The 72,089-nt window shown below is 37.8% G+C and overlaps 1 protein-coding gene and 1 long non-coding RNA gene across 2 annotated transcripts; one reads left to right on the top strand and one right to left on the bottom strand.

Moving 5' to 3' along the window:
* Positions 1-26,402: 26,402 nt before the first annotated feature.
* Positions 26,403-31,832, top strand: LOC135196732 (uncharacterized). Its single transcript, XR_010310440.1, has 3 exons — positions 26,403-26,579; positions 31,527-31,601; positions 31,775-31,832. It is a non-coding gene; the product is annotated as an uncharacterized LOC135196732 (long non-coding RNA).
* A 13,468-nt stretch (positions 31,833-45,300) lies between these two features.
* LOC135196531 (protein GVQW3-like) lies at positions 45,301-45,675 on the bottom strand. The gene has a single exon (XM_064223379.1). The coding sequence runs from the start codon at positions 45,673-45,675 to the stop codon at positions 45,301-45,303; it is 375 nt and encodes a 124-aa protein (XP_064079449.1).
* Positions 45,676-72,089: the final 26,414 nt, after the last annotated feature.

The raw sequence follows: 72,089 nt of genomic DNA, 5'->3' as shown, positions 1-72,089 counted from the left end.
AGCGACACTAATTTTGTCATTTACTCGGATTCTAAAAGCACTTTAGAAGCTATTAAAAAATTCAATAGCTTCCATCCGTTAGTTCAAAAAGTTCAGGAATCGCTCCTCCATATATTTGCGTAAATCTGTCTCTTTCTGTTAGGTCCCTTCACATGTGGGGATTTGCGGAAACGAGATGGCAGATAGGGAAGCGAAAGCTGCTAGTGTCTCATCAGAAACAGCCTTTAGGAAAGTGCCTCATACAGATCTAAAAGGTCCTTTTAGGTCTTTTATTTTAAGCAAATGGCAAGAAAGATGGACTTCTCATCTTGCCAATAATAGAAAGTACAGAAATATTAGAAATAATATATTGCCGTGGCCTTCGTCTTTCCAGTCTGATAGGCGAACAGAAATAGTTTTAAGCAGACTGAGGATTGGGCACACTTATTTGACCCATCAGTTTATTTTAGAAGGGGGCAGCTTCCCAGAGTGTGCTTGGGGTGGCGAGATGCTAATAGTGGAGCACATTCTGGTTGCTTGCCCCAGATATGAAGCCTTTGTACAGGTTCCTGAATATGTAATTTGAAATAGTAATTGGCCAAGTAATAACCAACGAAACGTGTCTCCCTTCTGTCATATTTTGGCACAAAATCTTTTACATCTCACCACTTAGACTCAACTTTATTAGTATGTGGTTGGCTGTCAAATACTGCAAGCCATCCTGTCTCAGACAGTCGTGCACACGCCAACAGTCGAAAATAATTGTACAGGGCTCAGTATTATTGGGAATGAATCTTACCTACTGTTTGAGATAGCTGATATCTTTGGGCCTTTAGGTGCGATTGGCATTCAAAATTAAACAATAACGCTTGGTTAATCTGCCGAGACTGTCCCTGTAATCACCTATTACTCACCAAGTGGGGTTGGAATGTTAATGTTCTTGTCAGAATTCTTCATGCCATGCCCTTGTACAAACGGTGTGAATTGACTTTAGTAATAATGTTGACTATTTCTGGCTGATTTTCTCCTGTATGGGATTGTCCTTGTTTTCTGTTCTTACAGTATATAATCTAAAACAAGCAGAGATGAAATAGGTTGTATAGGAAAGAGATTGTGGAAACTGAATACTTAGGTTGTGCATGATGGCCACTTGTGTGGTAGCCTAGCTGTTGAGGCAGGAGTGTGGTTTTCTTATTGAGAAGATAATAAGGAGTGATCTGATGAGAGGGTGAAAAAATTTTGAAACATCTGAAGATACTAAAGGCCGATAGATTACGTAGACAATTTGTTAGGCAGGCCACAAGCCTAATCAGTCTTTTCTGTTTTTCTTTCAGTGTTGCTTCTCTTCCATTAGTCTACCTGATAGCCTCGCTTCACTCCTCTCTCACTCCTTTCTTTCTTCTTTTGCTACCTATGTGTTTCAAAAGAAAATTCTGTATTTAGGGAATATTTTATTATGATTAGAAATTTGACCTTATATATTAAGGCAAAGTGATTGACATAGTGATTGACTTAGTGATTGACATAGTGATTGTCCTTTTTCGGTTTCCCCCGCGACACAGGTGTCAGAGTCTTGGCGTCCATCTGTAGCCTGCCCTCTAGATTGGCGTCCATCTGTAGCCTGCCCTCTAGACTGCCCTGGATCCGTTGGTTTTCACCACGGACCGGGAACCATGGTGTGTCTCGGGAACTAGGTCTGTGTCCTTTGTCACCTCTGAAAGGGTTATTTGATAGTTAAGCACTCGCATTTATGGGCTCACGTATCATCCATTTTGGGGAGAGTGATAGTAATGTATGTGAACTGGTAAAGTTATCTAGGGATTACAGACAGTTGATCTTTACTTCAGTAGATTTGAGCTGTGTGTCAATTCTTATTATCATTTACTCACCCTGTATCATCCTCTGAAGATGCTAACCCTCCTCCCTCATACCGATTTCCCCTTTATTGCCTCATATTCATCACTCTGTGACAATTGCACATATTTATAATAGTGGCTCGTCCTCTTCTGCCATGTGTTTATTAAGAGTGAGCCAGCCTGGCGGAAGAACGGCTCTCGTTTCTTGGCAATCTTAATTGTTGAGCAGGTGGTTGTGGCTGTTGTCATGGTTCCATGGTGATGAATGCAAGAATTCCCCCACCTAGCTGTCCAGTGCTTACCATGGCATTCCATGATGGCAATGCAGATTTTCCCTGGTATGTCACCACTGGTGTTTTTCGCCTCACCGCCATCGTCCATAGGTTGTCATTTTCTTCTGTCTCGGCTTTCCTTTGAGATTTGGGGTTTCAATCTTGATTTGGTTGATTGTCCTTTAGTATTTAAGTGGTGCATACCTCGCATTATTCTGCTTTCACTTCTTTTCACTGAAGATGAATCCGTTAACTGGTGCTTTTTGTATAATTCTACCTTGGCTCCTTTTAAAATATGAGAGAAGTTACTTGTTACTTGTTGACGGCTTATCCAGGTCCCGACCACTTCCATAGGACCTCCATTTTTAAAATTAACAGTATTCATCAGATTTTGATCACACTGAAAATTCCACATTCACTGTTTGATCTTCCATATAATAGCATAGATTAAACAAAAAGCTTTTAGGCTTATTTTTGAAAGATTTCAAATCCTCAATCTGCCTCAGGTCAAGAGGAAGCTTGCTGTATAATATAGGAACTGCATATTTAAAGGCTCTGAAGCCACAGACTGAGGTAAAAGGTGGCTCGGCCAGCTTGAAGCCATCTGTAACTAGTCTTGCACCAGGTTGATTTATTGATTGTATAATCTGTAGTAGGTCCCTCAAATACCAAGGAGAGCCGGTGTTAATAACTTGATGGGTCAAAAACACTTAATTTAATATTATTCTGACCTTCACCAGAAGCCAGTGCAAATCAATTAAGAAGGGTAATTCTGTACCGTGGAGCAACACCTTTTATTAGTCTAGCAGCTCTGTTCATAATATTCTGCAGTTTCTGGAGATGCACAATGGTTAACTTACAGTACACCAAATTACAATAATCTAGACGGTTTATAACACCAACTAGTTGATGACAAGATTCTTAACAGAACTCTCATCAAGATATTTCCTCACAAAGGCTGTATTCTTAAGATGATATCCAGCAAATTTAACTGCACTATTAGTTTGTAGAGTGACCAAGGACCCTATCTGTTGTTTGGACCCAATTTTCATTTATACAGCTTGATTAACACCCAGACTTCTTAATTTACTTTCCTTACTGACTATCATAAACTCAGTTTTATTTTCGTTCAATTTCAGCTGTTTCAAAGTCATCCATTGTTTAATATTTGATAGAACTTCATTTAATTTTTTGTTTGTATCCTCAATATTTGTAACAATGAAATAAAATTGTCATCGGCATATAACTTAAATTCTACTCCAAAATTATGTAGAATATTTTTAAACAAACTAATTGTATGGATGCAGAATAGGACAGGGACTGGAGATCATCTAAGAGTAAATCATGCATAACTGTGTCGAAGGCACCGCAAAGATTCAAGAGCAGCAAAAAATACCACACTTGTCCATATCCATCATTTCCAATAGGTCATTTACTACTGAATATATTTGTCTCAGTGGAATATAATTGTCTGTGAGCAGACTGGCAATGGGGAAAAACACCTGCAGTATTTAGGTAAGCCAGTAATTGTTTGAGGAAAGCATAGTCCATAAGTTTTTGTATAAAAGATCAATTTGATACAGGCCTGTATGAACCCTTTGAAACTGGCTTAACAAATGCAATATTCTCGGGTGTCGGGAATATACAGAGATCCTTGCTTGTATAAAGCTGGCTTACAAAAGAAAAGAAGATAAAAGAAAATCTTAGGTTCGATATTGGCCTATCAAACCTAGCATACTTATCAAAGCTTACAGTAACGGTAGTTTTTACAGAAAAAGAATCAACAGAAACTACATTGTGCGCAATTACAAATGATATGGTAGAAATCATGGCAATTAGAAAATGTGGTATTCAGGTTATGCTCGACTTGAGTGCAGCATTGGACACAGTTGACCACAATCTGGTGCTTGAAGACCTGAGAGCAGTAGCCATTGACGATGATGTACTCAAATGGTACAAAAGCTACTTAGAAAACAGGAAGGTTACAGTGGTTATATCAAATGTGATATCAGAAAAGAAAGGCTTACCTAGAGGAGTGCCCCAAGGCAGTGTCCTGGGTCCACTGCTATTTGTAATTTACACAATTGAATTATCTAGAATTCTAAACAAGCACAAGGTTAGATATAAACTGTATGCTGATGATACTTGGCAATACTGAAAGATGTAAAAACAATGGATGCCAGCGAAGTAATTAAAACTTAATGAAGACAAAAATGAGTGAATGCTATTTGGATCTGATAGTGCACTATGAAAATATGAACACTTCAAAAGACTAACTATTGCTCGTTATCCATAAACATTGTAGCAGCAGTGAGGAACTTAGGAGTATTTATTGATGATAATTTGTCGATGAAAAACCATATATCGCATATTGTAAAACCCTGTAAGTATCATATTAGAAACATTGCATTTATTAGAAAATATTTAAACGAAGATACTCTGAAACAGCAATTTGTAGCCAAATACTTACGAGGCTTGACTACTGACTCTACACTGTTATTTATATACTATGGTCTCCCTAACTACTAGACCGTGGGCCACCAATAACCCCCACTACCCCCATTGGGGATTTTATGGGATGATCATTTTCATAATCCTCGTGTTTTTAACTAATGGATTTTAGTTGTCTGCCCAAAATTATCCTCTGTTTTTACAGATTACCACCATATTAAACAGGATAACATTTTCCTTTCAGAAAAATTAAAGAAATAGTGGAACTGCTATGAAAACCACAGATACATCGGAACTGGCAAAGAGACAATGTTCCTCAGGTTATGGTGCACCAAGTTCATTGAAGAAACTAGGGACCTCTCATCAGTGTGGTGCAAGCATTCTTTGCCTTTCAGATGAATGTATATTCTGTGGTTAACATCGAATTAAGAAGCAAAGAAAGGTAGAAAAACTTGTCAAATGTGTGACAAAACCAGCTGAGGAAACAACAAAGAATGCAGCAGAAGAAAATCAAGATGAAGATATTCTGATTAAAATTCGAGGCATTGAATTACACACACAAAGAAAGTGCAAGAAGAAAAGATGCCGATTTCAGGGATATTAAGTTTATAGAGGAATGCAATGCATAGTTCTTCATGCTCAGAAGAGTATTATTGAAGGATCCAACGTTGAGAGAATGACTATGCTTAAAGAGAAATACCAACATTTCATGTTAGAAAACAGTCCTGAATTTTTCAACGAATTCTACAAAACAGTTAAACTGAAATCAAAGCTGATCGAGAAATATGGTTCACAGATTTAGTTCTGGCAGTCAAACTTTAGGAGTAAACTTGTTTACTCAACATATGTACGGTGTACCCAAAGGATAAGCATTGGAATCTGCATTTGAAGCAATTAGAAGAGGCCTGTGCTTCTACTCCACAGATATATCAAAAAGTCGCCATTGGAATTTCAATCTATGCCCTGCCCCCCATCTGCGAATTTCTGCCAGTTGAATACAATCAGTCCGCCACATATTTTACTTCATTTCCTAGATCAAGTTGTTACTGGAAAGAAGCAATATGACCCGTCTGGAAAGACAAGAACGATTGTGAAATTATTTGCCGAAGACCTTTGTTATTCTGCAGCAAGGGGACAGTGGGTGATGCTTGGCGTTACTCTAAGAAACCTTACAGATACGCTGAAATTATATCCTTGATACATCACTTGGACCACTGTGCATCGTACCACTCCTCTTGAGCTTGAAACAGCAATGTGCAAAAGTGCTGAGAGAGAGAGAATTCTTCCTTAGACTATTGACCCTGACAGGAGTGTCGTCACTTACTTCTGCTGGGATTCTTTTGATTTACTTGAGGAAACATATCTGTCCTTGGAATAACCCATACTGCTCATGGACTGATTATTTAGGCGGTGTCAACTTAATATCCTTAGTATCAGCAGATTTTCTTCTTGCACTTTCTTTTCGTGTGTAATTTTTTCGACAGGAGATGTGATATTGAGCTTCCCTTGCCACCAAATCAATGCCTCGGATTTCAATCAGAATATCTTTAATCTTGTTTTTCTTCTGCTGCACTCATTGCTATTTCCTCAGCTGGTTTTGTCACATATTTAACAAGTTTCTCTACCTTTCTTTGCTTCATAATTCGATTTTTGCCACTAGATATACATTCATCTGAAGGAAAAAAACACTTCCACCACACTGATGAGAGGTCCTGAGTTTCTTCGATGAACTTGGTGCACCTTCACCTGAGGAACATTGTCTTATTGCCAGTTTCGATATATTTGTAAAATTTTTATAGCACCACCGATGATATCGATGCATATCTGATGAGAATTCGTCAGGCACTTGAGCACAAATATGAGGCAACATTTCATTAACAGAATTCAAGGACTGTCGCAGTTCCACAGTTTCATTAATTTGTCTGAAACTCGTCCCAGATAGTGGCATAACACCCAAATCTGACTTGTATTGATCATCAAAGCCCTTCTGCTCTGCTTTCTGTGCCTTGGTTGGCGCCAACTTCAATGGCTTCTCGTTACTTTTACATCTTTCCGTAGACATTTTGAGCTATCGTTGGCCAATCATACGTTGTTCCTGCATCCTGCAAATGAAATGTTACGATAATTTATTCAGAATTAAGTAAGTATATAACAAAATCTAATCAGAATATTTAATAAAACAACATCAGTCTCCATAAAACCCCTATTAACCTTCAACAAGAAAGAAAAATGTTATCCTGTTAAATATGGTGGTAATCGGTAAAAACAGGGGATAATTTTTGGCACCCAATTAAAATCCATTAGATAATAACACAAGGTTCATGAAAATGACCATCCCATAAAATCAGAATTAAAGTGTATGTTTTATTTTGCAGGCCTCTGAAAATCATGCGAATTGCGGTTTTTGTAATGTAGGAGATAGTAATGCTTCAACTGCATATATTTTCATTCTGGCAGTCAAAAGCAACAGAGTTCAGGTAGCAGACAAGGAGATTCTGCAATTATATAGCTTGGAGATTATAAAATTCTGTATTAGCAAAAAACCCCTTGGGGAGTAGGGGGAGGTTGGTACATAGCCCATGAAATATCATATTTGAACATCTAAACAAGGTTAATACTAGTATGCAAGGGGAAAATGAGAATAAGTTTACTGCCTCATCTAACAAAATAAAGTGTTTGTTGGAAAAACTAAGGCTTTGGAAAGATAGAGTGAGTGATGGCAATACCGATATATTTCAAAAGACTGCTGATGCTAAATATACAGACATCACTCCACTCATCAAGGAGCACCTTACAACTCTGGATGGGAACATTGAAAAATATTCCCTAATATATCTGCTGATCAATATGAATGGGTAAGAAATCCTTTCATCCATGATCCCTCAAGCAAGCCACAACTTAGTGTCCTTGAAGAAGAGGAACTAATTAACATCCATAATGACTGCACACTAAAACTATAGTACTTGGATATGTCACTTGACAGCTTTTGGATAAAAATTGAAAAGGAACACCTTCACATAGCCCTAAAAGCCCAGACAATATTGCTGCAGTTTTCAACTTGGATTCATCCACTTCATCAATTGTGTCTGCTTCCAATTTTCATGGTACGGCGAGGAACCCAAGATCGCTGAAATGACCCCACCTGAGCACGGTTTCCTTCTCATTCTGAAGGAAAGCAGGGTGGGCGGTGTCGGTCTTTTCGTACATAGGGTGTGTATGCATATCAGACTTGTGAAAAGAACGGATGTAACATGTTTTGAATATCTTCAGGCAAATTTGGCATGTAAATATGTCTTTAAAGATGAGTTTGGCTTACTGCTTGACGCGACTGATATATCTGCCGCGAGTATTTTTATCTGTGGTAAATTTTAATCTATGGATTGATGGTCCAACTAGTGAAGGTGTCAAAGCGTTTAATGATCTACTTAAGTTGCTTCGCCTTGTAAACAATATAAATTGCTCCACTGCAATAACTGGTCACATGTTAGATGTGGTTCTATGTGCTGCTGTAATCAAAGTGTTAGTACTATACAAGTTGAGGAGAGATGTACGATTTCTCCAGCGCATTGTCTGATGCTTTATGGAAGATCAAACATTGAATGTGGAATTTGCAGTGTAATTCAATTTACATCTGATGAATAAACTGTTAATTAATTTGATAATGGAGGTCCTGCGAGGGCTATGGAAGTGGCGCTGGACCTGGATGAGCCGTCAACAAGTAACAAGAAAGAAATGACAATTTTCCCGACAAAATGAAGACCAATCGTTGATTGTGGCTTCCTTAATTTTAGTTCAGAAAGAACTAATTTAAAGGAGAACCATTTCTAAATCCAAAGCATTACGAACTTTGAACGTGTTTCAAATTCCAAAGTCACTTTGGAAAACCATACACCCGCCAAAATGGACAATTTAAATGTGCAGGGCTTTCGAGTAAGGTATGATTGGGCACATTCCCTCGCTTATAAAATGAACTTTATCTTTGGCACATAACTAGTTTTTTTGTTGCCACTATACACAATACATAATTCACCATAGCTTAGGAAACACTTTTTACATGTTGGTGGAATATCAGCAACTTCTAGATTATCACCCTGCCTTATCCACCACGAAAGTCAAGTCCTGAGACCTTCAGTGTATATTTAGTTCCGCCTGAAAAATTGTCAAAAATCCACGCCATTTGAAAAAATTTGATTACACATAAAAAATGGAAGTATAATTGGCCAAACGTAAGTGCTGTAATCGTTTTCTACTCTCTTTTGCGGAACGAAGAATCTACGAGGCTCAGTTGAGGAAAGACGTTGCACCAAACTCAATACGGAACACAAAAAAATAATAATAATAAAATAGACCGTGAGCGTTGTAGGAGAGGAAAGTTTTTAATTGCCGATATTTCGATTTTTATTGCATTTAATCAAATTAACTCATTCATATACTGTTGTTTACATGCATTCTAGTACTGTTCCTTCCCAAATGATTAATATCATCGTGCTGCCGTCTCTTTACATTTACAAATTGAAACACTGCTCTCGCGGATTCGTACCGAAATTCTGTCTGGCAGGTAACTCCCAGTCGTCCTTTTGCATAATGATGTCATATGAATATCATACTAGATGTTGAATGTGGAATTATAGGAAAACCTTCTGGAAGTAGTTAGGGATGAAAGCAGTTGTAGAAAATTGCCGTTTTCGGTGAATGAAAGTCAGTGAAGATCTTGAACAGTCTTCGTATCAGAATGATCGACCGTCTAACTTATTCCTTGTCTCGCGTTGTACAGTTGAATTACTTTCCTCCTTGGTGAAATACAAGTCCCTCGGCGTCGCGATCTACTCAAAACTAAAGCCTCAAGGAACTTTGTGCTTTTTTGGACAATTTGATGTAAGTGTCCTCAAGAAGTGCAACGCCTGCCCTCTTCTCACACTGAAAACTCTCGATCCTTGGCAGATGCAATATCTTTTCTTTAACCGATTGTAGTCATTTTGCAATATGTTCAATTTTCTTTTTAGATTGAAGATTAGAAATACAAAAATAGCGTATTTCACCAAGCTTTTAAGACAAAAATATTTGAAAAAAGTGCTTAAAGACTTGGCAGCATATGGCCTTCTAGTTTTTTATTATTATGAAAACATAACCCCATTAATAGGCCGCTTTCAATTCCTCTAATTAAAGAATATATTAATCACATAAATAGAGTGTACATATATAGATAATTATATATATATTATATATATATATATAGATATATATATATATATATATGTATATCATATATATATATATGATGTGTATATATATATATATATATATATATATATATATATATATATATATATATATATAGAAAGATAGATAGATAGATAAAGCCTGCGTGTGTTTCTTTGTGGATAGCCTTTATCAGTAACAATTAAAACAGAATCGGTTTGTTTGAGATTTGAAAACAAAGAATGCCTAGGAAAAATTCCTTAATTTCTGTAGCTGAAAAAAGCTTTGATTTTATAGATCGACTGCATTTTACATATAGAAATATTATGTATAATATGCAACGTTTGAATCCATTGTTTAAAAAGGGTGTAAATGTCATTCGCACACATAACAATATTCTTGAATCATGTACTACACACTCGATTAGATTCTAATGTCTTGTTTAAGACACGTCGTCCATCCGTACCTTGTAATGATCTTGTTACGACCTTGTTTTTTTCTTAGATTTTGATAGTTGGAAAAGTCAAGTTTCTCTTACTTGAACCAGACCACTGAGCTAATTAACAGCTTTCCTGGGGCTGGCCCGAAGGTTTATATATTTTTACGTGGCAAGGAACCAATTGGTTACTTAGCAACGGGACCTACAGTTTACTGTGGGATCCGAACCACATCGAGAAATCAATTTTTATCACCAGAAACAAATTCCAATGATTTCGCGTTGGCAGAGCGGGGAATCGAAGTCGGACCCTAAGATCGGTAGTCGAGCACGTAACCGAATCGTCCAAAAAGGAACTTTTAGATAGTTGGAAACTTTACTACTGAGAGTTGCCATTATGCGTTGCTTTAATATATTCTGGAGGACATTCAGTTCCTTTAATTAGTTTCAAAGCTACATAAGTTTAGATGATTATCAACAGTCCTCAGAATGTGGTTGAGACTCAGAATACCTGTTGTGGGGTTTTGGCGGCACCTCGCCTGTTTATGATCATAAGTATTATTCACTGGTTTTGTCGTGCCTGATATTATACGTTGTTAGTTCCCTAAATGGAACGATTTGTTTTCAGCTCGAGATATTAGTTATCTTTTCTAGAAATGGTGAACCACGTGTTTTTTATATATAATTGTATGCTATCCTCCTTAACGCTCACTGACTGGGTGCCAATACATGTATTTGTCCTTGTATATTTATGTTCATACTGAACCAAAGCTTAGCTGGATTCTATCATACCCAATTTAAGTCATCGAAAAGAAAATGAGCTCAGTGACGAAAGTAATTTTGAAACAAGATCCTTCAGACATGCCAAATCGGATGATTCCCCAGTCATTTCCCCCAAGGGGAAAAGAATGTTTCTTTCGCACATCGCGACCAAGATACCAAACGCACACCGAGGTTCTAGACATGACTTCACAAATACATTTCATTACACAGAACAGTTAGTGTTCGTTGTCTCCTTGTCAGCTAACCTCTCTCTCTCTCTCTCTCTCTCTCTCTCTCTCTCTCTCTCTCTCTCTCTCTCTCTCTCTCTCATTAGGGATTTTGGTATATGAATTAGACCTCTAGCCAGCTGATTTAGTTGTTTAAATGCAGGTCTGCTGCTGCTTGTCGGTATTGGAAGCGTTAGTTTTACTGTTGGATTACTGCTTATTAGTGATTTTTGTGCATTCGCTTTATGCTTGAGAGAGAGAGAGAGAGAGAGAGAGAGAGAGAGAGAGAGAGAGAGAGAGAGAGAGGGCCCCCAGAAGCCGACTAGGCAAAAGACACGGTCTGTATTCACTGACAAAATTGTGACAGACAAGAAAGCTAAGTGGAATTACTGGTTACCAGTATGCAAATAATTATATGTCAGCGTGACAACACATGAAAACATCAGACACATTGCTTTATGCTGGTAAGATCTTGATTATATTTAAGGGTATGTATCAGGGAAATGATTGTGGCTCCCTATAGATTCTCTACCAAGTACGGTTCGAGATGTGTACACTGCTTTTGGCATTATGTTGCACCAGAACGATAATATACAAAGCGTTAAAGGTGATTAATATAATAAACAAATATTAGATATAAAAACTGTCAAAGGAAAATAGACAGTATGATACGGTAAGTGTTAGCAGTGAGGATATTACATTTATAATAGGCTTGAATCAACTGGCATAAAGTTTACGAATTTAGCCTAATCATAACCTTTACGGCAATTGTAATTCCCACAAGTATAATGAAAATGTATAATGGGTGGATTATTTTATAAGAAATTCAGTGACGTTCCTATAAACTTCATGCAAAGCGTCAAGCCTCTTATGATACTCAACTTAAGCTTCCGGCAACTATCAATTTCTTTTGACAAGTGCCTCTTTTTCGAGGTCATTCTGTGGAGGTGTGGAAAAGGCGTCTCCAGCCGACCTGCAACAACAGCAAAACAAAACCTATTACACTGACAAATCAACCCACGCCACTGACTTGCCGTTTTCTTTACTAATACCCTGGTGAGGTCACTGGAATCCACGACTTTTTATTTATTTATTTATTTATTTTTTGTTTACTAGAAATGTGGTAAATAAGACAGACTCCTTTTGAGTGACCTTAAACTGCAGTGACATTTCAAAGTTAACAATCGAACAACAGAAAAGGGTTATGTACAAGTAGAGAAACTAAAACTAAAAATACAGTATGCAGAAGTGATTTGTAATATAAATACACCCAGAAAAGCATGTTTACATTTTAACATAATTAATTTTCCTCGCGTCATTCAACATTTTAAGACTGAGGAGCCGCAGTGAGTGAGAAGGATTAAAATCCTTCCAAGGGATCATGACGTTATTTACTTGAGATGAATAATTGTATACCTGTGTCTATAGGAAAAGTCCTACCAGCTTTTCTTGAGATTTTCACTGGTTGGTCCGGAATTTTTCTGGAATCCCTGATGGTACGTCAACGCCTGGATTGCAGAATTTCTTATGTTTTTTCCTCCCATTTCTTGTAGAGGTAGTAGCACATGACAACACTTCTTCTTTAGCTTGAAATATGCCTACTTTGTGTCTCCTATGTGCAATTTCTACATTTTGGTTCGTTCTCCCTTACGTGTCTTAAGGTGGAGAAAATCTAATTTTTTTTTTCTTCAGAAAGTAGCACTCGCAAAAATAAAAGAGGTAATTAAAAGAAGGTTGATTGTTTAAGTGATCAAATATGTATGAAGTTGGAGAGCGTTGCCTATTTGTTGATATTTCTCATCCAGAAGATGAATCGGAATTGAATTTCCATAAAAAAATTAATGGAATTTCCCAGTTTTCATATTTTTCTTAGAGGTCACGATTAGTTCTACGAAACGTTTTTGTATTTTTATCTTATAAAAATTTCCTAGTGATTGTACTGTTCGTAACAATGTATCTTTACATTTCTTCTGATCCCAGTCACCGTTGTTGGAATGAAAATGATCTCAGTGGTATTTTAAGGTCTTTGCTCTGTGCATATAGATATTGTTTTAGGCTATGATGTATTCATGTAAACATTATAATAGTCATATGGTAATGAATTCGTTCAACTTACTTCTCATAAAAGAAATTAGTGATAAACTAAAATAATTTCATCAGTTTTTTAAGTGCTTTTCAAATTTGTCTTCCTCGTCATTACAGGTCCCCGATCAAGGAACACAAGCAACAGCTCAAGATCTGATATGTAAGTACATTGATTATTTGAACTTCATTGTATCATTCATGTGTACAATTTTGTTGTGTTGCTTTGGTCGCTTGTGTAGTAAAGAAAAGAAGAACAAAGTTGAGTAGAAATTGATAGTCACTTCGTCCTTACATTGTCTTTTAGTGTTCCGTGTAAATCGTGTATTCTTTGCGCAATACCTGCCCCTGTCTGTAGCCTTCTCTCTGTGGACCTACAACGCCGAAGGCATCCAACGGGACCCTTGCATTTATTTGTCACGAGTTCTGAGTTATAATTTGCGTGCAGTATGAGACTGCTGATTATCTTAACATTTGTCGATTTTTTATCAGAAGACGTGTTAGTTCAATACCGTGACCATACCTGAATTCTGGACGGTGGTAACAAGCGATTTTATTTCCAAGTCAGATGGTCAGGAACTAGGTTCAGCAAATGACAGTAGGTGAAAATATGGCGTTAGTGTGTTTGATGTTGACTTGAGTACGAATGGATCTTTTTAATGCATTTTTGAATATCTGTTGATGTTTCTTACCTTAAGTATATTCTAAAACCCATTTTTTTCTATATAACATGTTATAAAAATTGTATAATTTTTATTTGTTGTTGGTTATCCTCTTTAATATTATTTTCTCGTACTTGCTTTGGGATTGTTTATTTCACATTTCGCATATCACAAAGTTAAAACTGCAAAAGTGACAATTATTGTTTAAATTTTTCCAAAATTAAAAAAAAAGATTATTTTATCTCCATTTTTTAAAGTACAGAATTAGCAAAATCTCTAAGGCTAGATTAAGGATTTAATTAAGATCGGTCAAACACACTGGTCAAAGGCAAGTTAATTCGAAAAACAATACACTTTGCATTAGAAACAACATGAAAATTGTTTGCATTAGAAACAACATGAAAATTGATTATAAAATTGTTTGGACAATGAGCGAGAAACGAACATAAGATATAAATTTAGCGAGCATGAGAAAAAAACATGTGGAACTAATTAATTAGTAGTTAATTCATTTACTTTAAGGCCCTTTATGAAGATTTTACAAATATAGACTATGGGTCCAAATGGTACAATCCCAGACTAAGATTTAGGTTTTTTTTTGCCAGTGATTTTTCTAATTGCTGATTCCAATAAGTTTCTTGAAACATAATCATTAGACTTAGCAATTACAGAGCTCTCGCCCCAATTTATACAACGAGATTTTCCGCGCAGATGGATATATAGTGCATTTGTGGGCTGTTCTAACTGAATACATTGCTGCTTTATTCGAACATTTAAAACTTTGCTTGATTGGCCGATATAAAAAGACAGGAAAACAAACCTATGTTGCTAGTTATAAGCACTGTCGGATCAATTGCTTATAAACTATCCAAATATATAATTAAATTGTTATCCCCGTTGCTTGGAACTGTATATATGTAATTCATACATCCGGAATTCTCTTGATCTTGTGAAGAAATTAAACCCTGGTGATATTTTTGTCAGTTTTGATGTATGTTCCTTGTTTACAAAAGTTCTTATTGACTCTGTGCTTGATTATTTAATTAATGAACTTGTATTGCATAATTAAGTTGTGTATTTGTGATTGCAGATTTACTTTTAATGGACAACAAATATTTGGTATGGCTATGGGTAACCCTATATCACCTCCCCTTTCAAACTTATGTATGGAATTCTTTGAAAGACAGCACCTCCCGATTATTATACTAAGATGACATCTTAGTGGTCTTACCTGTTGGTATCGATGTAAACGATTTATTGTCTAAATTAAATGATTTAGTGCCATCCATAAAATTCCCCCTGATCCCAACTCCTTGACGAGGTGGGGGGCTTAGGGATCCACTGAAGAGAGAGTATGCCCCTTTACGCCTACTCTCTCTGCTGTGGATCCAACTGAACATTGGGACCTTTAACTCCTTTACTCCTCCTCCTTATAAATTTTTCCCTTTCCCTTCTTCTTCTTTCGTTGACGACCCTGGCATGGTTTTGGACTATTGAATTGACAGCTCTTTTTACTTGATGGAGGGTGGAGTTGGATGGCATGCCTCTCCACCCGTAAAACTACAGTACCTGACGTGGTTGAGCGAGGGGAAATTTTTAAGTCAAGCCATGCCCACAGTGCTGGGTCCGATCTCATGGGACTGACGACCCTTAAGGCACTGTGGGTATGGCGTATATCCAGGTGAGGGACCCAGGGCAGTTACCAGTGTGTGTAACGGCATTGCCCCTCCCCCGGTTGGGCCTCCTTGGTGAGAGGGACCTCATCCTGGATGAATTTTATTTAAAACTTTATATGGAGAAAAAAATTAACCTCACAACGACTTCTGGCATGGCAATGGACTGTTCTCAGGATAACTCAAATAATGAAAATGTGAGTGGTATTAAGACATTATTACCATACAATAAACCCAAAAGAAATAGATATCGCCAGGACCCAACCTTGATTCACTTTGATTCTCTCTTTGGGGAGTCAAACTGGTCAAGGTTTTTGAACTTAGAAGCTGACAAAGATATAACTTTATTAAAATTAGAAAATTACCTATTGAATCGATGCCCACCGCAAGAGATGAGCATAAGACAAATTAAAAAAAGGGAATGGTTGGTTGAAACAACAACCAAAAACCAATCAGAAAATTATCAATGTATAAAAAATATAGATAACATAAATATAAAGGTCACAAGGCATGATACAATGAACAGTGTGCAAGGCACAGTTATAGTACCAAATCTTGAGGATGAAACATTAGATAGATTAATACTTTTAGATTCATTAAAGAAAAGGTACAATAATGTTGAAGACTGCGAAGTATATGAGGTCCCAAGTAGGAAAGACAAAAGTCAAACTATCAAAATAGCCAAGATAAAGTTCAGTGGCCAAACCTTACCCTTAAAAATTCAAATGCTAGGATTAAATAGGGAACTAAGACCTTATGTTCCTAAACCTATGCAATGCAAGAACTGTTGCAAATATGGCCATACAGCAATTAAGTGCAGGAATAGTTATAGATGTGCCTTTTGCAGCTCGCAGGACCATAAAACACGCTGGGACTGTGGCCAACCCAAATGCGTCAATTGTGGATTAGAACATCATGCCAGATCTCAATTGTGTGCGTTCTATGTCTACAATACAGAACTGAAATGACTACAAGAACGAACTGGAATGACGATAAGAGAAGCAAAGTCAGAACTGAAAGTGAGAGGATTAAATGACCCAGCTAAGAAATTTAGGTATGCAGACACCTCAAAGTCAAGCAATACCAGAACTGAGACAAATGATAATAATAGAAATAAAGAAATACCACCACAAAAAATACAAGATGAAAAGAACTCTTCAAACACACATAATATTACGACTGTGGAAAATCGATTTAGCTCATTATCGGAAATTGAAATAGATAATGACATAGAGGAAAACAAAGAAGAATTAAAATCACAAGAATGTGAAAAAACAGATAATACTACTCGAAAGAGGCAACTGGATAAGACCCCACCTAATTCCACCAAACAAGTCTGTAAAAAGATAAATAACCCACCAATCTCGCCGAAAGCTAAAGTTCAGAAACAAAACACTAATAGTATTCCACTGTCTCCCATAGTAACAATAGTACCTCTAGGAACCGAATCACAAAATTCAGATGAAATGGAAAACCAAAATACAGGTCACTACAGTGAAAACGAAGAAATTCAACCATCACCAATTATAGGCGCCACAGGAAAAAACAAGGAAAAACAACAAACTGAGAAACATGAAGATACATGCGGCTGCAGTAAATGCTGTATAGCAATGTGCCACAAAAATAAGACTATAACTAAAGACAGCCTAACCAACACCATAAGAAATTTCATGAGGAATAGGAGTAAGGAAAAAACAAACATCAAATCTCATGAAGAAGGTTGTATGTGTATTGAACACTTAGAATATTACAAAGAGAAACACATCAGTGTTGTAGATAATATTCTAAAGAAAATCAAAATGGAAAAATCAAATCAAGATAGTAAAAAAGTAACAGTTAGCGAAAGTAAGATTCAAACTACAACAAAAAATGAATCAAGACCTACAAAAATACAAATTAATTATAAAAATTTTAAGAAAATAATAGCTTTAATAATCTAGGGTAATTTGACCACTTATATTACACCATTCAATCGTTATATAATTCAATGGAATATAAATGGATTATTAACGAGAATGCACTTAGGGGAAGTCCAACGACTTATTAGTGAACATGAACCAATGATTATATGTATACAACACATAGGAAAACGTGTTCCAAAAATAGGTAAATATCTATTAGCTACAACATCACAGGAAAATGAAAATAATTTAGGAACAGCAATATATGTCCATAATAAAATTATATACGACAAATTAGATATAGATTACACTGAATTGCAAATTTCAGCAATAACAGTGAAAATAGAAAATAATGTGTTGGATATAATTAACTTATACAATCAGCCTAATAAAAAGTATGATTTAAACAAATTACAGAAAATAATAAAAGAGTTTAAGAATCCAATATTAATTGTAGGAGATTTCAATGCGCATAACTCAATATGGGACTATAACAACATTACTCCAGATAAAGATGGAGCAAAAATAGAAAACTTAATGAACGCTAATAATCTTTGTTGTCTGAATGACAGCGAAGTAAATACATATTATTCCAGAACCCATGGAACATTTTCCACAGTAGATGTCACCCTTTGTTCAACAAATATAGTTGACAGACTAGATTGGAATATATGTGATGACTCCTACTCAAGTGACCATTGTCCCATAATAATATCCTTATTAAATAATGAACCAAAACCATATTCTCCACATTACAACATGCAAAAAGCAGATTGGGACATTTTTTACTTTCGTACCGATATATACCGCCCTATGATTATTTGAGAAATCACAATGAGACGACCGATTTCATTGTGTCCTTCATTAAAAAGGCAGCAGACAAAGCTATTCCTCATTCAAAACCCCATAATAAAAAACTTAAAGTCCCCTGGTGGTCAGATGATCTAACTGAATTAGTACGAGAAAAACACTCTCTAGCAAGAAGGTTAGATACTCTAAACAGAAGATTCAATAAAGTTAATAAATCAAAACCATTCACAGAAGAAAATATATTAAAAATGACAATTTTACTATTAGAAATAGATGTATTAAAACCTTTATATATAAAATATCAGCCAAATTTAGAAAAGAAGTAATAAAAGGTAAAATAATATCTTGGAGGTCCTATGTGTCGGAAATAACAAGCGAAACATCCATTCAAAAAGTATGGGAAAAATTCAGGAAAATAAACGGAACAAACATTAGACCACCCAGACAAGCTATATTAGATAATGGAAATAAAATTTTAGATCCCTTCGAAATAAGTAACATACTTGGGGCAAGTTTTGCCAAAATAAGTAGTGACGAAAATCTAGACAAACATTTTAAAAAAGTAAAAAACAAAGCAGAGTCTATTATACTTAATTTTGAGACAAAGGAAGATATATATTATAATAAAAAGTTCAATATGGAAGAGTTAGAATATGCTCTCTTGAACAGTAATAAATCTGCCCCTGGAGGAGATGATGTTTGCTTTGAGATGATTTGCCACCTAGCACCTTTGGCAAAATCATACTTATTAAAATTTTACAATCATTTATGGCTCCAGAACTTGTTTCCAGACAAATGGCGAAATGCAATAATAATTCCTATACCCAAACCAGGAAAAGATGCTAGTAATGTGAATAATTATAGACCTATCTCATTAACAAGTTATATATGCAAGTTATTGGAGAAAATGGTAAATACACGACTTACATGGCACATTCGTGAAAATAAAATTTTAAGTCCTACACAATTTGGTTCACAACGTAATAGGTCTACATTAGATTCTCTGTGTAGTTTGGAAGACCATATACGTAGAGGATTTGAAAGAAAACAAATTACAATAGCTGTCTTTTTTGACATTCAAAAGGCATACGACACTACATGGAGGTATGCAATATTAAAATCTTTACATAATAATAACATCCGCGGCCATCTTCCTAAATTTATTAAAAACTTTATGACTGACCGCACTTTTCAGGTGAGAATAGATCCAAAATATTTCCACTTGAAAATGGAGTACCACAAGGTAGCGTCCTTAGTGGTACTTTGTTCACATTGGCAATTAACAACATCAGTAACATGCTACCGGTTGGAATTAAGAGTAATTTGTATATGGATGATTTTGCAATATATTACACAGCATCACGCATAAAACATGCAGAAAGATGATTAATAAAAACTATAATAAAAATAGATGAGTGGGCCTCATCAGTAGGATTTAGATTTTCCATAGAAAAAACCCAAGCGGTCATTTTTTATAAAAGTAAAATTTGGAAAAGAGGTGAAGAAGCAGAATTAAAAATGAGAAACCATAATATACCAATTAGCCAAACTGCAAAATTTTTAGGTTTGATATTTGATGCACACCTCAACTGGAAAGCCCATATAACTTACATAAAATCGAAATGCAAAAGAGCATTAAACCTAATTAAAAAACTCTCTCACACAAATTGGGGAGCTGATAGACATACTCTTACTATACTTTATAAAGCAACAGTGCTATCAATTATTGATTATGGAAGTGAAATATATGGGTCAGCTTCAGAAGCAGCACTGAAAATATTAGACCCAATTCACAACGAAGGCCTAAGAATATGCACAGGAGCATTTAGATCCTCACCAGTCTCCTCTGTACAAGTTGAATGTGGCGAACTGCCACTATCCCTCCATAGAGAATTCATAACCATGAAAAGTGCATTAAGAATCAAAGCAAGTGATTCACCAACTAAAAGTCTATTTGAGTTAAGGGATGTCTTTATAAACAATCATTCACCACCTTTCCCAATTAGAGCTAATAGACTGTTAGAGTCATTAAATATAAATATACAAGTACCTCCAATAGTAAAGTTACCACCCCATTGGACTATGATTAAAGTAAAGACTTGCACTCACTTGAAATATTTATCAAAAAGTTCCGTATATACCCCAGAACACCATAAACAAAAAACCATAGAACATATAAGACAAAAAAGTTCACATTATGCAATATATACCGACGGGTCCAAATCGCAACATGGCGTAGGATATGCAGCTATATCGCAGAACAAAACATATCAATTTTCTTTACCCAATCATGCCTCAGTCTTCACAGCTGAGTTGTGTGCAATTAAAGTAGCTATCAAAATTATAAAGCAAACTTCAATTAATAATTTTGTGATTTTTAGTGACTCGAGAAGTGCCATAGAAGCTCTTCAGAATTACAATCCAAAAAATAATATTGTACAGCAAATTCAATTTGAACTCCACAAATTATATAAAAATGGCAAAAATATTGAAATATGTTGGATCCCTGCTCACGTGGGGATAAGAGGAAATGAAGAGGCTGATAAAGCAGCTAAAGAAGCAGTCCAAATGATAAAAGCAAATGTAAACATCCCCACCAGTGATTATATAAGATATATAAAAACAATAATTGTAAATAAATGGCAAAACGTATGGGCTGAAGAGCCTGAAAATAATAAATTAAAACAAATAAAACAGGATGTTAACAAATGGAGTTCAGCATATCAAAGAGAGAGACATGCTCAAGTAATCCTGACACGCCTCCGTATAGGCCACACTCGTCTGACACACGGGCACTTGATGAGCAACCCACGCGACCCTGCTCCAGAGTGTTCAGAGTGCAAGGAGTTGGTAACAGTCAGACATGTCTTATGCGAGTGTCCAAAGTATGACCAGCAGAGACTGTCAACTTTTGGAAATAAAACAATAAAAGAAATTTTGTCAGAATCTTTTACATTTTCAGTAGTTCCAATTTTGACTTTTCTGAGGAACTGCAATTTAATTGATAAAATATAAAAGTTTTTAGTGAATTTTAAAACAAAATTTCAAAAATTTAAAACTTAATTCCGAATTTTAATATACCGTTTTAGTATGTATGTAAGGGAACATGAGTAAATGTATTTATTGTGTGTGTGTTCTAGTATGAAAGCGTTTGCCTTGGTGCAATTTTTTTATTTTATTTATCCTGAATGACCAATTTGGTCCCAGTTCTGGCCTAAGGGCTAGACCTGGCATTTTATCTAATCCTTCGGGCCAGCCCTAGGTAAAACTACTTTTATAATAATAATGTAGATGACTTCGTCATATATAGTAGTGGTGAAAAAGCGCTGGACATAACAAACAGATTGCAAGCAGCCATAAATAGGATAAAAAAAATGGGCCGATAACAAGGGTTTTAAATTTTCACAGCAAAAAACTAAAGCGGTCAGATTTACAAAATCAAGAAAACAGGAATTAATTCCTACTTTATTCATAAATAATGATATAATTGAATATGATGAGATAAAATTCCTTGGTGTAATACTTGATAAAAAACTTACATATAAAGAACATATAGAACAACTGGCGATAAAAGTAAGAAAATCCTTAAATATAATAAAAGTAATTGCGCATAATGACTGGGGTGCTTATAGAACCTCTCTGATAAAAGTATATAAGGCTATTTGTCTAAGTAAACTTGATTATGCATGTCAAGTATATGGTAGTGCTTCTAAAACCCTATTAACAAAACTGGATGTCATACATAACATGGGTATTAGACTATGGACTGGAGCCTACAGAACTTCCCCCGTGGAAAGTCTGTATGTAGAAGCAGGAATAGATCCCCTGAAAGTACGAAGAGAAGAAATTGGATTAAAATATATAGCTAAAATAAATAACCTTAATGATAATCCAAACACCAAATATATGAAGAACATAACAAATAATTATGACAATAAACCAAGAGCCTCTAAACCATTGGAGAATAGATTAAAACCTGATATAGAACATCTAAAATTAGGAACAAGTAGCATATCAAAAATAACCACTCCTAAAATACCTCCGTGGAGACATGAGCTAGAGGAAAAGACCCCATATAGACTCCACTTTTCTAGCCCCGCCCCCCGCCCCCCCACCCCCCCAAGGGGCGTGGCTACCCCCCTCCCCCCTCCTGATTGGCTCATGTACGTACGTGAGGCCTAAAAAGGGGCGGGACAACCCCCAAAACCCCCAAAAGGGGTGTGGCCACCCTGACCCATATAGACCTCACTTGTCCTGGGGGGTGTGGCCACCCTGACCCCATATAGACTCCACTATTTCTGGGGGGCGTGGCCAACCCCTGACCCAAATTGACTCCATTTGTATTATAAGCTCATGTACGTACATGAGCTCATCATTCGACTCCATATGTATGATAAGTTCATGTAGTTACATGAGCTCATAATTGACTCCATTTGTCTTACAAGCTCTGTACGTACATGAGCTCATATTAGGGGGCGTGGCCTCCCCTAACCCCAAATCGACTCCACTTTTCTACCCCTGTGACGTCACATAACTAATAAGGGAAATAAAAAACCCATCTTTTCAACCCTCCCTATTCTGGGGGCGTGGCCACCCTGACCCCAAATTGACTCCATTTGTATTATTAGCTCATGTACGTACTGAGCTCATAAGTGACTCCATATGGTATGATAATTTCATGTACTCATGAGCTCATAATTGACTTCCATTTGTCTTACAAGCTCATGTACGTACATGAGCTCATATTAGGGGCGGGGCCTCCCCTGAACCCCAAATTGACTCCACTTTTTCTACCCCTGTGACGTCCACATAACTATAAGGGAATAAAAGCATCCTTTCAACCCTCCACTATCGGGGGGCGTGGCCACCCCTGACCCAAAATTGACTCCATTTGTCTTACAAGCTCATGTAACGTACATGAAGCTCATATTAGTGGGGGACGTGGGCCCTCCCCTAACCCCCAATCGACTATCCCACTTTTCTACCCCTGTGACGTCACATAACTATTAAGGGAAGGAAAAACGCCAACATTTCAAGCCCTCACCCCAAATTGACTCCACTATTCTACCCTGTGACGTCACGTAACTCTCTGGAATAAAACCATTCTTTCAACCCCTGACCCCAAATTGACTCCACCTTTCCTACCCCCTGTGACGTCACGTAACTCTCTGGGAATAAAACCCATCTTTTCAACCCTGACCCCAAATTGACTCCACCTTTCCTACCCCCTGTGACGTCACGTAACTCTCCGGTAATAAAAACCAACATTTCAACCCCTCACACCCCAAATTGACTCCACTATTCTACCACTGTGACGTCACGTAACTCTCTGGAATAAAACCATTCTTTCAACCCCCGACCCCAAATTGACTCCACCTTTCCTACCCCCTGTGACGTCACGTAACTCTCGGTAATAAAAACCAACATTTCAACCCCTCACCCCAACCCAAAATTGACTCCACTATTCTACCCCTGTGACGTCACATAACTCTCTGGGAATAAAACCATTCTTTCAACCCCTGACCCCAAATTGACTCCACCTTTCCTACCCCCTGTGACGTCACATAACTCTCAGGGAATAAAAACCAACATTTCAACCCCCACCCCAATTGACTCCACTTTTCTACCCCTGTGATGTACGTAACCTCTACGGGAATAAAACTTGAACCCCACCCTGACCCCAAATAGACTCAGTTCACTGTTTTTTGCGACTCATGTCCCCTTTAATTGTTTTCAAAGTAACCGGGAGGCGTTTACCTCATCCTCCTCCTATAAAATCTCTAAATTTATATATGCATATTGCGAATATACTCTCTCTCCCTCTCCCTCCCTCCCTCCCTCATCCCTCCTCCCTCCCTTCCCTCCCTCCCTCTCCTCTCTCTCTCTCAGCCGTCATTTTTGTTTTATTATATATACACACAGCTGCTTAGATATTCAGAGTATCATGATAAAAGGATATTTTGGCGACTGACTTCATCCACATGTGATATCTCCCCCAATAACCATATCAGAGTCAATGTTAGATGATGAATCACGCACACACACACACATATGAAGAAACGAGACCTTATCGCCATATTTGCCCAGCTGACTTCACGCCAACGTGAAAATTTTATTTTTCATAGAATTTGAGTCATAATCTAGGTGGCGAACACAAGGACAAAGGTACACATTTCAATTTTGTTTATTTATTATACAGAGTTTGAAAGAGGTTGAAAAATCAAATTACAGACGGAATTGTTATTTTATATTTATAACCAATCCTAAATACAGGGGAATGAATTAATATTCCATACAAATACATACATTAGAAAAAAACTGTACACCGAACGCGATAATATGCGCATTCGCTTTTTCAAAAACAATACTTCAACGAAACATACTACGGCTACTATATATTTTCTAACCTGTTTCCTTGACATCACACCCCTTAGTATATACCACAAACATCTTCTCCAGCACTTTCCCGACCGTGTATCGAAGACGACGACGTTTCATCTAACACCTCAAAGCTTTTAAATTTAGCTAACAAGTTTTTCATATATAAATCTTCCACACACTCTCCAACAGGGATAAATTCTTTTTCATTATAGCCACGCAGCATATTTTACCAATTTTGCTCATTTCATCACTGAATGTAGCTAACACAGGTAAAATATTGATTCAACCAAGTCGTATTAACCAGTCGCTCTGACCGATGCCAGCGGGAAAGATAACATATTTGGCATAGTCATACGATGATTTAAATAATTCTTCCTTCAATTTCTTGACCGAAGAAGAAAAAAGTGATTGAACCTCATCTGTTTGGTATCTCTGCCCAAACGATCGGCATGATCTTCATCTTTGGAATAAGCCACGCTCTTTTGCGCGTATTCATTATCTTCAATGGGGGCACCAATACCGTATTGTGTTAATAAGGTAGCTATGGTGGGTAGATCAACTTCTTCGTCGCATTCCCAAGATGTGATATTTTCAGGTCTTTTCACAATGGCGGACCCTTCAATACCCCTATCACGAAGACCGGCATGATGCACCAGTGCGAGAATATCGAAAACCTGCCAATTCGGCATATGGATAAGCTCGAATGACGTCCGCCACAACACCGTAATTCCTGCATGTCACACAGTTAGTGGCCACTACTAGACACATATTCCTCTTCCTGAACTTATTTTCGGACAAGTTCCCGAAAACTAACTTACAAGAGGAGGCTGATGAAGCCATGGCGAGAAGTTCACGTCTTGATGTGACAAATCCTTCAAGAGATAATGAACTACGAAAGCCCCGCTCCCACCAAGACCCCTTTATCACAATCACTGATTACAAACCCGTTGTGACGAAGCATCAAGCCTCTCCCAGCAATGATTCAGACTAACATGAATAAACAAGTCCTATCATTCCCTCACCCCAAAGGTCATCCACACATGACTCATTTTATCAAATCAGTATCACTCCAGTCATGTTTCTCGCAGACACGAATAAACAAGCCTTATCATTTCCTCACAACAAAGGCCGTCCACACACACACACACACACACACACACACACACACACACACACACACACACATATGACTCATATATAAAACTTCCACACATCTTTCCTCCAATGGGGTATAAATTCTATCGCTACAAGGCGTGAACTTCATCTTTGGAATACAATACTTCATCGAAACATCATATGTCACACCTGATTATTACTTCCCCCCAACTGTACACCATAAATACAACCGACAAGGGAAAATTGATGTTATTCCTTACCCAAAGTGTATAGAGTAAGTGCAACACACCAACCCTCCGTCCCTACAGTATTTCTCTTGACCGAAACGTCATTTCCCTCCGTCACTATTCAGTAAGTAGCATATAAAACACTTTCCCATTTACTTGAAACATAGAGTATAGTAAATATTAAAAACAGCAATAAGATTCATGTATATGGAATAGATATTCTTATAAAATAATGTACCCGTTGAAAGAAGCGGAGGAATATAAAACAGTCATTATTCCTCCCTTTCAGATATGGGAAATAACTCTAGTAGTGAACTGTCCAGCCGACGAAGTAGCCACTCAGTCAGACACCATTACATATTATGGTGTTGGAGCCCCAAACTCATTTATTAGGAAGGTGAAAACGGGTCATGACCATGAAGCAGGAGAAGAAGAAGAAGAAGTAGCAGGAGATGCAACAACTACCACTGGCAGCCCACAACAGTGCAACCCCCGATCAACTTCGCCACCACCCACTACTGAAGGAAACGAGCAACCCGGTGAAGGTATGTAAACCGATGTATTATATTTATTTAATAATAGTTCCTGATTCCATAGAAACACGCACTCTTTTTCTCCGTTTCCCTGTTTTTCCGTTCAAATGCATTATGGGCATAGTAAAAAAACACTATATAATTATTCATAACGGATTTATTGACCACATAAAGAGTTTACAAATTCAATACACTATCGCTGTCAGACCGTCTCAGCACGCATCCCAATATAACTTCCACGTGTATCCTATTTTAACCTGAATATGCCGAAAAAAAAACGTTTAAGAGGAAAACGACTAAGACGTCTTAGCAGATTAACACCGACGTTCATGGGCGAATGATCCTCACAGCTCATCCTGAAATAAGTAAAAAAGTTATGTGATTGAAGGTGTATGATACATATAGAATATATCCTTATAGAATGTAAATGGAGTAATATAAAAATCAAAGAAAAATATGCATTTACCTTAGTTGTTCAAGATGCGGAGACATTCCTTGTACGTAATAGCACGTTTGACCCCCGACCTCCAATATGAACATTTAAACTTTTTCAAATATTTAAAAATATCCCGTTATCCATTTATCACTACCTCCCAAACGAGTGAATGAGAATACATTTTGTATTAAGGATAATACTGCTTTCACACCACGGTGACTCACGCAATGAAAAAAACAAAAAACTAACGTAAAGACCGCACTTGTACGATTTATCAGGTTGTATTTGTTTTATTAGGCGATAGAGGTTATATTCGGGATGCGCATATATAAATTTAGAGAAGTCATTCGAATAAACTTTTGGATTTATACCGTAAACTATCAAAAAAGAAGATTATATTTCTAGGTGATTTTTCCACGTAAAAACATACCCAATGACCAACATATTAATATCAGTAGACGAAGATAATGTATTAGATATAAAACTAAAGGTTTAATTCTACTTTCTGGCAATGTCAATAATCCTACTTCATCCGAAGCGAACACACCTAATATTTAACCCGGTCACCGAGTGAACCTTTTAAAACTTATTTCAATTTCTTTTGTATCCATTCCATTTAACCCCTAACATCACACTGAATAACCCTATCCGCATCCACCGTTAAAATACCCTTGGTATCCCCAAAGTAAAATAATGCAAGGCTAGGCGTAGCCGTACCCAGCCTGATCGATATTCGCAGGTTTGCCGAAATTTCCACTGGCATGGAATCTTCAACATCTTCCACCACAAAATTAAAGCAGTAAATAGCTCTACCATTTTTAAAACTATCATAAGTGATCAGATTATCACCGCCACCCCCTATACTTTTCTGCGTCTCGTGATATAATTATTGCATGATGGTATTAGGGAAACTACATTGAATTAATTATATAACCGTATTCCCATTAACGGTAATATGTATATTATTTAAATCGAAAGATTGAAAATATAAGACTATTGGTCGCGTAATTACCTGAAAATGTTTCCATATCAATCATGGCCAATGTGATTTTTTCAGGTATACAACTGTTAAAAGGCTGATCATTAAATCGAATTTTTCATTTTGCCCAATAACGTTATGTCTTGTATAAAGTCTTATCAAATATATATTGTATAGGATTAACTGCTATCGCCTCATTTAAAGCCGACATTGCGTTATAATGTGGGGTAACTCTATCGATCCATAATTTTAGCCTTTTCTACATTGAACACATTTAAATGTCCGTCTGTGTGGGCGCCCATAAACCAGCTATTATTCGCTAATTCGAGCCTAAGTCTCAAATCAACTGAATCCAGTAAATATGTCTATAGTCGCTATATCCAAAAGAAGTGGAAAATATGTATGCACGCCCTCGTTTTTAATGTCACCCATAACTTTCGTCTCCCACCTGCCGGTTTGACCGAAGGTACCGGCTGTAAATTGCCGAGTTACCCCGTGTGTTACATGATAGTCATCGTATAAAAATCCCGCCCGACCGGTGGTAGGTAATGTCGAGGGTTTTATCATTTTCAACATTTTTTATATATGATTGATAGTTAAATACAGGACAGGATTTCCACCAACTTTTCATTCAAGAAAACGGAAGCGGATTTAAATAATGTATTACTAATACCATTAACGACGGCCACGTGAACATCATCCGCTAATTGCGCACCGTCCCTATCAATTGAGATATATAATTCTAAAGCTATACTTGACAAATCTAAGAAAGAACCTGCCACCCCATTAATGCGAAATTCTATATATTTATCAGATAGAACTTGATTTATGGAAATATTACAAGGTGTAAAATCCAGTCTTTCCTTTGAATTAATTGAAGTTTCAATAATTCTCCGTCTATTAACATTCGGGAACAATTCTTTGATATTACCCGCAATATACGATGAAACAGGAACTTGATTACCAGTTCCGGGTATGTTAGGAACTACGCTAGCCATATTTTGTGTTTATATAATTTTAGATGAAGGGTAGAACGAGTGCGTACCCGCCGAATGTCAATTGATGAATGAGTTACAAAAGATCGTACACGTCCTTATTATATTTACTCCTAGATTTAACTCGTGTGCCCTTCCTCTTCCTCCGTTTTTTCTTTCCTCCCACACTCGACCGTCTAACTAAACGTTTCACTGTTTTCTTCCGTCTCGTTCTCCTTCTCCTTCCAGTACCGCTTAAAATTCGTTGTCCGGTAGTTTGAGGGCCCTTATACCATTTCGTTTTATGGATTCTTTTAAAGGTAAACCGCTGTTTACCATATCAGATAACACAGATCTACCGAATTCATTAACTGAAGTTTCGCGGCGTTAAATAGAAAAGGAAGCACTTTCCGTGCAATACCACTTATGGCCGAAAAAAAACCGCTTCCCCTTCTGCGGCCGGGATAGAAAACGGAAATATCCTCAAATCCCGCTCCTCTCCTTAATAAAGGGTCTGATAAAAATAGTTTTTTAAATTCCGCCTCTGAAGGAGGCGCGAATAACACTCTCATTTTACTGTTTATACTATTCCCAAACAATTTTAAGTTGAGCTTGATTCGCAAGTTCTAGTTGACTCGAGGGTGTTACGATCACGAATAAGGAATGCCAAGGTGAACATCGAGTTATATACTCACCTATTCATCTAATTTTCCTCTAGTTTTATACGGAGCAGGCAAGTAACACTCAGGTCTTTAGTGAAATGTAAAAGGTGACCGTTTTGATCCGTGATAAAAGAATAGAAAATCTGATCCAAGATGTTCGTGTTCAACAATTTGTAGACTGTATTATGTATTCCTTTTCCTCTACCACTTGCTAAAGTAAAACAGTCCAATATATTACTAGTCTCCCGCCAAAAAATCGTCGGTTGAACTATATCCGTATACACATATATATAATCTACCCCACAATTATCAGGTAGAGAATCAAGGGAAACGTGTTTATTCAGTTCACACGCCCATATATTTCATAACCGGTATTAATATGAAAACCTAATAATTTCGCGGCTTTTCCGCTAATTTGACGTATATACTTTTAACGTCCCCCGTTCTCAATTTCTCTCTCTTGATACGTGGTATAGTAATTCTTCTTAAATCTTCATCCCAATGAAATATACCGTTACTATTAAAATAATTTATGAAATTATCACCGTAATAAACTTTTAAGTAATCATACACGTCCTTATTAAGAGCTCTCACGAGTCTCTTCATATCCCCCGCTAACATTGCCATTCTCGGTCTATACAAATATGTATGCCTATCACGTTTATGACGCTCTGTAATAAATTCGAGAGTGAATAAATCATCTTTGGATAATATAGCGTAATAACTCCCCGGGAACATGATCGAAGCTAAACCTACTTCATATTCAACCCCATTAGGTAATAATATAGGTGTAGGTAATCTATTGGCAAATTTCGAAGGTGTATTTTGGTATACGCGTCTAACAGCCGAGACTGCTCAAATATATAGTGTGTTCACCAGCCATGTCGGTTAAATACTGACGACGGGTTATATGTCACGTATGGTATTTATAAGAAAAGTTCGATAGCGTTTTATCTAGGTCTTATATGCAGACTGCACGATAGAACCCATTTTCAGTAAACATTATTTCTTCACCGTTCTGATCTGAGACATCGATAGTAATGTAATCCAATACGTCAATGGTATTTAAAGGTTTATAAATGGCATTATGCGGACCTTTACCACATGCACATCCTAACGTGAAGCAGTCTAAGAGATTAACCATTTTATCACCCAAGATGGTAGGTTGAACGATACCCGAATACAGGTAAACGTATTCAACGCCCTGCTGGAATATATTTCTACTGTGATGAGGTCTCAACGCACCCGAACTGTATATTAAATACCTGACTTTTTCATTGAAACCAAACATATTAGCTGCTTTAGCACTGAGTTTAATCGTAATTGAATCAATCATATCAACTTTGGCTGCTCCTGCATCGATATGTGGAATGCTCATTCTCTTCGTGTCATCATTCCATGAGAATAAACCGTCCCTGCGGATAGCTCCGCGAATATGTTCTCCGTAAAATTCAGATAATTGTTCAATAATTTCCGTATTAAACGCTCTAGTCATGACATTCATATACCACCCACCCAACAAAACCCGAAATGGATATTAAATATACGTGTAAATGCGTTTCCCATCTGACTCATTATAGATCGCGTTAAATTGAATAGTAAAATCAACGTCTCCTGGTTTAATAGCGTATATAATTTCGGGAGAACTGACTCCCACTAGCCCCACTTCATATTCCACTCCTTTCGGTAATGATATAGGGACGGCTAACCTATTGGTAAATTTACACGCCCGATTTTCTGGAAATGTACCTATACAGGCATTGCTATTCACGTATATGATGTGATCGCCACACATGTTGAATGTAGACTGTATGACTAACAATGGGCATCGGGTTTATAATATATGTACATAAAAACCTCCACGTTCATGTTATGTCACACCTTATTCATGAATTTGTTATCACACAGATTGTCACGTCATTCAAGAAAATGTCCAAGCCTCTAACCGCCATGATGAATCATCCTCACCACCCTCCGATCCAGGTAAAATATAAAATTATTATTATTATTATTATTATTATTATTATTATTATTATTATTATTATTATTATTATTATTATTATTATTATTATTATATTGCAGTTTTTGCAGTTATTATTATTATTATTATTATAATACACGTTCACTCCGGTGCTTATTTAAAATTATCTTTACAGATCCCTTCGCTGAAGACTTCCCATTAGATGAAGATTTGATGGGGAGTAATAATAATATGAAGCTCGCGCGTTGGTGGAGGTGTAGGAACCAGAAGGGGATCTTCACTCACGAGGGAAAGAACGGAGGGTAATAAGGTAGTGAGTATCATTCATTATGCGGCCGCAGTAGGGTCACACATTGACGTGGCAATGAAGTTAAGTAGTAGCATAACCCGATTACGCGAAGATGTGCACAGTAACTTCCTCGAAAGAGGTATTCGATCGGCTATGCTATACTTGTGCGTTATTATCACCAGCGTGAGGATGCTAGGCGACATGAATGAAAAAAGTGCTTTCTATGTATGTACTCCACCCACCTCACTACGATTGACCTCGATCTATGACTCCCTGGAGGAGGCTATTGAGTTATAGCTAATAACTTGGAAGAAAGACTCAACCGTACTGAGGGTTCGGGTTGGTGTATGACCTCGCTAGATAGGGTTGAACTTCATATCACGCGGCGTGAGTTAGTGAATATTAATAACTTCCAGGTGTATCCCAAGGGAGTCCGCGGTAGTGATCAGGTTATCAATATTCAGTCCGGGTACAAACTGTGTCGTTACAGCAGCGTTAGAAGCGTACGTTGTACTGCGAGATAACCCTCCCACACGTATTAACAACCTCCCTCGTGTCTTAATGAGGAGGATGGGGAGGGGACAATTTAATATCAAACACTCGCCAGATATGCCGTTGACCCATGACTCTTTCAAAACATTAGAAAAGGGGAATAACCTCAACATATATCTGTATAAATTATGTGAATTATTCATGGGGAAACAGCGGAAAAACATTGGACGGTACATCTAGCGAGGAAAGGTGGTAACCCCCAAAGTCCTCATTTGGTCACGTTGTTATTAATCACTGACGACCACGTCGCATTGATTAAAGATATGTTGGCATTCGTGAAGAAGTTCCGACACGGATTCAAGCAGGGGCGGGGGATTGAGCACGCGAGTGGTATGTGTTACAATTGTTTGACTTTGTTTAATAGTTCCACCATCCGTGAGGCGCACACACAGGCCTGTACTGCTCGAACCACTGTACGAATACCCAGAACCCGGCCAATTTAAAACAGTTTACTAAAGTTAAAGCTCTGCTGCCAATCTCGCACATGGCTTTTCCTGGATTTTGAGGCGTATAATATTCAACCGAAGACCGGAGAAGACGATCCGAGAATAGTATCTCGACAGAAAGCTTTCGCTTACTGCTACGTGATCGTTGACGGTAGAACGGGGGAGGGTATTGTACCCATAGACTAAGTCACGGAGAGAAATGCGTTGATGATTGTTTGCAGAACATGAAACCGGGACTGGGCGTTATTGCGTGAACAAATGCGCGCGTATCCTTTACATATGAGTCTGAATCCGCCCGTAAGTTTGAAGCGAGCGCTCATGCGGAGGATGTAACGTCGAATTCAAGCTGGAGTCACGAAAATGCGACATCACGCTCATTTTGTGGCACGGGGACAACTTTGTGTGTGCACTGTGTCAACAGTGTAATTTGAAATATGCAATTTAAGGAGACAACTTTAAACAGTGTTCGTACACAATTTGTCATATGACATCGCCCTGGTCTTGAAAGAGGCGGGGGCTCAGCATGATTTTGAAATTCTGAACGCGAGGGTAGTAAATTTTACTCGGCCAGATCGGGCAATCTGAGATTCGTGGATAGCAACAACGTGATTAGGGGGACCCTTTCTAGTCTCGCCTCGAGTCATATCAAACAGAAAGGTTCCCTCGAAATCGCACGTCAGTTGTTAACCCAGTATTCTCGGGATTGTCTCGATTTAGTTTTGGGTACGGGTAAACAGTACTACCCTTATGATTATGTGACGGAACTTACGGGAGAAACCCTTTCCAGCGGGGGCTATGCACACGTGGTCAAGGTTTGGAACGCCGCTAATTGCACCAATCTTCTAGATTATACCGTTTTGTATTTGTTAATGGATGTGGGATTAGTAGCGGACGTTATTTAGCTTGGGGAGGAAGGCTGCCATGGTGCAATTCGGACTTCTACCTCTCTCACATCGATTCTTTCCTATATTCCTCTAAAACATTTTCGTCTCCCCTCATTTCGAATGGTGAACTCTATCAATTAATTTGTAAAAACATCCGCGGCGGTTTTTGTAGTCTAGTCGAAAGGCAATGCGTAGCTAATAATCCAGAGTTAAATCCCAGTTTTAGGGTGGGTGATCCTCAATCGTACATATTATACGTTGACTTCACCAGTTTGTATCCCACAGTCATGAGTAAATACAAAATGCCCTCGGGTGAAATAACTGAACTTTCCCCTGTCGAATTAGAAAGTTTTGTCGCTAGCGATATTACCGCCATTGATTCACAGGTGAATACGGATTTATTTATACTGCTCGATACCAAACCAGTTAGACGGGATGTTGCTCTACAGACGGACGATCTCCCTCTCGCCATTCATCACATGAATGTGACTCACCAGGATCTATCGCCCTATAGTAAAAACCTAATGAATAAGTTCAAGGTGAAGCTACCCAAGAAAAATGTTAAGTTGACGGGTACGCATTTACCCATGCGTAATCACTTGATCTGTCTTCCGTTATTACAAACGTTGATAAGGCTCGGTCTCGAAGTTGATGTAATAAGGAAAGTGTACAAATTCAAACAGGATTTTTATTTGAGGGAATATATTCTGGAGAATGCCGAAAGGCGTGCTAAAGAGACCGATCCGGACAAGAGGAACACCATCAAAATCATAATGAATGGTCTTTTCGGTGTCACTATTAAAAAATTCATTGAATTATTCTACCCGAACTGTCGTCACCACCACCGGTGGGAAGCCTCCTCTTTCTCAGGAATGTTGTCCCAAACACAACGTTACAAGTCTTTGGAAAAAACTGCGGGGTAACGACAGGTACATTGTAAACCATTGCAAAGAGTCTGTTTATGGCTGAATCCCCGATTATATCGGTTTCAGTATACTAGACATGGCGAAGGATATGATGTATCGGTTCTATTACGACGTTCTTCGAAAGCAGTATGGACACCGAGTTCAGCTCCTATACCGACACTGACAGCTTGATCTTTTCCCTGGTGACTGATAACCTCAATCGGGAACTGAAGGGTGTGCTCAAACCCTACATGGATTTGAGTAATTTCCCCAAAACTCACGAATTGTATGAATGAGTCACGTAAGGGGGAACTCGGGTTAGTGAAGGTTGAAACGGGGGCTGAACTCATGAGGGAATTTATCGGCGTTAAACCTAAAGTTTATTCGTATCTGACGGAAACTAGTCGTATAACACCTTGAAAGGTGTACAAAGATGCCGGCAAAAGACCATTCACATGACCAGTATCGAGCTGTAATCGAAAAGAATGAGATTACTTATACTCGTGTGCACAATTTGCAAAGAGTAGGAGGCACGATGTGTCATACGAGCCAGCGAAAAGGTATCTCTCTGTCCTTTAGAGGACAAGAGATATATGTGACACCTTATAAATCGTTGGCGTATGGACATCCAGACATTGGGGTGGAAGGGAGGGTATAGCGGAGGAGGGGGAGGGGGAGGGGAGGGGGAGGGGGGAGGAGGAGGAGGAGGATCTAGAGAGGGTAGTGGTGGCGCCGGTAGTTGCGGCAATCTCTCCAATTTTAAATATTCCCGCTCCTAGCACCTCGAGAATTCCTACTCCTCCTATTCCTCCGACCCTACATCCATCACGTCATTTCCCACGGGTGAAAGGATGTTCAAAACGTCGAAGAGAGAATAGTAAAATATACAATGTTAATTCCTCTCTCTCTTCGACGTCTTTGACTTCTCCTCGACGGGAAATGGTTTCAAACACCCTCTCCTCCAGTTAAACGGGGCGTATCACACCTTGACCGGGTGTCATAGTTTGTATATTTTACTATATATTTTATCCTTATCCATCATATTTTAATATATTATATTGTATATAATGTATTTTTATTATATAATCATATACACAGTTAGTTTTTTTATATTTTGAATTATTATATTTAATTTTTTATTATAGTTTGCATTTTTACTTTACGTTCTATTTTTATATTGTAGGAAAAACCTGTATGTATTTCATTATGGAAATTAACAAATATTATTGCCGTCAACTTCCATTCACCCTAATTATTATTAAGGCTTGTATATAAAAGGAGCGCGTAAAGTACACAACTATAGTCTTAAACGCGCTAACATCATGGCCGCGACAGGTCCCTTCCTGGGCAGTTGTTAGACCCGTTCGCATACCCGCTCGTATTATCATCGCGGGGTTTAGTAACAGTGGCAAGTCAGTCCTATGTCAAAAAATCATTTGAACTCTATGAAACGCATTTCCAAATACATTTTATATTGCGGGGTATCTGGAACACCCCCTCGAAACGCATCCCTCAATAGGTCCCAAATTTAAAGTATCCAAAAGAAATTTTAAATCCCTTTGATTACACTGAAAAGGGGCAGACGGGGGTTAATAAAGGTCTATTATTCATACTCGATGATTGCTTCCTTGAGGCCAGTGATAATAAATTTGTCACCAACGCCTTCACAGCGGGACGTCATTCATCTATTTCAGTTATATTCATAACGCAGAATATGTTTCATTCGGGCAAGTTTAGTAGAAGTATAAGCTTGAATTGCTCACATTATATTCTAATGAAAAATCGTGATTTTAGTCAAATTGAAACTTTAGGTCGGCAGTTATTCGGCCGTCAAAAAGCTTCAGCCTTTTCAGACATATATAAAAGGCCCTATCACGTAACCGCTACGGTTATTTGTTAGTAGACTTCGCTCCGTCAACACCTGAAAACTGTTACAGCTCCGAACTAATATTCTGGGTGAAAACGGAATATCAAATAGCTTACCAATATGGATAAAGAACGGATAAAACTGCTAAAAACTTTGTACGGAGATGCACGGGGTGTGGGAGGGTAGTTTTTTTCAGCGGGGTTGGACTCTTTATTCAGAGTAGCGAAAAATCTGAATAGCCAAATTACTCGTGAAAATGTTAAAGAATTCTTACGTGGGCAAAAAGTCTTACAACATGCATAAAGTCACTCGAAAAAAAATTCCCCAGCCCAGAAGAAAAATCATATCACCCAAACCGAGAGTAATAGCGAGCACCGATTTATCTGATATGTCCAAATTAGCTCGGGTATAATAATGGGTTTGAAATATTTGCTAGTCTTTATTGACGTGTTTTTCCAGATATCTACAAATTGTTCCCTTGAAAAAGAAGGATGGTGTTACTATGCGTCGCGCTTTGAAGAAGGTTATCGAATCTACCGAATTTTTGGGAATTTCACGTTTGAATAGCGATGAGGGTAGGGAATATTATAACAAACACGTCACGGGAATATCTAGATAGTAAAATATAAAATTATATAGCGTTTATTCGAGAGAAATAAAATCCTCTATAGCTGAAAGAGTCATAAGGACTATTAAGGTCGTATATATAGATATCTCACACATAAGAATACCTTAAAATACATTAAACGTCTTGCGCGACATTCAGAGTTATAATCATAACCCCCCGGTCATATTCCCCCCATAGAAGTTTGGGTCGCACCCCCGCAGAGTTCACGCATTAACGGATAGAGATGACATTGAACGTCAATTCTCGAGCATGTATAAAAAGGCTGTTCTCATTAATCCTCCCGCCATTTCGCTCTTGAATGTTGGAGACGTTGTACGTATTGCCGATGAGCGTCCGCAACGCAATTTTTAGGAGGGGATATACATTCAAAATACTCTGGAAATTTTTAAAATCCGAAAAGTGGATACAAGGCAAAATCCGGTCGTATACTTCTTGGAAGATTTAGCGGGTGAAGAAATAAAGGGCGTATTTTATCGTGAAGAAACTTAATTCGCACAAATCTACCAGAAAACGTTATGATATCACATTCTTTTGGAAGGAGAGGAAAGATAATAAAACTCAATATTACGTTCATTGGAAAGGTTATCCAGTCAATTCAATTCCTGGGTTGATGAGTCTCAAATTGTACGGATATGAACCGTAAGCAACCTTTAATACGTAAAAATAAAAACTTTTATTTTATTCATCTCTGGTTTATCACCCAGTGAAAGAAGTAAAGTTATTCCCATCTTAAACGGTGGTTTGGTGTCTACTCTCTCGGAAATTTTTAGAAATTTTCTTTGTGGTAATCTAACTCAAGATAAGAAGTTTATTAAACACTTAAGAAATTGTAGACGAGAAATTCATCTTGTGTCCTTGAAAAACAACGTCCTATCTAAGAAGAAAAATATACTGAAAAGTCGTAATGGGGGGACTATTCTATCGGTTTTATTGCCTATTGCTGCGAGTTTGTATAAGGGAGTCTTTTTAATTGAAAATGAAGAGTTTTACGTTATCCCTGCCATTACCTATGAGAGGTTAATGAATAGAAAAGAGGTTTGTGATGGTGATATTAATAACCTAGAGGGTACTGGCAAGTTGGATACGGCAGCTGGTTAGTAGTAGTGGACACGTCTCCCTTAATATCCAAAAACCACCTATGCCGGCTATATCGCTCACGGACCTCCTCCTCCTCCTCTCCCCTCCTATAGAAAATGTAGGTGCAGTGACTGGTGGGGCGGAGGTGGTAAACGCCCCCATTACATTGAAAACAATTAAAGGGGACATGACTCGCAAAAAGAGCAATCCCGATTTAACAGGTATTATTCCGATATTTTTTAAAGAACCCCAAAAGTCATACGTTACGGGCTTTGTTAAGCACTTACAAGATTCTAACACGGTTGAATGGAATGAAGAAGGAGATTTAACTCATCCGCTCGCAGGTTATAATATTTTAGATATAGCTCGAGAATTTCAAGGGAATAAAAAAACCCACGTTGATAATATTTCGAATTATCGCTACTTCATTGAAATGGCGGGGGTTAAAGATTGGATGTTAAGGAATATAGCCATTAAAAAGCAAATCGAAACAACGTGGCGAAATATGGGGGAAAAAGGGAAAAAGGCGGAGGAGGGGGAAGGGGAAGAGGAAGGAGGAGGGAGGAGGGGGGGGTGGGAAGGTGAGGGCGGGACATGCGAAAAACAAGATGGCGAGTGTGTGGGTGGCTTATTAACATTTTAGGAATAATGTATATCGAGCTGTTTAGTCACGTGATACTGATTTTGATAAAATGAGTCATGCGTGGTATGACTGAAGGGGATTGTCACATCAAGACGTGAACTCTCGCCATGGCTTCATCAACCTCTTCGCACAAGTTAGTGAAAAACTTGTTAGCTAAATTTAAAAGCTTTGAGATGTTAGATGAATCGTCGTCGTCTTCGATACACGGTCGGGAAAGTGCTGGAGAAGATGATTGTGGTATATACTAAGGGGTGTGATGTCAAGGAAAAACAGGTTAGAAAAATATATAGTAGCCGTAGTATGTTTCGTTGAAGTATGTTTTTGAAAAAAGCGAATGCGCATATTATCGCGTTCGTGTTTGTACAGTTTTTTTCTAATGTATGTATTTGTATGGAATATTAATTCATTCCCCTGTATTTAGGATTGGTATAATATAAAATAACAATTCCGTCTGTAATTTGATTTTTCAACCTCTTTCAAACTCTGTATAAATAAATAAACAAAATTGAAATGTGTACCTTTGTCCTTGTGTTCGCCACCTAGATTATGACTCAAAATTCTATGAAAAATAAAATTTCACGTTGGCGTGGGGGAAGTCAGCTGGGCAAATATGGCGATAAGGTCTCGTTTCTTTTCATATGTGTGTGTGTGCGTGATTCATCATCAGATAACATTGACTCTGATATGGGTTATTGGGGGAGATATCACATGTGGATGAAGTCAGTCGCCAAATATCCTTTTATCATGATACTCTGAATATCTAAGCAGCTGTGTGTATATATATAAAACAAAAATGTAACGGCTGAGAGAGAGAGGGGAGGGAGAGGGAGGGAGGGAAGGAGGGAGGGGGGGAGGGAGGGAGGGAGGAGGGAGAGAGAGTATATTCGCAATATGCCATATATAAAATTTAGAGATTTTATAGGAGGAGGATGAGGTAAACGTCCCGGTTACTTTGAAAACAATTAAATAAAGGGGACATGAGTCGCAAAAAACAGTGAACTGAGTCTATTTGGGGTCAGGGTGGGGTCAGTTTTATTCCAGTAGAGTTACGTGACATCACAGGGGTAGAAAAGTGGAGTCAATTTGGGTGGGGGTTGAAATGTTGGTTAGTTTTTTTTCCCTGAGAGTTTATGTGACGTCACAGGGGGTAGGAAAGGTGGAGTCAATTTGGGGTCAGGGGTTGAAAGAATGGTTTTATTCCCAGAGAGGTATGTGACGTCACAGGGGTAGAATAGTGGGAGTCAATTTGGGGTGAGGGGTTGAAAATGTTGGTTTTTTATTACCGGAGAGTTACGTGACGTCACAGGGGGGGGGTAGGAAAGGTGGAGTCATTTGGGGTCGGGGGTTGAAAGAATAGTTTTATTCCAGAGAGTTACGTGACGTCACAGTGGTAGAATAGTGGAGTCAATTGGGGTGAGGGGTTGAAAGTTGTTGTTTTTATTACCGGAGAGTTACGTGACGTACAGGGGTAGGAAAGGTGGAGTCAATTGGGGTCAGGGGTTGAAAGAATGGTTTTATTCCCAGAGAGTTACGTGACGTCACAGGGGGGTAGGAAAGGTGGAGTCAATTTGGGGTCAGGGGTTGAAAGAATGGTTTTTTATTCCCAGAGAGTTACGTGACGTCACAGGGTAGAATAGTGATGGAAAGTTCCCAATTTGGGGTGAGGCTTGAAATGTTGGGTTTTTATTCCTTCTACGTTATGTGACTCCCACCCCCCAGGGGTAATACAAAAGTGGAGTCGGGATTTGGGGTTAGGGAGCCACACGCCCCCCTATAAAATGAGCTCATATACGTACATGAGCTTGTAGCACAAATGGAGTCAATTCGGGTCAGGGTGGCACGCCCCCCAGAATAGTGGAGGGGTTTGAAAGGATGCTTTTATTCCCTTATAGTTATGTGACGTCACGGGGAGGGGTAGAAAAAGTGGAGTCAATTTTGGGGTTAGGGGAGGCCACGCCCCCCTAATATGAGCTCATGTACGTACATGAGCTTGTAAGACAAATGGAGTCAATTATGAGCTCATGTACGTACATGAACTTATCATACATATGGAGTCAATTATGAGCTCATGTACGTACATGAGCTTATAATACAAATTGGAGTCAATTTGGGGTCATGGGGTGGCCACGCCCCCCAGAATAGTGTGAGGGTTGAAAAGATGGTTTTATTCCCTTATAGTTATGTGACGTCACAGGGGTAGACAAAAGTGGAGTCGATTTGGGGTTAGGGGAGGCCACGCCCCCCTAATATGAGCTCATAGTACGTACATGAGCTTGTAGACAAATGGACGTCAATTATGAGCTCATAAGTACGTACATGAACTTATCATACATATGGAGTCAATTATGAGCTCATGTACGTACATGAGCTTATAAATACAAATGGAGTCAATTTGGGGTCAGGGTGGCCACGCCCCCCAGAATAGTGGAGTCTATAATGGGGTCAGGGTGGCCCACACCCCCCAGGGACAAGTGGAGTCTATATGGGGTCAGGGTGGCCACACCCCTTTTGGGGGTTTTGGGGGTTGTCCCGCCCCTTTTTAGGCCTCACGTACGTACATGAGCCAATCAGGTGAGGGGGGGTAGCCACCACGCCCCCTGGGGGGGGTGGGGGGGGGCGGGGGGGGGCGGGGGGCGGGGCTAGAAAAGTGGAGTCTATATGGGGTCTTTTCCTCTACTGACATGCTAAAATAGAAATCTGTGAAAAAACATTTAATAAGAAGGTAACCGATGCACAATTAAAGAGTGAATTTCTGTCACACCAGGAAAAACATAAACGGGATATTGGTATTTATACAGATGGTTCCAAGTCGAAGGAGGGTGTAGGCTATGCTGTAGTAACAAAAAATATAAAAATAAGGGAAAAAATTCCCAAAATATGCTCGATATTCACCGTGAGATAAATGCTATAGAGGCTATAAAAACACACCTTTATGGTGGGGAAGGCAAACGATACCTTTGTAATATACACGGATTCTTACAGTGCTTTAGAAGCGCTAAGACAATACACAGTTTCTCATCCCGTAATTGAAGAAATAAGGGAGTGGATAGATATAATAGTAAAACGGAAATCTATAAATATAAAACTATGTTGGGTCCCTTCCCATGTGGGCATAAAGGGTAATGAAGAGGTGGATAAAGAAGCCAAAAAGGCAGTAAAAAAGGAGTCTATCAAAAAAATACAAATACCTTACAATGACATTAAAACAACAATAAATGAATACTGTCAATCAAAATGGGAAAAAGAATGGCTAGAATTGAATAATAAATTAAAGCATATTAAACCATCTGTAAAACCTTGGAATAGACAACAATGTCAAAGAAGGGAAGATGTCATATTAACAAGATTAAGAATAGGACATACATACTTGACACACAAATACTTGATGCTGCAAGGCGAGGAAAGACAGGCCCCTTACTGTGACCAGTGTCGTACTCTGGTCACAGTCCGTCATCTGCTAACTGAATGTAATAAATTTGAAAGAAAACGAAGATCCAACAACATATATAATATAGCACTTGAAGAACTATTGGGAGAAAATGCCCCGCTTCAAAACATAGTAAATTACCTCAAAGAAATAAACCTACTTTATATGATATAACACGTCTTATAGTCTCATAGTTATACAGTAAGCGCTGAATGGCCTTTGCTGCCCCAGTGTTTGGTGTTACACCTAAAATCTATAAAACCAACCAACCTCGCGTCATTCAACATTATAAGACTGAGGAGCCGCAGTGAGTGAGAAGGATTAAAATCCTTCTAAGGGACCATGACGTTATTTACTTGAGATTAATAATTGTATACCTGTGTCCAAGGGAAAAGTCGCACCAGCTTTTCTTGAGATTTTCACTGGTTGGTCCAGAATTTTTCTGGAATCCCTGATGGTACGTCAAGGCCTGGATTGCAGAATTTCTTATGTTTTTTCCTCCCATTTCTTGTAGAGGTAGTAGCACATGGCAACACCTTCTTTAGCTTGAAATTTGCCTACTTTGTGTCTCCTATGTGCAATTTCTACATTTAGGTTCGTTCTCCCTTACGTATCTTAAGGTGGAGAAAATCTAATTTTTTTTTTTCAGAAAGTAGCACTCGCAAAAATAAAAGAGGTAATTTAAAGAAGGTTGATTGTTTAAGTGATCAAATATGTATGAAGTTGGAGAGCGTTGCCTATTTGTTTATATTTCACATCCAGAAGATTAATCCGAATTTAATTTCCATAAAAAAAATTAATGGATTTTCCCAGTTTTCATATTTTTCATAGAGGTCGCGATTAGTTCTACGAAACTTTTTTATTTTTTTATTTTATGAAAATTTCCTAGTGATTGTACTGTTCGTAACAATGTATTTTTACATTTCTTCTGATCCCAGTTACCGTTGTTAGAATGAAAATTATCTCTGTGGTATTTTAAGGTCTTTGTGCATATAGATATTGTTTTAGGCTATGCTGTATTCATGTGAACATTATAATAGTCATATGGTAATGAATTCGTTCAACTTACATCTCATAAAAGAAATTAGTGAAAAACTAAAATAATTTCATCAGTTTTTAAAGTACTTTTCAAATTTGTCTTCCTCGTCATTACAGGTCCCCGATCCAGGAACAAGAGCAACAGCTCAAGATCTGATATGTAAGTACATTGATTATTTGAATTTCATTGTATCATTCATGTGTACAATTTTGTTGAGTTGCTTTGGTCGCTTGTGTAGTAAAGAAAAGAAGATCAAAGTAGAGTAGAAATTGATAGTCACTTCGTCCTTACATTGTCTTTTAGTGTTCCGTGTAAATCGTGTATTCTTTGTGCAATACCTGCCCCTGTCTGTAGCCATCTCTCTGTGGACCTACAACGCCGAAGGCATCCAACGGGACCCTTGCATTTATTTGTCACGAGTTCTGAGTTATAATTTGCGTGCAGTAAGAGACTGCTGATTATCTTTCCATTTGTCGATTTTTATCAGAAGACGTGTTAGTTCAATACCGTGACCATACCTGAATTCTGGACGGTGGTAACAAGGGATTTTATTTCCAAGTCAGATAGTCAGGAACTAGGTTCAGCAAATGACAGTTGGTGAAAATATGGCGTTAGTGTGTTTGATGTTGACTTGAGTATGAATGGATCTTTTTAATGCATTTTTGAAAATCTGTTGATGTTTTTTACCTTTAGTATATTCTAAAACCCATTTTTTTCTATAGAACATGTTATAAAAATTGTATAATCTTTATTTGCTGTTGGTTATACTCTTTAATATTATTTTCTCGTACTTGCTTTGGGATTGTTTATTTCACATTTCGCATATCACAAAGTTAAAACTACAACGTTGACAATTATTGTTTAAATTTTTCCAAAATAAAAAAAAATGATTTTATCTCCATTTTTTAAAGTACACAATTAGCAAAATCTCTAAGGCTAGATTAAGGATTTAATTAAGAGCGGTCAATACACTGGTCAAAGGCAAGTTAATTCGAAAAGCAATACACTTTGCATTAGAAACAACATGATTTTATAAAATGGTGTGGACAATGAGCGAGAAACTAACATAAGATATAAATGTAGCGAGCATGAGAAAAAAACATGTGGAACTAATTAATTAGTAGTTAATTCATTTATTTTAAGGCCCTTTATATAGATTTTACAAATATAGACTATGGGTCCAAATGGTACAATCCCAGACTAAGATTTCGGTTTTTTTTTGCTAGTGATTTTTATAATTGCTGATTCCAATAAGTTTCTTGAAACATACTCATTAGACCTAGCAATTACAGAGCTATCGCCCCAATTTATACAACGAGATTTTCCGCCCAGATGGATAAATAGTGCATTTGAAACCTGGGCTGTTCCAACTGAATACATATGCTGCTTTATTCGTACATTTAAAACTTTGCTTGATTGGCCGATATAAAACGACAGGAAAACAAAACTATGTTTGTTTTCCTGTTATAAGCACTGTCGGATCAATTGCTTATAAACTATCCAAATACATAATTAAATTGTTATCCCCGTTGCTTGGAACTGTATACGAGGTCCATTCAAAAAGTATCCGACCTTGGTCCATAAAGAAATAAAATGCACATTTGAAATTTTTTTATTCAATCACCTTCAAAGTACTCCCCTTGGGAGTGCACACACTTTTCCCACCGGTGCTGCCACTGCTGGTAACATCTCTGGAATGTTGACATTGGGATGCTGTAAAGCTCTGCCGTCGTTTTTTCATAATTTCCTCTCTCGACTCAAAACGCTCCCCTTTCAGGGTTGTTTTCAGTTTAGGGAACAGCTAGAAGTCACAAGGTGCCATGTCTGGAGAGTACACCCATGTCTCATCACCAGTGATGATAGTCTTCATGAAGTCAGAGTCACTGTTAGCACAGCCAAGCAGGTCTTGTGCAATTTCCAGGAGGAGTTGTTTCTGCTGTTCCACTAGCAACTTGGGAGGAATTTAGCAGACACTCGTCGCATGGCCAAATCTTCCGTTAAAATTGTATGAACTGATCCTGTGCTTATTCCTAGTTCTTCTGTAATTTCTTTGATGGTTATACGACGGTCGTCCTCCACTATTCGACGAACATTTTCAACGAATTCTTCGTTTCTGCTGGTGGATGGCCTGCCTGACCGTGGCTTGCTCTCAACTGAGATTTCTCCTTGCTTGAAGCGATTATACCACTTCTTTATCTGTGTTATTCCCATGGCTTCATCGCCAAAGGCTTGCTGAATCTTCTGGATAGTTTGCACTTGTGTATTACCAAGCTTGTAGCAGAACTTAATGCAGTAGCGCTGCTTGATGCGCTCCGACATGTTGTGTAAAGACGATAATCCGACGAGCTTGTGCTGGACGTCTGCACTCTAGCCCTCACAGGCGGGTACCGCCACACACTAGAGCTTTTAAAATTTACACGCATGCACAGTAAGAGTGCTGTCAACTCCCATAAAACTAATTTGCTGATTGGTGAATTATTTGTCCTTTTATGAACCAAGGTCGGATACTTTTTGAATGGACCTCGTATATGTAATTCATACATTCGGAATTCTCTTGATCTTGTGATGAAATTAAACCCTGGTGATATTTTTGTCAGTTTTGATGTATGTTCCTTATTTACAAAAGTTCTTATTGACTCTGTGCTAGATTATTTAATTAATGAACTTGTATTGCATGATTAAGTTGTATATTTGTGATTGCAGATTTACTTTTAATGGACAACAAATATTTGGTATGGTTATGGGTAACCCCGTATCACCTCCTCTGTCAAACTTATGTATGGAATTCTTTGAAAGACAACACCTCCCGATTATCATACTAAGATGACATCTTAGTGGTCTTACCTGTTGGTATCGATGTAAACGATTTATTGTCTAAATTAAATAATTTAGTGCCATCCGTAAAATTCACTGTTGAAATTGAAAATAACAGGGTCATCCCTTTCCTAGAAGTATTGATACAAAGAGAGTCTTTCCACTATGAATTCAGTATTTATAGGAAACCCACAAATAATTCAACATATGTGCATTTTCATTCTGGCCACTATCTTAATATTAAAATGTAAATTTTTTCTTCCATGTTCTTATGTGCTTTGCGGATTGCGAGTCCACCATATCTTGACAAAGAAATAGAATACATAAAAAAGACATGAAATTATCTATGCTACCTACCTCATTTAATTGTTTTTTATTATCAAAAAGTTCACAAAAATTTTATAGTGTTGTTGATAATGAAAAAGAATTCCTTAAAACTTAGCTTGCTTACTTTTGTGGATTTGAAACTATAAATTCAATAATAAATCTTTTGATGTTAATGTTGTGGTCTCTTATAACAATACTATTAAAGGTATGCTAATTAAGAATACTCCAGTAACAATTAATAATATCATTTACAAAATTCCGTGTAAGGACTGCCCGAGGATAGATATAAATGTACGAATAAAGTAGATGTATTCAGTTAAAACATCCCAGACTTCAAATGCACTATTTATCCATCTGAACAAAAATTCTTATTGCATAAACTGGGGCGATAAATTGCTAGGTTTAATTATTATGTTTCAAGAAAATTACTCGAATCAGCAATTGTACAAATCACTAATAAAAAACACTAAATCTTAGTCTAGGATTGTACCATTTCGACCCATATATTTGTAAAATATTTATGAATTAACGACTAATTGCTTAGCCCCACATGTTTTTTTATTACTGATATTTTTCTCATGCTCACTATATTTATATCTTATGTTCGTTTCTCACTCGTTGTCTGAACACTTTTGTAAATTCATGTTGTTACTAATGCCAGGTGTATTGTTTTCAGATTAACTTGCCTTTGACCAGTGTATTTGATCGCTCTTAAATCCTTAATCTAGCATTCGGGATTTTGCTAATTCTGTACTGTCCGTTTGTATATGCCTTTTTGTTCCTTTAAAAAGAATGTATTTTTTTCTGACTAACTTGCTTGTGACCAAGTGTGGGTGGCTGCTTTTAAATTTTAATCTAACGTTCGGGCGTTTTTTCGTTTCTTTTAGTGACCTGGACCTTTTGTTAATCCTGTAATGTCCGTTTATAGATGTATTGGGTTTCTCATTGTTCTGACCAGTCGTTAAAACTGAAAGATCTCAGTTAGTTCTCGTTTTTCATTTTCTTCCGTGGCAATACCTTTATTTATATGTAGATATATTTTTACATATTTTTATATGAAATTCTTTTTATAATTATTTATTTATTTCTAGTTTTCTATTTAAAATTATTACGATGTCAATAACCTAGTTGTTGTGACGCCAGTTCTAATATATATATAATTAATCAATCATTCAATCGATCGATCGATCAGTCGCAGATAATGATATATCTGTGAGCTTTCCGTTTTATCACAAAGAGATAACGATTTGGAGCTTCTAAACCCTAGAACCTCACCATCTCACACTGCGTAACCGATGCCATAACAAAGCTTACAGCCAGCAAATCTTTGCCACCGGACATTAAAATTTAACGATTAATGTTCTTAAAGTAATTAATAATTGTAGTAAATTAGGCTCACATATAATAAATAGCATTATACAAAAGAATACAGAGGAGGTCAAGAATTCAATATTTCGTTGACTGAACTGAGAATTTAAAAGTCTGCATCTGAAGAATATTACTATTCATATTGTAATTAAAGCCTTATTGTAAATAGGCAAAAAACAAAACTCAAGGTGAAGAGGCAATAAGATATAAAGATGAATTTCTCAAATGGAGTGGAGATTTTGCACAACAGATTTGTTAAGTTTAAAGATTGGACCTCAGTGTGGCTTGGTATAAACATGAATTTCTCGAATGCAGTGGAGATTTTGCACAACAGATTTGTTTAATTTAAAGACTGGGACTGGACCTCAGTGTGGTTTGGTTTAAATATTGATTCCAACCGAGCGCATTCCTTCATTACCAGCATACTCGAGTTAGGAATTTATAAATCATCAAGCAGACATTTAATGTTCACATACGTAGATTAAATTGCGTGGACGGATGTGTACTCGAGAAAAGGATAAAGGCTTTTAATTTCGTTTTGTTAACTTTCTTTCTCTCTCTCTCTCTCTCTTTCTCTGTGTGTGTGTGTGTATGTGTGTGGATCATCGGTATGTAGTTTAAGCCCTTCAATGAGAAACGCATAACTTGGGGAAATTGGATGTGGAATAGGAAACCTGTGTAGCGTTCATCGTAGTGCTTCACACTCCGTCGGGGGAGAGTTGAGCAGTTGGCAAGTAAAGTTTCAGTGCTGCGCTCTCTCTCTCTCTCTCTCTCTCTCTCTCTCTCTCTCTCTCTCTCTCTCAATCCCAGTGACCAACTCCTATAAATGTTAAATTTATCATACTACAGCTGCAGATTTATTGTAAAGTCCAGCTAATACAACTGTTAAGTCACTTTTTCAAAAGTATACATTTTAATTTACCAATAACATTTGAATACAATAGGGCCCAGCAGTATTAAGCAAGAATTTTAAATATTAAGCAAACCGAAAAGTGATACTACGTTTATCGTGGATCAAAAGGTTGAATGGGAAAAAGACATCATGTTCCTCACAAAGGATGCGTTCATCAACTGGAATAATATGTTGACTGGCTCTCTCTCTCTCTCTCTCTCTCTCTCTCTCTCTCTCTCTCTCTCTCCAGGGTTCCGGGGGTTTCATTGATGTACTTGATTTTAAATGTTTGCTGGAAGTATCGGATTTTTTAAACTCTATTTTAGAAACAAATTTCGACATTGTTTGTATTTGTCTTTTAAACTGAGCGAGACTGTAATTAAAACTGGCTGCATAAAGAGCCTTTTAATTTCCAAGTCATTTATTTCGTTTGAATGAAACATTTCAATTTGCCAAGAGAATATTTCAGACTTTTTCGTTCCGGTCATAATCTTCCTGGAGTTTCAAAGGATCAAATGGAAATGTCAAATACAACACGACAAAAAATCCCCCCCCCCCCCCCCCCCCCCCCCCCCCCCCCCCCCCCCCCCCCCCCCCCCCCCACCCCACCCCCCCCCCCCCCCCCCCCCCCCCCCCCCCCCCCCCCCCCCCCCCCCCCCCCCCCCCACCCTCCCGTTATTTTAACCCAACACTCTTTGATATTTCTTCTGCTTTCTTTGCAATAAATGAAGTTTCTTCAGACGATAATATTTGAGAAGATATCCGAGTTAAATTTTACCATTTGAATGTCTGTCGCCTTCTTTCGTTTACTTAAAAATTTCCAAAATCCATTTTTTTTTTCAATATCCGATAACTAAATCATTCATTTAAATCCCGTGTGTTGGTTTGAATTTACTTTAACACGGTATATCAACCTCGTGAAATGACCTCTCGTTGATCTAAACATCTTTTCCCAATATTTTTAAATGCAATGCATCAATCAATATACAGTAATGAAGGTGCTGCTGCTTAAGCTTCGAGACTAAGTTTTAAGGTTGTTACCTGCCGTTTCAACTCGCTCTTATATTTCCATTGTTTATTATGATATTTTCTGAATAATCCAAAAGATTGAGACTATGGTACGCCTGCATACTGATTGAAAGCCTAAGGGCTAGGAAATCTAAACCGCAAACCACCTGAATGTCTGGTTAACTTTCTAATGAAACTGATACAGTCGCAATCAACGCACCACAGAGCAAGTAATAAGTCACAAAAACTTGCCGAGTCCATATCACAAGATTTCATTAATGGCTATTCCAATGGGAAGTTTCTGACACACAAAAACTTACTCTACTAGGAATAGAGCTGCAAAACATGACAGGAAAGAAAATGTAGTCTCTATACTGGCAAGATTGGGGCATTCCATTAGTTATGATCAAGTTCGTCTTATTGAAACGGCCCTGGCCGAGCTAGCGCAACAAACGACAGGCATGGGATGTAGCTTACCTCTCACCCCATCTTCTGCAAGTGACACTGTTCCTACATACTTTTGGTGGGACAATTTTGACTGCACGAAGGAGAATAATATAGGAAGCATTCACACTACTCATGGAATAGCGTTCCAAGAAAGACTCACAACGATGGACTGTAGAAAAAACTGCAACTGTGCTTCCTTAGGAAAAGTTTAATCCACACAGAAACCCTCCCAGATTCTCAGTAATCACCGCAGTCTTTGAGGGGGATCAGAATGTAACAAGCACTACTAAGGTATTTATGTAGGAAACTTCTACGACAGCATTACAGCTCAAGAGTGCAGTCTGTGCCCCGCTTTGTTGGTTCGGTTATTCAACGTCATGAAAACCCATCATCTCAACCGAAGTGTCGTGCAACAGTACCGAAAGACAATGTTTCAGGTTCTTTAAGGAGACTCGGTAAGAGCCCACAATACTGGGCAACATACATTAAACCTTTTGATCAACACACTCATTTGGCCATAAACATGAGTGACTATGACCTTCGACAGAAATGTTGGACAGGTTCTTTAACATTTTGCTTTGCTTTGAACAAACAAAACTACTATTGTCGCCAGCTCATGACACTTGATGATACACATCCAGGTGCCATGGACGAACTTCAGACGGGCATGTCTGTCTGTACAAACAATCCTGGAATCGGGCAGTCACTTGATGTGGCTGGAGAGCAGACTTTCATGAAGAACTCGAAAACACCTGGTGGTGCCAAGAACTTCAGTCATCAGGAAACAGCATACAGGAAATGGGTACTGGACCGTCCATTTACGTCGTCTGGTATGGTTTCCTCTCTATAACTCTCAGCAACCTCAGTGACACAAATCAAAACCCAAGGAAATGCCTAAGAACAAAAGGAATACATAATTCAGAGGGCCGTGTTATAAGGGCGATGGAAGTTATCAGGTCCTACTTCACCCACCATTCTCACCTGATATAGACCCTAGTAAGCTGTTGAACATTATTTCAGGCAAATCATAGCGATGTTGAAGAGCACCTTTTATCAACCCACAAACGAGAAAATTAACTTTATTCTGAATCTAATACCCGACTTGGCATGGAAAAGGATGGTGAAACTGTTTTTTTTTTTACCCAATTTTAAAAGCACCCTGGAGAAACTTTCAAGATAACATTAAGAGGACAACACCGCAGTCTGCAAGAGGACAGATAAAAAAACCTAGCAGTACAAAGAGATATCCTTGGTATACTGGCAGCCAAGTCGAGTGAAGAACACATGTCTGTTAATTTCGATAAAGTATTAGCCTACCCTTTAGCACCTGTGCCTCTATCTCTAGCAACACCAGATGGCATTCGTTGATCAACACCTAAATTAAAATGGTGGAAGTTGTTCTCACATCACTGGACTCGACAAATATTGCCAATGAAATCCCAGAGAATGCAGTATACATTATTGACCTTGTGGCATATTTACGCTCATTGTTGAAAATACCAGTCACATTCCGGTTATTAGCCAGGAGTGTAAGGGTTGACATACCCATACAATGCAAGGTGATCTACTTTGCTTATGATCCTACAGTGCAGATTCCATAAAACAAAGTGAACGAACTAGAAGAGGGCAGTCAGATAAGTGAATTCTACGCACACCAGATATTAGAATTCCAGCTCCATTTGAACATTTTATGTGCAAAGGAGAGAACAAAGACAGAATGTTGGAGCTGATTGAACAGGTTCTTGGAGAAGTGGAGCTCTCCTTGCAGATCGTGTTGCGTACTATGCAAGGTGAAGGTCTGCATGAAGATAACGTCACAGTGTTCAGAAGATTTTCCATCCCTGGCAAGTGACCATATTGAGACTGATATAAAAGTATGTTATCTCACCCAGCATGCTTTAAAGGAAAACTCTGGTGGTCCCACAGTCTGTGTAGTGTGTTCAATTTCGGGTGATACAGACATTCCCATAAGTTTGCTAGCCAACGAATGTGAAAATCTAAAGGTTATCACAGCTAATGGGAGTGGGAAGAGTCGGTGAGTCCTTGATCTAAGTCAGTGTCAGCTCACTGATATTAATAAAAAGCCATTGTTTGGCATCCCTACCTTCTCAGGGAATAACAATGTATCTTCTCTTTTCCTTTTCCGGAAAGGGAAGAAAACTTGGTGGAAAGTAGTAAAAGATGATGAACATTTGCTGAAGGTATTTGCAGAACTGGGTAACGAGAAACATATCTCCAACATAATTTGAGATAACTTCAAAGAGCTTCTTGTGCTGCTGCAATAAAGGAGATGCAAAAGAGTTATTGAAACCAGAGCGTCTCTTTTTTGGAGTCGCTTTCATGACGGCAAGGTAGCTGATCTGTCTGCGTTTCCACCATGTGAATTGGCACTGGCTTTACATGCAGCTCGAAGTAACTACATGGCCAGGATGTGGCGACTTTCACACAAAGCCCTACAGTCTTTGGATACTCCGGTAAATCATGGGTGGAATGATGATTTATCGATCCACTGGGTTGATATGTCATATCCTCGTGATGTAGAAGTTTCTTTGCAATAAATCCGGTGAAGATTGTGATGAAGAATGATCAGGTTAACAACAGAGTGTTTAATGAATGCAGTGCTACCCTTGTCCTTACATTTAACGGATGTATTTACCTGTGTTCCACACAAAAGCGTGACTAATTTGAGAAGGATAGCCAAATTTTTCAATATGTTGTAAATTGGGGGAAGGCAGTCTTTTCGTAACAGCAAATGAAAGTTTAATTCATTACAACTATAATTTTAATATTTCTTAATTATTTTAGTTTCATATCAGATTAACAAATGGAATTCTACTCTTAGGCACTAAAATTTAATTAATAGTACATGCATTAGTTCACCAACGAAAAGTGCAAATGTAATAGCCGCTGTGACAACACTTCCTTCACTCAACTGTAATATTAAGTGTAGCATCATTTGTTATGCTTTGACCACTGATCTCTGAATTTATGTTGGCCATCAAAAAGATTATACCTGTATTTGTTATTTGCATGTGGATACATATAGGCATAAGAGAGTCATAAAGGCATTGAAGTTTATGTTAAAAAACTAATTATGTGATAAAATCTTATATTTAGTCAGGTGTTGCGTATGTTGCCCTTTGACCTTTAATATCTGAGAAGTGTCTTCAAGACTAGCCAAAGCCAATCACCTTTCAGATTGTAATCTATACAAAAAGACTGGTTTAGAAAAGGATGTAAACAATTTGTCCTTCTTCCATTGGTGATTTTCCCTCAGTTTTCTAAAATTGGGTAATTTTTACGTATGCTGATCTTTGACCCTTAATTTCTTAGAAATGCCCCCGAACCTGGGTGATCACCTTTCAGATTCGTATTCTACACAAAAAACTGGTCTAGAAATATATAAGCAAATCCTGTCCCTCCTCCAGTAGTGATTCCCCCTCCTACCACCGGTTTATGTGAAACAAAGAAGACTATTGTCGCTTATGCGTCTACGTAGAGTGCGTTCATGTGGGTTTGAAAGGAAAGATACATTAAGTACAAAATTCCAGGTGAAAATGTGGAATCTTTTCATATGAATTTAAATAAGGTATATTTCTGTACACTAACATTACAGCCCGTAAAATTACTGAATATGCGTCTTTAATATCACCAAGAAATGTAAATGGGCCACAAAAAACTGGGAAAAGATTAAAGATTTCCATTAGGGGCAGATTAACAACGTGGAAAGGAGTAATCAGGTATCTTGCAAATGGTATGTGGCCTCACGGGCTCTTGCTCAGTGAGCAGCCCGTGAGGTGATCAGTACGTCGCATTAGCACTGAAATATTAACACGGTTTGTGATGAATTTAAACTAGTAGCTTTAGCCATCAAAAGAAAGTTGCTGAGTCAATTATTTGCAAACTCCGAAATGCAACTTGCGTTAATGAAAAATATGTCCCAAACGAATGTTTATACTAATGAACGCCATCATAGGGTCATGAGGAAAAGAAGCTCCAAGTTATAGGTGGTTAAAAAACATTTTTACATGAAAACTGCCTCCTGACTCTGCTTCCTCCTCTCTCTCTCCCCTCTTTCCCCTCCCCCCCCCCACACCCCTCTCCCTCTCACTCCGCTCGTCCCCTCCACCGTTCTTCCCCCCCCCAATTGTCCCCCTTCATCTCTCTCTCGTCATCTATCTCCTTCTCTCTCCTCTCTCTCCCCCCCTCTCTCTCTCTCTCTGTATTGATGTAACTATACTTTTAGTGAATAAATCAAAGCGGTGTATATTGTATATTTTCTTTGTATAAGACCTTCGCAATAAGGCATGTTTACCTGAAGTTAAATGCCTGTTTTTATTTACTTTGATGCAAATTGGATGCTGAAACAAAAGTCTTTTTCCGTTTATTGAATATGGCTGCCCTTTGTAATGTCTGAATAGGCAGATGTGTTTAAATGGTTTCTGTGATATCCTTGTATAGTCATATTGCACCCGTGTATCTCATTTTTCGTCACAAGAAATAGTTATTCATCCATTTAAAAGAATTTTATAATTGTATGTATTTACCAAAAGTTAATTCCATGAGCGACTCAATTAAGCAGGTTTTGAAGCTTTCAAACCATAATATCTACCCTGGAGGAGGGGAAGGCTTTCATTCTGCTTTTGAAAGTTTTAACGTTTAAAACTTTTTTTTTATTATTATTATTACCGTTATAAAATTACAAGTACTCTGTTTCTAGCGGACAAGGTCTGTATCAGGAAGAGCGTTTTTCTGGTCTTCAAATGGCGAATGCTTTTCTCCGGATGCCTTGTGCGTGTATTGTATAGCAGAGGATGATTGAGGGAGACCTCATTTCTCTTGACTTTGATCAAAGGCGACATTGTTACTGACCGGGGTAATTTTAATGAAAAAAATTTTTAAGCAAAGATATAACTGGTCACCTAGCCTCGTTGGAAACCAGCTCAGAGTGGCTGATATAATCTGGTCTTTGGTCTGATGAGTAGTATGCATATAATTGTCAAAGAAAGTCGTCCTTTGTCAAACAGCCAACCTTTGGTAACAGTTTGAACCAAGATTGTGCGAGTGGGTATTTTTCTTGTAAGATTACCTGGTCTCGTGTCAGCACGGGCTCCTCTAATGCGAACAGTCCGTACGATAAGTTTTAGGAGGAACTTTCTTAGGAGTAATTTATGAAAAGTGAGACAGTACTTACGTTGATTGATTTTTTAAAACTTTTATTAGAAAAATAGTACTTGTCATTTACACAAGTAAGATATTACAAAATATTACAAAAATGTATACCAACAATATTTACGAATTTCCATGGATTTTATTTTTTATTATTAACTATGCATTAAAGCTTTTTTTTCTCAACACTAGGTATTAATTGTGGTATTACTTACAAAATTAATACTGGCTATTCAAAAACAGTAATTAATGTACCCTATTGTGAAAATATTTTTTATTCCTTCTTTGTAATTGTTCTTTAATAACCACCTATCATAAAAAAAATTTGCTTTTGATAAAGGCATCTGTTTCCTCTTTTGTGTAATGTTTCTTTTTACTGACCCAAACAGCATATAAATATCCTACAATTAGTAGAATGGCACTATTATGATCCTTTTTAGTCCTATAATTGAAACTCAACATTAATGTTTTCAAAAAATTGTCTATTTATTTTACAAGTATCGAATAGCAAATCCTTCCCTTCTTTCTTTCTTTTTTCTCTCCCTTGTATCCTCCGTTTGGCCTTGAAAACAAAGGTTCAGTTGACTTGGCCTTGATATGGGAAAATCAGCTGATAGTTGCTGTAGGTCACGAGTGTGAAAGGAGATGATTTACGCCCGTAGGGTTCTTTTGGAACGATTTTTGTTCTACTTTTACATGAAGAGGAAATAAATATAGTGCACTCCTTTTCTTTTAGTTTTTGTGCAAGCTTCCCTTGTGCTTCGGAGTATTTTAGAGTATTTTAGAGGTTTTTGGTTATCTTATGGTTTCGAGATCATGTTTCGACTACACCCTGATGTTCCTTTGATGGCAGGTGTTGACCATGACAGAGTCGTCATAGCTCCCGTCGCTTTGGTTGTCCGGCCTTCTTTTAGTCCGGGTTTTTGGGTTTCCTTGTTTGCCCTTAGTGTTTTTCTTTATTTTTTTCTGGGTTCAGCAAACAATTGTTTGGCGTCTACGTTAGTCAGAGATGTTACAGGTGTCACGGGAACGGTCAACAGTGCCATTGGGTTTTCTTTTCTCATTTTGGATGTTAGTCATCGCTGCCGTAAGTTTTTATAGGACGCGTGACGAGCGAATTTGAATATGTTTTTCTCTCTCAGAACTGTTTGTATAGATTTTAATATCTTAGTCTGTGACCTGGAATCATTTTTCGGTAATACGTACATTTTTCAGTTTCAGCTGTTTGATGCTGCAAAGAGATTTAGGGGAGAATTTGGGCAATTTTGGATGTGTGAATAATGGCACTGTATCTTTTTTTCTGCATATTTATTTTTCAGAAATTGTTGCATTTCCAGGGCTCTTGCATAATACCCTTGTGTTTTCAATTCTTCTGATAGTGTGGTAGAGCCAATATCTGATGAGGTATCCGTTTTTTTCTCTACTCATTTTTGCGGGGCTGTGAGTATATGTCGCGAGGTATGATAATTGTATGGCTCTTGTGCTTTTTCTCTTTTTTTAGAGAGTTGCCGGGAGTTTCGGCAAATATTTCCAAGTGTCTATCACATAGGAATTTGGTTGTTGCTCATGGTTATTTCGTGGCAAGTTTGCCAGTGATAGGAGACTTGAATAAGTTTCTGGTGGCCTGTGCCGAAGTGGATATGGGGAATCTTTTGTTTAGACACTTCGGGTTTGTGGTTTTGTTTGTAATGAGTTATGGCACACTGGTGATTTACAATTTCGCCGGTAACATGGGCTCCTTGGGGATGTTTTTGAGGTTATTTAATTGGCAAAATTTTTAAGAGTCCGATCACGAGAAGCATTATTGGTATAACATTTTGGCCAAGTGGTATTTTGGTTTGTTGAGAAGCTCCAGAGCCTAATTAAGCCTATGGTGGAAAGAGCCATGAATACTATTTTTTATAATTTGTGAGTCTGATTTTAACGATCTTTGGTAACTGAAATGGATGAGTTGCATGGAAGGTCGAATGGTTGGTTGAAAGAGAGAGAAAGAGAGAGGAAGAGAGAGAGAGAGAGAGAGAGAGAGAGAGAGAGAGAGAGAGAGAAAGTCACTCAGTTCCTTACTGCTCTAAGGCCATTTTTACCGACATACCTTGAAGAGGTATAATTTTATATCCATCATCCTCTCTATGGAGAGTATGAACACACACACACACACACACACACACACACACACACACACACACATATATATATAATATATATATATTATATATATATATATATATATATATATACATATATACATACACGTATATATGCACACGCCTATATACATATACATATAATATACTACGTATATTATATATATATATATATATAGATATATATATATATATTAATATATATATATTGTATATATATGTATATATACTGGAAATGTAGTGTTTACAAATGAGGCTTATGTGTATATATATATATATATATATATATATATATATATATATGATATATGGATGTATATATGAGTGACATTGTAATAACTTCTCTCTCTCTCTCTCTCTCTGAGCTCAAAAGCCCTTACGCAAAATGCATTGGAAACGTTGGAGAAGCGTAAGCAGATCCATGCAATCTCTCCTGAAATATCCATTTCTTTTTTCGATAGACCACTCACGAGATTGGAGCCATCGGAGAGTTGTTACTATTATTTTTATCATTTGGAAGTTCCTCATTTAGGGCAGTGTTATTGAAAAGAGTCGCTGTTACAACGGCATTCATAGTCTTCTCGTTCGCAGGTAAGTGGTGTAATAAATTTCCAAACTTCCCTGTGGTAGGGTTGTAACAATACTACCACCGTAGGTCCTGCATGTCGTAAAAGGCGACTAAAAGGGCAGCTGCTGCCAATAACTGGAATCTGTTGCCTTGCAGGTGCACATTTTTAGTCAAAGGCGAAGCCCGTCGCCAATAACTGTGGTTGATGACAGCAAGGGCATGCGGTCGTAAAAACCCCTTTGCCAAACAAGAAACCAGGCCTGATGTTGTAAGGAATAAGGCGCATCAGGCAACCGATCCCTTCATGTAATGATAACCTTGGGAAAGAATTTATAATAAATTCCCAAAGTACTTGGAAAGCTATTCTGCTTTTGTTGATTATTTTACTCTTACGCCTCGCCACAAACTCAGGTGGTTATTAATTAAAAGGTGAACAGGTATTTATAACATGAAGGCTGGGTTGATGTCATGGTGGGTCGAATTTTCATCGGTCAGTTTTTGCCTCGGGATCTACGTTGTAAAACCCGTTGACGGTCGGACCTTTTCTTGGATGAATTAATCGTAGGGTTTCTACCGGTTTATTCCTAGCTGCTATTAACGGTGTAATGGTTCGCGCCAGTGCGGGGTGTTTGTACGTCTCTCTCTCTCTCTCTCTCTCTCTCTCTCTCTCTCTCTCTCTCTCTCTGCCTCAATGTATATGGCGCCTGTTTCGCATGATGGTTTCGGCTGTTTCGCATGATGATTGTCGGGAGAAATTTCAGTTTCTTTAACAATATTTATGCTGTTTTTTTCCCCATGATGCACAGTGATTCAAGAAACCGGAGGCGTTGGCAGTCTGTTGCTATGTCTGTAATCTTTACAGCATTAATCAACTCATCCCTTTTCGGTCTTCTCTGGTGCTCGTGGTTGTAATGGTTGCAAAAGGCACCTTCTTGTAGATGACACGAGAGAAGTTTTGACGATGTGTTAGTTGTCATCCCGATGTATGAGTGGTGGCATCCATCCACCGGGCATGCGAACTCGTAGGTGACACTCCTTTTTTTCAAATCAGTCTCTCGGGGCGCCGGGTTATTTCTTCAGGATAAGGTGACTAGTTTTCATTTTTATATAATAAATTATAACCATGATTCATTCGCCTTCTATCTCAGGAGTGACATTTTCTTTTATGATCTTTTCGTCCTCCAGGGTTGTGGTTCACGTGATTCTGAAATAAACTCATATTGCACTATTTTGTTGGCCTTCATTAGTGGAGTTTTGATTGCTGTGCCACTTGTCTCTCGTGGGCCCTGATTGTTGCTTCACCATATTGTTAGAGAGCCCGTTGTTTATTAGTGTCTGTGTCGATACTTCGATCTCCTTGGTATCCCATAAGTAGGAGAGAAAGAGTCTTTGCAATATCGTCGGAGAAAAAAAATCTGAAAAACAGAAAATCTACGGCGATTTAATATCGCATTGAACTTACTTGACAGAAAAGAAAGAAAAAAATAGATCTTGTAGGGGTAAGGATCGATGGAGGGGAAATAAAAATTTATTTAGTTTTAGAAAAGGCTGATTTCTTGCCGAAATTGAAGGGAAGATTTGTGTTCGTCTCTCAGGGAGAACTGTTCGCTGTCAAGCATTTAATGGCACTTGGCCTGTGTTTGCCCCTCTAAAGAGGATTGTAGTATATCAGTATAATTATGCATTTTTTTTTGTCTCCCCTCAGCCGGCAGTAACGAGCAGAGGTAACAGCTTAAGTGGAAGACACAGGAACAGTTCAAGGATTCCGTCATTAGATGTGAGGTTGCCGAAGAGAAAATTAAAGCTTTGTGGGAAAGACAGGATAATTACCAATCAAAATGATTAACGACTACCACAGTGATTCCATGGTGCTGCTGTCTGTGGAACTCGTCAATCAGCGATTAGCATACCATCAACGTTTTCTTCTTTAAACATAAATGATGCGAATTTCCACGTGCCAGTGGTTTTCTTTATGGTATCAGGTGATAATCATTCTTGGCAGTCGTTCTGACGGTTGTGAAGGCGACCTTGAGCCTTGAGGTTTGAAGTCGGGGTAGGAGTAGGCTTGAGGTTCAGGGATAGGAAAGACTAACCCAGCATAAGCGCTCAGTTAGATATGGACAACATAGTTCGGCAATTTTCCATCATACCATACCATGGATTGGAGCTCATCCTGAATTCTTTACAAGAGCAGTTGTTGATACAAATGTCAGATGGTAGAATCTTCACTGATAAAACTACAAGACAATAGGATCAACCTTTCCAATGGAGCTTGGGACTCTGAAGCAGATTAAGACCATTAACAGAACCAATGTTGGCTTAGCGGTGACCCCAGACATCACCTAAGGGCATATCTCCCACTATATATTTTGCCAATGTAACTTCTTCTGTCATTTACTAATTGATAAGGGTGGGAGTCAGTCCACCAAAATATAGTCCTTAGCTTTAAACCTGAGTGTTTTAATGTGCCTTTTATACTTGAGACGTATCCTGTTTTTAACAGAATTTATTTACACACACACACACACGCACATACACACACGCACATACACACACACACACACACACACACACATATATATATATATATATATATATATTATGACAAAGTGCCAAGTATCTGGTTACTACACTTACCATTCATTAAATGAGTACCTCACAACAGCCAGACACCTGAACCTTCATCACAAGGAAAATACGACTGAACACTCTGAAGGCAACAGTGATCCCTTAAACAACTTACCAGTATTGCAGAAAATCAGACTAAGTTCATTAAAACAGGTGTGAGGTAATCTTATATGTAATTGAATTAATTAAAGGGCATCACTCCATTAACAACTTTAAAATTCTAAGTATTTCCCTGATTTCAGAAGAAAAAGTACTTCCCTGGTTCTAACTCACCTCAAGTAAATTGAAGGAAAACAGCTCATTTACCACTCTATGTTTCTACCTAAGAAAATCATATTTATACTGGTGAAAAAGAAAACACTTATAAAAATCTTAAATACAAAAATTTATTAGTAAACTCAAAATTCACAATATCAGGGAAATTTACTGTTAATTGAAAATAAAGCAAAATTTAATAAATTCTTGAATTAATTAAGTAAAATTAAATCAAAATTAATTTATCACAAAATTCAAGAAATTTCATGAATTAATCGAAATTCAAAAGTGTTAGGTAATAATTAAAATTTGGAAAATTATTCACAAGTGCTAAACAACACTAAAACTTGAAAAGAATTCTAAGTAAATGCAAATTAATTCACAAGTGTTAAATTCAATTAAATGTGCAACGATTAAGTAAAGAAAACAATTAAGGTAATTAAATTGTGAATGCAAATGAAAACACAGAAAAATGTGGAAAATACCAAAATTGTAAAAAGCACTAATCACACAGAATATAAAATAAAAACACTCACTTCAATAAGAAAATGGATAAATGCATAAAAAATCACTTCTGTAAGAGAAAATGTGTAAATGCAGAAAAAATCACTTCAATAAGAAAAATGGATGAATGCACAAAAAAATCACTTGAAATGAAACATACACAAACACAAAAAAATTTGCAATGTGTGAAAATTTAATCTTGTTACATGAAACCACTGGAACTATTAGTTGCAACTAATTAACTTAAAATAACACGTTACCTTGGTACCAATTTTCTTTCTGCTGCAGCTACCTCCAAAAAATTCACCAATTCACAATATTTAAAACAAGAAAAGGTGCCATTACACACCTGTACAATGTTTGTTCAGATTTCACAAATAGCACTAAATAATAAATACTAAATAAATATAAGAAATTCGAAATCTAAAATTTACAAGTGACCAATTTACGTTACATTAATATGAAATTAAAAGTGGAGAGAGAGAGAGAGAGAGAGAGAGAGAGAGAGAGAGAGAGAGAGAGAGAGAGAGAGAGAGAGATCTAAACGCTGTGAGGATCTAAGTCTGAATGAATCTTCCTTTCTTACGGAAGCTGGACAGTGGATTTCGCACAAAACGTTTTGGGCTTGTGAGAGGTGGTGCAACCCATCTCTTGGTAAATGATTGTGGATTGTGATCAGACAACACTAAAATTTCTTCATTCCTAGGTCTGTTCACATACACTTCAAACTTTTTTAATGCTGTGGTTAAGGCTAAAGTTTCCTTCTTGACTGTCGAGTATACTTTCTGATGTTTTTTCAGTTTTGAAGACATGAAGCACACAAGATGGTGGATATTATTTTCATCTTGAAGTAGAACAGCTCCAATGCCACAGTCAGAAGCATCAACTTGTATCACAAATTTCTTGTTGAAGTCTGGAGCTTGAAGTACTGGTCTTGAAGTTAAAATGGCTTTTACCTTATCAAAGGATTCTTGACACTCTGGAGTCCAAACAAACTTAGTTTTGGAATCAGTTAAGTCTGTCAAGGGAGCTACTACGGCTGAGAAATTTGGGCAGAAACGACGATAGAATCCAGCCATGCCTAAAAATCTTTGTAGCTGTTTCCTGGTAGTAGGTGAGGTTTCATCAGTATCTTCTTTGGATATAAAGGCGAAGACGTCAAACTCATGTTGGTAAACTTAACAATGTATTTGCGAAACTACATCTCTTGAGTAGAGGATAGAAGTGGTTCAGAGAACTTGATTCTAGGAGAGGAAGTAGAGTTCTGAGTTACAATGCATTTACAAAATCATAAGAGAGCAAACCTTAGCTCAGCATACGAACATACATACAGACAAACATATGAGACGAAGTCACATAGCCTGGTCTGTGGGTTATAGGTCAACATGGTTTCTCAAGCGAAAGACTTGTGGACGGTTTTACACAACCATAGATTTGATGACCACAGGTGACTACAAACCAGGACGCTGATACAACACGTCAAGGCTTAGCCTACATTATTTTATCAGTTCCTATCACGCTCCTGCAAGCACATGGGTGACCCCTTGGTTCATTGGTTTTTATATATGGAATAACACACATTCCATATATCTATATGTAACACTTACATAATTGCTCGGTCGGCTACAAAACCAAACAGTGAACATTACCCAAGGCATAAAGTTTGACTTGCATTTGACCCATAGGAGTGTGATATAGACACTAATGTGAATATATAATTAACTCATAATTACCAGCAAGTGGGTAAGGAATGATATTCAATTGGTTATATGTAAAAAAAAGATATATAGAAAATACTCATGAGTAAAAAAAAGAATAATACATGGGAGATACAGATACAGATCCACGTACAAGATAAATGCATATGATATCATACAAATATTAAAGATAACATGTCATACATAATGATAGTTATATACTGTTAGTCATGAGGATACATATTCAACAGAAAGTACTACCGTACTTCTGATGATTGCATGACACAAGAATTACATGCTAAAAATCATATATTGATAAGAAATAAATGGTACCAAAATTGTGATAAGATAAAAGGTAACTGATTAAGTATAGTTGCTACCTGATTAGTATATATATATATATATATATATGTATATATATATATATATATATATATATATATATATATATATATATATGTATATATATATATATATATATATATATATAGATATATATACATATATATATATATATATATATATATATATATATATATACATATATATATATATGTATATAATGATTCAAATAGATTCAGATAAGTGTGCACATCATATAGATTCCTGGTGCGTACACGCACAGACTTATTGATTCATTGTAGAACTTCAATTGATTATATTAGGTGTGCTACCAGATATATTGAATGATAAATGATAAATAAGCTTCTCATACTTTACATATGGAATGCAATGTCACAGAGGTTCCTGTTACACATTTAGCCAGCGTTCAAACCGCTTTTCACACAAAACACAATTCCAAACAACTTCCCCCCGAGTCAAATGAAATGGCCAATTTCAAGTGGCTCTAAAGTCAAATGCCTTAAGGGCTACTGGGAAAGTGTCTGGGCAGGGTACGACGTTCTGTTGATGATCCATCCTTGTTTGCCTCAACCTACGCCAAGCAAATACGTTGGCGGTGACCAGAACCACCACCAACATGCATGTCACAGCCAGCAGTGTGTAGAACCGTAGATCCTCGTTGACATGGTAAGCCCTTGAAGTGCGGTCCATACTAGTCAGTTTTGATAGTTGATGGGCCACTTTCATGTTGTATGGAAGGGGTAAAGCTGGGATGATGGCACTCAACCAGGAAAAATTCGCGAAGTAAGCTTGTTCCCTTATGATGATGCATACTACACAGACCCTGTAGTTGGGCGTTACTCCACTGCAGCCGTCCGCAGCGACGAACATCCATGAAGAGGCTGTTGATCCGTCCGGGCATGCAACGGGAAACCCTTCTCTGTCGTCTCGTATCCACGATCCGTTATTCAGCCTGTAAGCAAACTTATACTCGTCAAAAGGGTAAAGTTTTTTCAGACATCTTTCATGTGTATGAGAGAGAGAGCCATTTAGCACTAGACCTAACTCGCATGAATCCCCTGATATATTGTGGAATTCAAAGGAGTCAGCTGTACAAACTTTATTACCCATGGCATCGGAACAGTGAGTGAACCTATCCAGGTCTCTGATAACCGTAAATGTTTCCTTATTAGGGGCAATCAATACGTATCCCTTCAGATTAGATATTACTGGTAATGAGCTATTCGTCATGAAAGTAGGAAACGGTGGAATTTTGTAAGATTGCCAGGCATCAGAAGAATTAAAAGGAATGTTAATCATGATCCTGTAATTCTCAACACTTACTGATATTAAGCTATAATAAAATTCTATCTTATGTGCACCTAACAAAGGAATATAACCAAGTTTCTCTCGTCCGTTCTCTAAAGTTAATGTTAAATCTTTGATAGGCAAGAGATGTGGTGAAAGAACACCCTTTATAGCTAGCGTAATAGCTTCCACATAGTCTTTTGATTTTTCAATAAAATGTGAAATTTTTGTATGGATATGGTCTACCTTAGAACTGTAATGTGCTATTGTTGCCAGCAGGTGTTGCGCATCCATCATCTGATTGATATTACTGGAATGTTCGTTCACCAATGTCATAAGTTGATTGATTGATGATAATTGTTTGCTGAGTTCAGAAAAAAATAATTCATTTTCATGTTGCAAAAATTCAATTCTCTTATTATGATCGTTAATAATAAGAAGATTTGAAATTCCCTAACCTAAACTTGCAACAGACCCAAAGATGTTGAGTGCCGCAAATATAAACGGGTTATGTCTTTCTATGCTACTGTGTCTCACGGTCCACATAAGAAGATCACGACCCAAGCATTCTGCTTCAGCAGTTTTGTTTTGCAAGTCATATGACAGCATCTCTGTGACACTTAAAGTCTGAACTAGCGAAATCTCTGGATTAAAAGGAAAATGACGATGGTGTAATTGATTCAATGATTCGGCAAAGTGCGACAAGTCGCTTTTTAGGTTAATGACATCATCTTCTGGCAAGAAAATCGCTCGCAAATCAACTTCTAGAACTATATTGCTTGCTGTAATGAAAATGTCCTCTGTTCTTTCAATGATAGAGCCATGTGGAAAATGAATATTTTTTGTTTTAGCACTCTTCCCACATGACAAGAATGTCTGAACAAACAGTACCAATCCGAACAATATAAGCTTCATGTTGGAAACCTGCAATTAGTGAAATATATGTAATTACTCGTGTTTGAATTAACTACTTCTATACAAAACAGATAAAATATTTTCAGACAAATATTATATATACATACTTTTATCATGCAAGTTTCATTATACTTTTTATTAGGTATGTTTCATATATAGGCATACATAAATTCTCTTTTTTTCTTTCCTTCTACCCCTTTCCCTTAGCTGCAAACATGAGCCAACGGTATTATTCTCATGTCAGTAGGTTGGGATATGTTTTGAACTTTTAGTCTGATGGCCGTTAATATTTCTAAAATGCTAAACGGGCCTTCAAACTTGGGTGTTAGCTTGTAGTTCAAACCCTTGCGTACATATACTTGTATATATATTTGATCGCCTACTGCATATGATTTAGTTGGCTTAGCGATTTTATCATGATTTCTTTTCAATATGATTTGAGATTCTTCTAAATTCTTACAAAATATATTATATCGGCTTACACTTGCTTCCATAACATCCCGTAGGGAATTTGATAAATTGGTTGTCGGCGTAAATACATGGAAAGGTGTCCTAGGGGGGGTACCGTACAATGCCTCGTGTGGCGTCATTTTTATAGATACATGATATGAATGGTTAAGAGTACTTAGAACCGCGGGTATGTTAATATCCCAGTTGGTATCCATTCCCCCAAGTTTAACTCGTAGGACATCTAATACTTTCCCATTTACCCTTTCAACTAATCCATTCGACTCTGGGTGATAAATCATCGTATTGATTTTCTTAATGCAACGGTATTCACACAACGATTAAGGAAATAATTATTGAATTCTCCACCCGAGTCAGAGATTATCATGTGTGGAATTCCATGTTTACAGATGTAGCACTCGTAAAATTTCCTAGCTTATTCAATTGCGGTTTTAGTTTTTAGTGCTATCAATTCTGTATATCGAGTCAAGGCATCTATTAACACTAAGAGGTGCTTATTTCCTCGGTCAGACTCGTAAAACCCTGCTAATAAATCTAAGTGTACTCTTTCAAAGGGTTGGTTGGGCACGGGATAGGCCCCCAGGCTGACAGGTGTCTTAGTGTGCCCTTTGTTTTCATGACAAATGTGACAATTAGCTATGTGTATTTTTTCATATCTGTAAGCATCGTAGGCCAATAAAATAGAGATTTGGCTTTCTGTGACATGATAGAGAACCCTGGATGACCATGTAATGGATTGGAATACAACCAGTTTAAGACGACTGGTATAAGCGAAATTGGTACCACTACCTGGTCGTTAGTCACCTGCGGGGTGCTTCGGGTTTTCCTTGTCACGGACCTACACAGAATGTTATCCTTGATTATATAATTCTGCTGCGCGTACTTCACATATTCCTTTTCTTTAGGATTCCTGTTCAAAGCATCTATTATTTTCATTAAGTGCTGATCTTTTCTTTGTTCAGTCTGTACTAGTTCAGCTTTCCAACCCGAGTCTTCCTGTTCAGATACAGTTTTAACAATAGGCACGGATGTTGATATATCTACTAGTTCAGCTAATGGCTCCGTACAAGATGGCGCGGGGTTGCGTGATAGTGGGTCGTCAATGATATTTGCTTTCCCAGGTAGATATCCTATCCTTGCGCCAAAGTCCTGAATGATCATATGCCACTGAGTTCTTTTGGGACTGTGACTAAAGCCTTTAAGAATCGCGTGATGGGCTTATGTTCGTAAAGACCTTGACAGGATAGCCTTATATTATGAACTTAAAATGTACTAGTGAGTTGTTAATAGCTAGCCCTTCCTCGTCTATTACTGCATATTTACTTTCAGAGGGCCTCAGTTTACGTGAATAGAAAGCTATAGTGAAGAACTGTTTATCATATTGATGAAGCAGTACCCCTCCTACCCCTTGGTCTGAGGCGTCAGTTGCGATAAAGAATTCCTTACTGAAGTCAGGGAATTTTAAGATAGGTGAACGACATAATTCCCCTTTCAAGGTATCGAACGCCTGTTGATGCTTTTCAGACCATATAAAATCTATGCCCTTCTTCGTAAGATCGGTTAGAGGAGCGGCTATAATTGAATAATTGCGCATAAAACGCCGGTAGTAGCCACTGCAGCCTAAAAATTGCTGTATCCCTTGACGTTAGTAGGTATTGGAAAGTTACGGATAGCCGACACCTTATCGTGGACTACCTTAAGACCTTGACTAGACACCATAAAACCTAAATAGACGAGTTCTGTTTTAAAAAACTCACACTTAGTTATCTTCACTCTTAAAATATGTTGCCTTAGTCTCTGTTGCACTACCTCTAGTTTACGTAAATGTTCTTCTAAAGTATTAGAAAAGATTACAAGGTCGTCCATACAGGCATGTAGGGTATCCCCTAACAAGTCTCCAAACACTATTTAATCATTCTGTGAATGTATTGAGGCGCAACGTAAACCAAAAGGCATATGTAAAAATTCATAATGTCCCCTGGCTGTGCTGGAGGCGGTGTATGGGATACTCTCTTTTTCTAAAGGTAGAAAAGGTATCTGGTGAAAGCCTTTAAGTAAGTCCAAACTGGTGAAATATTTGTTCTGTCCTAACAAAGATAAAATATCGTCAGTACATGGCACTGGGAATCGATCGGGAATCGTTTCCTCATTTAAGCGACAGAAATCTTCACAAATACGCCAAGTCCAATCTTTTTCCGGTACGACGATTAAGGGAAAATTATCAGGGCTGTTCAATTTCCTTCTTCTAACATTTTACCTACTTCATCACTGATCTCATTCTGGAATTTTATAGGGAGTTGGTACGAAGGTACGTAAACAACTTTATGCTTGTCTTTTAGCCGTATTTGGTGTTCAATGACATCCTTTTTTCTCAGAGATCCCTTGGTAGTGGAGAAAACATCATGATATTTAGTTAAAAGATAAAAAATTTTCTGCTGAATCTCCTTTTCTTGAATGTCTTATTTATTGATTTTACTTTTGATAGATTGTAAGAGGGATTCGTCCACAACAGGTTGAGCGTGATTAATTTCAGCAACAGTAAGAATGCGATACTTATAAACTTCCATATCCACGATATGTTGATTTTTGTGGATCACTAGATTGGTATTCAAATGGTTACAGACTTCAATGTTAACTTGTTGCTGTGAATCAACAGTGTATAATGCTTGTGTTGCGGAAAGTCCGTTAATTTTCAGAGTGTCGGAAAGGATTAACTTTTCAGATCCCGGCAAGGTCTTCTTTACTCGCACTAATATATTCGAAGGTACGTTTTGCTCGAGAGTTTGCGTGAAAGCTTCTATTAAGGGTGTGCGAGAATTCTGTTGGGTCGCTTGAACAATGTCATGATTCATGAGACAAGTGATTGGTTCCTCAATGTACATTACTGTTTGATTGTTTGCCTCTTTTTTGTCCGAAACTGATTTTAATGTGTTAGAAGATTTATAGAATTTTCCTTTGATATACATGCCGTGTTTGGCAGGGGCTAAGGTAATGTTTTGAATGCCCATATATGGGTATCCTATAATTACAGCTGGATACATATCAATGTTTTGTACAACTATAAAGGTATCGGTAAGTGTGCGCTTACCCACCTTGTACTGAATCAGAGTTACGCCTACTATGCTTAATTCATTATTACCGATACCCGAAAGTCGTACTCCGGACTTCTCAATAAGGAAGTTTGAAAACAACATATGGTGAGTCCATAAATCCGTGATATTACATGGACTACTGGAATAAAAAAACAGTGTGAGGGGTCGGTGTTCTAAATTTACGGCATGCAAGGTGGGATGTAATTCATCATTACTGATAATAGCATGTACGGTGAAAGTCTATGGGGACCAACAGTGAGTTTTTGGATTCAGTCGTGTGGTTCATAGGAAAATTCTGGGTCTTGCATAGGTCTTGTAGGTGATTACATTTGTTATTTGATTCAAAAGATGTTGATACGGATGACCCAACATCACTCTCTCCCCCACTGGAGTTAATTACATGGTATTTGGTTTTCTTTGCACACTTGGAAAATTTGACTGACTGTGAGTTTTGGGTAGATGGCCCGGGAACAGAATTTCCTGAAGCACGATTTGTTTGTTTCTGATTTTGGGCAGAGTTACTGTTTACCTGTTTCTTTTTATAATAATGAGGATTCTTCTTATTATTATCATTGGCAACATTTTGTGTGTTTTTAGCATATGTTGATGTTGGTTACATGAGAAGCACCGAGCGTAAGAATGACTGGAGCTATTATGAATTGAACAGTAGCGCGTGCGGCAGTCTGCAATCATATGCCCTCGGCGTTTACAATTAAAATAAGTTACCCCTGCTGCATTATTATTGACTATATTTACTTGCTGTGGTTTACTTTCATTCTTTGCAAAAACTTGAGTAAGCAAGGGGTCCAGATCTGTGCACTTAGACATATGTTTCTTAATTTGTCTAGCTCCGTACTGTCGGGCGATAGTTTCTTGTCAAAACAACGTACCAAGGCATCTGGCAACATAACTGTCATGCAGGTTAAATATGTGAGCCTGATAAAATCTTTCACAGCCATGTTCCTTCCCGTAACCCAAGTGGAATTAAGCAAACTATCCTTATATTCATTCAGCCGGTCAGCAATTAGTGCCGCCCTCTCTACAACGTTAAGTTGAGTCATAGAGGACCAAGTATAATGATGTTCCTCGCAAAGCTAAAACCACATCCAAGGCTTCTTCACCGCCATATATGGCCCATAATCTAATTTTAAATTCATCCCATGTATCCACCTCTTGGAAAGAGACTCCTCTCAGGTACGAACCTGCATCTCCTTTAGCAAAGTCAATGAAACTTTTAGCTTCCTGTAATTGTAAGGATGGGTCAGTGATGCATTTTGCTTTTAAATGAGCATCCACTGACGAGATCCAAGATTCGACGCCTTGAAGCAAGAACCCGTTAACCCGGCCTTGAAAAGGAGCAATTGCAGACCTGGCGCTGACTAATGTTACCATTGGATTGTTGGGTGTGGGGTTACTGGGTGTAGAGGTGGCCATCATTACTTTTGGCTTTTTCCTATCACTACGGTTCCTAGCGACCCTATCAAAATATCTATATGAATACACTCATTCACTGTGTAAACGCATATGCAACATAAGATAAGAACAAATGTGTTACAGATAATAACAGTGTTCCCAAAAATGATAAGATTAAACACAGATAATGTGATAAAGATATTTCCGGAGAACTTCTGGAAGAAAAATAAATTAGCAAACAAAGATAAAAAGGCCTGCAGGGCGAGAATCCAAAGTTGAAGATAGATTCTTGCAAGAAAGGAAGATTAAGAATAACATATAACTCACCACTGGAACAATGGACGATCGATCTGTGTATGAAGAACACCCAAAGTCACACACCAAATCAATAAAAAGTTGTACTTAGCTCAATATATAAGAGGAAGGTCTTGGTGTTTTGATGACGTCACGGCCTTGGCTTTCCCGTCGCTGCTCAGCGGGTGACCCGGTTTCTCAGCTTGTGTTCCAATCGTGCGTTGTTTGTTTGTTGAATGATTCGTTTCCCGTTGCTTGGTCCATGAAGATCCGATGCGTAAGACATGTCCTGTTTGTTTCTCGAAGATGTGTAATGTTGAAGATGCTCAATAAACGATGATACAACCTCTTGAATGATTCTTAATGAAAGACATCTCTTATGGTTAGGAGGATGCTTGCGTTGCCATAAGAGACACTAAGTTGCTTGAAGATTCTCTTGCCTTCGTTGACTTCTGATATGTTACATTTTCTAAGATTCGTTAGTCTTCAGATGATGTGGAATCGTCAGAGCTGCCACCAATGTAGGGGCTGGGCCTTTGTATAACAAGGCACCCGGTTGGTTATTAAGACCTGCGATGTTATACGCAAGTATCTGTTTGTATACTTCCCATCCTCGTTGGAGTATCATCGATTGCGATGATAATTTCTAAGTTTCGTCAGTATCTTCTTTGGGTATAAAGGTGAAGACGTTTCAAACTCATGTTGGTTAACTTAAGGTTGTATTTGCGAAACTACATCTCTTGAGTATAGGTAAGAAGTGGTTCAGAAAACTTGATTCTAGAAGAGGAAGTATAGGTTCTGAGTTACATGCATTTACAAATCATAAGAGAGCAAACCTTAGCTCAGCATACGAACATACATACAGACGAACATATGAGACGAAGTCACGTAGCCCGGTCTGTGGGTTATAGGTCAACATGGTTTCTCAAGCGAAAGCATTGTGGACGGTTTTACACAACAATAGATTTGATGACCACAGGTGACTACAAACCAGGACGCTGATACAACACATCAAGGCTTAGCCTACATTATTTTATCAGTTCCTATCACACTCCTGCAAGCACATCGGTGACCCCTTGG

This window comes from Macrobrachium nipponense, chromosome 18, assembly GCF_015104395.2.
Source record: "Macrobrachium nipponense isolate FS-2020 chromosome 18, ASM1510439v2, whole genome shotgun sequence".
NCBI classification, from domain to species: domain Eukaryota; kingdom Metazoa; phylum Arthropoda; class Malacostraca; order Decapoda; family Palaemonidae; genus Macrobrachium; species Macrobrachium nipponense.
Note: the sequence above shows the minus strand (reverse complement) of the source record. Positions and strands in the feature narration are given on the sequence as shown.

Bases quoted from the DNA above. Each gene is read 5' to 3' on its own strand.
- LOC135196531 (XM_064223379.1), bottom strand. From the start codon at position 45,675: ATGTCGGAGCGCATCAAGCAGCGCTACTGCATTAAGTTCTGCTACAAG.